At 38.6% G+C, this 72,089-nt stretch overlaps 1 protein-coding gene across 1 annotated transcript; it reads left to right on the forward strand.

The window, feature by feature from the left end:
* The first annotated feature begins 10,361 nt into the window (after positions 1 to 10,361).
* On the forward strand, positions 10,362 to 14,469 carry LOC145641716 (phosphoglycerate kinase 3, cytosolic-like). Its single transcript, XM_081692637.1, has 7 exons — positions 10,362 to 10,512; positions 10,607 to 10,814; positions 12,087 to 12,164; positions 12,293 to 12,553; positions 13,295 to 13,612; positions 13,721 to 13,879; positions 14,045 to 14,469. Exons 2-7 carry the CDS (start codon positions 10,620 to 10,622, stop codon positions 14,237 to 14,239), a joined length of 1,206 nt encoding a protein of 401 aa, XP_081548763.1. The 5' UTR covers positions 10,362 to 10,512; positions 10,607 to 10,619; the 3' UTR covers positions 14,240 to 14,469.
* Positions 14,470 to 72,089: the final 57,620 nt, after the last annotated feature.

Consider the following 72,089-nt stretch of genomic DNA (forward strand, 5'->3'; position numbering starts at 1 on the left):
ACCCGCTAGGAGACGGGTATAGGATCCGGGTGCCGCCTGAGAATGGCACCATCGCCTGGGAGAACGATGAACAGAACGCCAACAGCTATTTTGGCTGTTATGAGGCGGCGTTCAAGGCTGGTCTCCGCTTTCCCCTTCACCAGGCGGTGAAGGAAATTTTGAGAGGCTACGGCCTCGAAATCTGGCAACTTACCCCCAACTCTTGGACAAACATTCTCGGGTATGTTGCCGCCTGTGAGTTCCAGGGGCTTAACCCCGGCTGGGAGGCTTTTGCTAGTATGCACTATCTTAGCAGAAGCCCAGGCGGCTGGAGGGCGTGGTACACTCTAACCACGCAGCCTCAGTATATGATGACCTTGGACAAGGTCTCAAAGTTCGATGGCTGGAAGCACAGGTTCTACCTGATGTCAGCCCCAACCAGACGGGAGAATTATGAATTCCGTCTGTACAATAAGAAGCCCGACTTGTTGGGCAGGAAGTGCGCTCTTCCCCGGATCCCAGAGGAAGATTTTGACAAGATAATTGAGGCATACTTTTTCGGTCTCACAGACGCAACTCTGTCAACCGGGGAAACAATAAAAGTCCCCAAGAACTGGATCCCCAAGAGCGCCTGGTTCAGGGATGAGTGTTTCCTAGCCGCCTGTGGGCTAGGGCACATGTTTACAAAACGTATGCGCCTGAGTTTATATCCGTCTGTAGTATTTTCCTATCGAAATTGATTTATGATATTGACCAATTTCTTTCTTTTTGCAGAAGAAGCATTAAACATGTTGCAGTCGGAGAAAACTCCCAAGCGGTCTTCTGCAACCATCCGCAAAGATCTTGCGGAGAAAGCTGCGGCTGAGGTCAAGGCCAAGGTAACAAACGCCTGACCCTTTCATAAGTTGATCCTTTAAAATCATTTTTCCCGGATGCTAACTTTAACTTTGGTTATTTTTGCAGGGAGGAGGGGTTGGAAAGTCGTTTGAGAAACAACTCAAACGGGCTAGGGAGGAGAACCCCGCCGTTCTTAACAAAATTAAAAAATCCACCTCTGCGTCAACTCCTGGCGCCTCAGCCGGGCATCAGCAGATGCGGATAGCGGGGCGAAACGAGAAGATAGGCGGCAGCTTGTGCCTTGATCTCGTCAACCCCTTATCAGCAGCCGCGGGGTTCACCACGCCTGCAAGCGGTTCCCGCTTGGCCGGCTCTGAAGGTAAGAACCCTTTTGAATCCCCGCTTGAGCTGGGGTGGGCTTTACGGGTGAAATCCCACTCCCAACAGACGTCATCCTCAAACGGTCGGCAACAAATAGGTGCTGCCTTAGTTTCGCACTCATCACGTATTGATTGTGGTGTAGATCAATCTCCCCGCTGGCCAGACGTCCAGAAGCATGCCAAGGCCATGCTGGAAGCCGTCCGGAAGAGGGATAAGGAAAATATCCCTGGGATAGAGACGTTCAATCTTGAACGCATTCTATCCCTTCTGGCTGAGGTAAGAAACTTGTCAATTCAATTTTACTTTTTCCAAGTGTTTTATCCCGCCTGCAATACTTATGCCGCCTGACTTTTTGCAGGCCATGCTGCGGGTGGACGGGCTCAAACGTCCTTATTCCCGCAAACGGGATGAGGTAAAAAGGGCCAAGAAGTCCGCCATAGACGCTGATAATATTGCTTTACACTCGACTATCGTAAATGAACTTGAAACTAAAGCAATAATTATGACACAGGCGTCTAGAATCCAGCAGCTGGAGTCAGATCTGAAGACGGCCAAGAAGCGGGCAACGGATGTTGAGACGGCTAAGAAGGAGGCGGGGGAGGCCCAGAAGAAGGCGGATGAGAGCGCCAAAAAGGCTGCTGAGGCGCTCAAGAAGGCCCAGACGGACCTTGGCACACTTAAAGGTGTTTCCGAAGAGAACACCAAACTGAAGACCAAGGTTCAGAGGCTGGAGAAGGAGGTTGCTCAGGCTCAGATAAACTTTGCAGCAACCTTGGAGGCGGAGAAAAACCGCCTTGTTGCTGAGAGTGACGCTGACAATGACGCCCGTATGAAGATTGCCTTGGCTGCCTTGTACCCAGACGCGGATTACAGCATCTGGGCACTGGCGCACAGCTATGCCGAGTACGTGGTGTACTTGAGAGAACAAGGTGAGCCAGAGCCTGCCTCTTTTGAAGCCTAGGTCAACTTCAACAACGAGCCGTCCGCGCCTGAGCTACCTGGTACTGGATAAGCACAGGAGATACCCTCAGATGATGAGGAGAAGGAGGAGGACCAGGAGGCACCGTCTGCAGGCCAGAAGTGACCCATTCAGCGGCAGTATGCCAATCTCTGCTTTTTTATTTTTTTTTCTTTTATTCAGCGGCAGTATGCCAAAACTTGCTTTTTCCGGCCTGCGTGCCGAGTATCCTTGTATTTACCGGCTAAGGAGCCGGGTTAATTAACAATTTCTTTCTCCCAGACGGGGTCCGGTTAACATTTGATCCATTACAACCGTTTGGTTGGGTGGACTTTTATGAAATGCATCGACTGAGTCGGTTTTGATCATTTTGCATTTGAATTTTTATTTTGTGCAAATTTTAATTTTTCATTTTAGCCTAACTTATCAAAAGCATGCGGCGATTTTTTGCCTAACTAGTCAATAGTTTGGCTGTCCTTGCCCCTGGACGGCTGTGTGATTGGTTTCAAGTGGAGTTGGTTGATTGACTTGAAAACGTCAGATGCTGCAAAGAGCATGATATGTTTGTAAGTCAATCAATCACAGTAGTGATTGCCCCAAACCAAGTGCATAGCCGTACACCAACAGGCGTTTCAGTCACTACACAGACGGCGTTTGTCCGTCTTGGTAGAGATTTCATAGCCTTTGAACAACTCTTTTGCCCCAATTGGGGTGGGAAGTGCAATTTTGGAATAAATAACCTAAGTGAGAACTTCAGCCGGTGACCGACTGATGCCTATGGGCATCCGGTATCTGGAAACTTATTCGTTCTTCATAGGTTATTTCGGTCAGACAGCTATGAGTTGACCAATTTGGTCGTTCAATTTTTGCCGTCTGCATGGGTACGTAGAACCGACAAATAGTCTGTGCTCTGCGACGATTGCACCCGGAGGGGTGTCGCCGGACGCCTTTGTCCATGTTGGGACAGGCGATTTTATAAAATAAGCAACCATCCGGCCATTTTAGCCTCTGGTCTTGTTTGAGACCGGTTGTATAGCCACTAAACGTTTTTGTGCTTAGTTTTTAGTTGAAGTATTGAATTTACACTAAGTATCGAACTTAGTTGTTTGAACAAACGAGTCTGTCTGGGTATTACCCAGACGGACAGGCAATTATTTAATCTTACCAGGTATCAAACTTGGTTAGGTAAAAGAAAAATCCGTCTGAGTATTACCCAGGCGGATAATAAAACTTAGTTAAATGAACAAAGTATCAAACTTAAATAAACAAGAGATCCGAATATCCGAGTATTACCCAGACGGTCAAACAAATGGAACCTTTACTAAGTATCGAACTTAGTTAGGTAAATGAAAAATCCGTCTGGGTATTACCCGGATGGTTAATCAAACAATAACTCAATTTTGCAAACAAAGTCTGAATCTTCATTAATTGACTCATTGTTTACAAAAAGTTTACATTCTCAGAAGTAGTACTTTTTTTAGATTGTCTACATTCCAAGTTCTAGGCAGACGCCTGCCGTCTGGAGTTTCCAGGCGGTAGGTGTCATCCCTTACTTCTTCATAGATCAGGTAGGGGCCTTCCCAATTTGGGGTTAGCTTCCCCAGCTCATTGGCCCTACCGGTTGCCTCCATTTTTCGTAACACTAAGTCGTCAACTTTCAAAGGATGCTTGTGTACTTTTTTGTTGTAGGCTCTCGTCATTCTCAGACGGTAAATCTCATGACGCAAGGCGGCATTGCCCCTGCGCTCCGGGAGTGAGTCTAATGCCAGGCGCATTGCTTTCCACTTTGCCTCTTCATCATATAGCATGACTCTGAGAGTCGGATCGTAATGTTTGATGGGCAAGACGGCTTCAGCACCGTAAACCATGAGAAATGGGGTTTCACCGGTTGCCCCTTTTACTGTTGTCCGGATGGCCCATAGGACATGGATTAACTCTTCTGCCCATAAGCCACCGGCTCTTTCTATTTTCTTCTTAATGTCGTCTGAGATGAGTTTGTTGAAGGCTTCAACTTGGCCGTTTGCTTGGGGCTGGCCAACAGATGCAAAATAGCTTGAGATCCCTTGATCTCCCAACCAAGTTTTTAGCTGAGGCGTCTCAAACTGAGGACCATTATCAAACACCATAGACATAGGTACCCCATACCGGGTGATAATGTTCTTCCAAATGAAGGAAATTACGTCTGAGGTCTTGATGTTTTTAACCGCCTCAGCCTCTACCCACTTGGTGAAATAATCCACAGCCACCAAGATGTAACGCTTTCCGCCTGGAGCAGGCGTGTAAGGACCTAGAATGTCCATGCCCCATTTTGCAAACGGGATTGAGCTCTGGATGGCCGTCAGATCAGTAGCCGGACGATGAATGAGTTTGCCAAATTTTTGGCACTTGTCACATTTCTTCACCAATTCCTTGGCGTCTGCCTCAAGAGTGGGCCAAAAATAATGTCGTCTGGCTCTGACAGCTAGGGACCTGCCGCCTATATGCGAGGCGCAGAATCCCAAGTGCAAGTCTTCGATAACTTCTTTCCCCTTTTCTGGGGTGACACACTTCAACAAAGGCTTCAGAAACCCCGCCTTGAAGAGTTCTCCATTTTTCAACTCGAAGCTTACAGCTCGCTTTTTCAGGACGGCTGCTTCCTGTGGCGAATCAGGAAGTGTACCGTCTGAAAGGTAGGCCCGGATGCCATCCATCCAGGTAGAGCTTCGGTCCAGAATTCCAATGGGATCCTCACAGATGCTTCTCTTTTCAAGAACTTCCCAAAAGACTGACCGAGGTGTATCATGGCAGGCAGAAGACGCCAGCTTTGACAATGCATCCGCCTGGTTGTTTTCCGACCTAGGCACTTGACTCAAACGGAATTCCTCAAGTGCCTTGGTCTCTTCTTTGACTGCCTGAAGATATTTAATCATAGCCGGATGAGTAGCCTCGTAGCTTCCCTCATATTGGCTAACGACCAATTGAGAATCAGAGTAGGCGTCAATTTTCATGGCCCCTGCCGCCTTACACATGCGAATGCCGGCTAGCAGGGCTTCATATTCCGCCTCATTGTTAGAGGCTTGAAATTTGAAGCGTAGTGCATACTCAAATCTGTCCCCTTCAGGAGACTCGTAAATTACGCCAGCACCACAGCCGTTCTTAGTAGAGCTCCCGTCTACATACACTTTCCAAACCTGATCAAGATTATCCGGAGCCACCGGACGGGTCATTTCAACAATGAAATCGGAAAACGCCTGACCCTTCACTGCCTTTCTGGGTTCATAAGTGATTTCAAGGCTTTGCATTTCAATAGCCCATTTCAACATTCTCCCGGATGAGTCCAAGGTAGACATTGGCCGCTTGAGTGGTTGGTCAGTGTAGATCACCACCGGATGTGCCAAAAAGTAAGGCTTCAATTTTTTGAATGTCATATACAAAGCAAGGCCAAATTTTTCAACCATGGGGACCGGAGTTCAGCATTTTTAAGAACATGGCTAATGAAGTAAACCGGGAGCTGCACGTCGTCTCGCTCAGCAAGGAGAACGGCACTGAGGGCATGATCTGAGACGGCTAAGTACATGTACAACGTCTCCCTAGGCAAAGGACTGACCAACCTATGTAGAGAATGTAAATGCTCTTTCAACCTCTGGAATGCCGCCTCAGCATCCTCCCCCTATTCAAATCTGGTTTTCTTCCTGATTGCTTGGAAGAAATAGAGGCATTTGTCGCCTGACCGGCTGAGGAACCTCCCCAAGGCGGCCAAACAACCGGTGAGTCTCTGAACTTCCTTAACAGAACGGGGTGACTTCATGTCAATTACCGCCTGTATCTTTTCAGGGTTAGCCTCTATCCCCCTTTGATCAATCAGGAATCCGAGAAACTTCCCAGACTCAACACCAAAGACGCATTTCTTAGGATTTAACATAACCCTATGCCGCCTGAGGGTGGTGAATGTTTCTCGGAGATCAGCAAGGTGATCCGTCTGTAGCTTGGATTTGACTATCATGTCATCAATGTACGCCTCCACATTCCTCCCAATCTGATTAATGAAGACCGTATTAATCATCCGTTGGAAAGTGGCAGGCGCATTTTTCAAGCCAAACGACATCACAGTATAACAGAATAACCCCTGATCAGTGACGAAGGCCGTCTTCTCTTGATCTTTCTTCCACAGGGGTATCTGATGGAAGCCGGAGTAGGCCTCCATAGAGCTCATCAAGGCGTGACCGGCTGTAGAGTCGACCAGACTATCGATCTTTGGAAGCGGGTAACTGTCCTTTGGACACGCCTTGTTGAGGTCTGTGTAATCAACACACATGCGCCAGGTCCCATTCGGTTTCTTAACAAGGACCACATTGGCCACCCAGTCGGGAAAATTATAGGGCCGGATGAACCTGGCGTCTAGCAGCTTTTTGACTTCGGCAGCTGCCGCCTGACTTCTTTCCTCGCCGTGGTTTCTTTTCTTTTGCCGAATGGGCTTCTTTTTGGGGTCCATGGCGAGTTTGTGGACAGCGAGATCCGGGCTGACGCCTGGCATCTCTTCCACTTCTAAGGCAAAAATGTCTTTGAATTCCTTCAGCAGAAAGTGCAAGCTTGCACTCAAAGTAGCATGAGCAACCGTCCCAACCTTCACGGTACGTTCTGGACGGCTTTCATCCAGAACGAGATCAATACTTTCACCAGCCGGTTGAGGGCGGAGCTCATCTGACCGTTCACCGGTTAGTGATTGCTATTTTTTCTCTTTCTTCACCTCCACCAGCAGAGGTGCCTTTCTTTTCTTCCCGGCTGCTGGTGGGACAGGCGCAGGGTTGGCATCCTTGACATTGTCAAGGTCTATTGGTTCCTGGCCGTCTGGGGCCACAGTGTCTCTGACGGCTGAGAGATAACACTCTCAGGCCGTCTTCTGATCCCCATTCAGGGAACCCACAGTGCCGTCATCCCTCTCATACTTGATGAGCATGAGAGATGGGATGATTACTGCCTTGGCTATGTTGAGGGTCGGCCGGCCAAGGATAATGTTGTAGGCGGTCAACTCCTCAACGACCAAGAATCTGACGACAATATGTCGTCCTTGGCCCTTCTCTCCCAGCCGGATGGGTAAGTCAATTCTTCCGGCTGGGTAGACCATCCCACCCCCGAAACCAACCAAGGGGTGGGTGACTGGATGCATGTTGCTGACGTTATATTTCAGCTTTTGCAAGCACCGGAGGCTGATGATGTCTGATGAGCTGCCGGTGTCAATAAGGATTCTTCCAACCAGTTGGTTGGCAACCTTACATTCAATGACAACCGGGTCATCATGCGGACGGCGGACGCTGCCCCTATCCTTCTCAGTAATCAAGACGTCTGGGAAGGAGGTGCTTGCAGACGCCTGCTCGTCATCATCCTTGTCCATCTTTCGAAGATGGCTCTTGGTGCCCCGGATGGTAGGGCCACCACAGGAGAACCCGCTTGCTATTGTGTAGACCGACTCCTTATCGGTATCCGAGCTACTAGCAAGCTGGGGGGTAGTCTTGGAGGACTGACCCTTGTTTTTCTTTTTTGCCCCGGCTGGGGACTTAGAAATGTAGGACTTCAACAGCCCTTTGTCAGCCAGACGGTCCAACGCCTGCTGAAGACTGAATCAGTCGTTGGTGTCATGGCCGACCTCCTTATGGAACTGACAGAATTTATTTTTGTTCCGTGACTGGACAGAACTCTTCATAGGATTCGGCTTCTCAATGGACAGCCGGTCCTTTACCTCCATGAGGATGGAGTTGCAGTCTTTGTTAAACTTGTACTTGGGGACGTACGGTTTAAACTCTTTCTTTTTCTTCTGGGACGGCTGGTCAGAGTCAGTAACCGCCCAAACTTCTTTTCTTTTCTTGCTCTCTTCTTTGTTTTTGGCCGGTTGAGCTGACCGGCTGTCTTTCTGTTTGTCGGACTTCTTGGAGTCCGACTGGCTACCAGGCGAGCAGAGGTCGGTAGCTTGAATGTAGCTTTCCGCCTCCCTCAGGGCCGCCTGTAAGGTGAAAGTCCCTTTTCTGACTAGGTCGAACTTAAAGGTCGACCCGTCTCTCAGACCTTTGAAAAAGTTTGTAAAAGCTACCTCGTCAGACAGTCCTTGAATCAGAATTCTTATCAGATTGAACCGCCTGACATATGAGCGCAGCCCTTCTCTCTCTCCCTGCTTAACAGTGCTCAAATCAAGGCTTGTTTTCTTAGCAGGGATGTTCATTGAGAAGTTGGAAGCAAACAGGAAGGCGAGCTTCCTGAAGCTATCGATGGACCCGGCTGGCAAATTGCCAAACCATTGTTGGGCAATGCCCTTCAATATAGCCGGGAAGCACCGACACCAAGTGGCATCATCCAACCCCTGCAGATACATGAGGTTGGTGTAAGCCATGAGGTGGTCTTCCGGGTTGGTGGTACCATCATAGGTACCAACCAACACATTCTTAACCTTGGCCGGCTGGGCCGCCTCGGTTATCTCCCGGGTGAACGCAGAAGGTTGTTCACCCAGGCGCAGCAGACGAAGTTGCCAGTCCAATGGCTGGACATTTGGATATGTCGCCTGACCTCCAAAGAGAGCTGGCTGCATGAAATGAGGGGGATACTAGCCGTAGACCTGAGTAGGCACATACGGTACAACTCCAATCATATGAGGGCCAGAATGGACGGTATTACCGCCCGTCTGACTCTCATGCAAGGAAGATGCATTCCCGGCAGAAATGTTGTTGAAGCTGTCTGGAAAGTTCGACGTTGAAGCCGACTCAGACAGCGACTGGTTTCTCTTCCGGTTTATGATCTCCCGGGCATCAAGAGTTGATTTTTTACTTCTCACCGGCTGCTGAGTCTGGCGAGTGTTATTGGTGTTCTTCCTAGGAAGGAGAATTTTTGACCAATCAATGGTCCGGCTGCCTTCTCCTTTGGATGAGGAGTGGGCTGCCGGTTTCTGACTGACTTCCCCTTCTCTGGAGGAGTCTTCTTCGCCGACTGACCTTTACTTGGGCCAACCCGGCTTTTGGTGATCAGCTCTTTAATTTCACCCTTGAAACTTGTCATGAATCTCATGAGTTCGTCTCGGGTGACAGGGGCTGATCCAGCGGCCGTTTGGGTTTCCCCTTCCGGCTGCCCAGTGGGTCTTCTTGGACCCGCCTGGGAGGCACCCCGCTCCAGAGTCTCTCTGGGCCGGATGCGCTTGATTCTGAGAGAGCCGTCTTCGGTTGTAAAGGTTTCGACCTGAGGATCTTCATCCTCCTGGTCTGTAAAGACCTCTGGGTCTTCGCCCAGACGGTTAGGAGGTGGTACAGACTCTTGAACCATCTTCGAGGTACTCTCCCCACAGACGGCGCCAAATGTTTTGGGTGTTTTTGTCCCTCGGGAGAGTTACGACACAAAGACTGATCCAGGGTGAGCTATACCTGCAAAATAAACGGAGACACCAGTTGGGTGGTGCTCCGCCTCCGACGCACAAGTTAGAAACTTGAAGGGAGAAAAAGGTGCGGAAATTTAGGTAGGGATCTGCTCGGATTTCAAGCTCAGGATGTCTTTATCAAAGAGCAAATGTGTAATAAATGATAAAACGTGCCCTCAAAATGAGGGACATCTCCCTATTTATAGGGTCTTTGGAAATTGTGCCCCTGATTAGGTCACTGAACCCTAATCATTGGTGGGCTGAGCGTTTTGCGGCGTTCTCGGGATTTGGGCCTGAAGGCCGCCATTTTCCCCTTTATTTCTGGAGTGACACGTGTCAAGCAGGGATTGGTCCACTCTGGCCCATTCTGAGGCTAACACGTGTCATCCTTTGATTGGGCCACGTGACAGGGTAAAATTACCCTAAACAATAACAATAACAACAGTAGTAGTAATAGTAGTAGTAATAATAATAATAATAATAATAATAATAATAATAATAATAATAATAATAACAACAACAACATTATTAACAACAACAACAACAACAACAACATTAACATTAACATAATAATAATAACAATAACAACAACAACAACAACAACAACAATAGTAGTAATAATAATAATAATAATAATAATAATAATAATAATAATAATAATAATAATATAGTTGAAATCTGCTCGACTCTGCTCTACTCTACTGACCCATGCTCTGCCCTGCCCTGCCCTGCCCAGAAGCTCAAAAGAATAGGGCCTAAGATGCTTTTTAATAATTTAATACGCCACCAAAAAAAAAAAAAAAAAAAAAAAAAAAAAAAATCTTGCGTGACACGAAAGCGGCTCATTTTAGCAGTTTAGCACCCACCTGCTTACCCTGCACCGCACCAGTACCACTCTTCCATATAAACTTTCTCGAACCTTCCGTCTATCTCTCACTTCTGACTTCATCAGTTTTCATAACTTCAACACATCCACACTATCTCTGTAAGTTCCATAGATCTAATATCATTTCATGATCTGATTTATTGTTTGTCTGTTTTTCTGGTTTTTGATCTCGATTAATTTGTTTATTGATTAGATTTTGGATAAAAATGGCGACTAAAAGAAGTGTAGCAACCCTAAAAGAGGCAGATTTGAAGGGAAAGAGAGTATTTGTTCGTGTTGATTTAAATGTTCCATTAGATGATAATTCTAACATCACTGATGATACAAGGATTCGTGCTGCTATTCCCACCATTAAATACTTGTCTGGTTATGGCGCTAAGGTCATTCTTTGTAGTCATCTGGTATATTTCTTTTCTCTATTTCATTTTTTTTAAAGTATTTTTTAGTTGGTTTGCTATTTGATATTATCTTTCATCTGGGTTTCCTTTGTTTTGTGTATGTTTTTATTACTTGAAATACTACATCAATTTCAAATTATTTGCCACGATTTGATATTTTCAACTCACACTTTATGCAAATTGTTGTTAATAATATGAAACGAAGGTAGTTTAATTTTAAATGTTGAAAAGATACTGATTGATCACTTAGAAGTTATTTTGATATTTGATGTTGTTCTGCATCTGGGTTTCCTTTCTTTTGTACTGCGTATTTGTTTTTAAAATTTATAATATAGGTCTAAAATCAGTATTTTGTTTTGTTTTTTTTTTTTTTTTTTAATAATCTGGAAATGATATTCAACGATCCCTTAGCTTTGAGGGTACTCGATCATGTTTTTCAGTTTTGATTAATTCTGGGGTTTGTTGATTGTATAGTGTAACAATGTAGTTGTTTTTAAGATACGAAGTATTATGATTTTTCCAACTGGGTTACTTTGAAACTACAGGGAGCTAATGGGTAGGTTTAATTTGGGTTGTCGGGTAAGAAGCCATTTGGTTCAAGGTTTGGGTTGTGTCGGGTCACTTTTAGGACTCTTAAGGAATGTCATATGAAGTATATGAGAATGAAAGTAATATTGATGTGTGTTTCTTCCTCTAAGGTTCCCTTCTTAACCAGCAAGATGGTGTATAAAGAGAAGTTCGGAAATATCAACTGTGAATAACATTTTTGAAAAATTTATAATTGTCAATAGTCAGCTGCCAAAATTTCTTGCATTTGGCCTACATCTAAACAAGAACAAATTGAAATGGTATCAACCTGACCGGAATGAAGTTTTATGATTATTCTATTGCTTTAGTGAGATTTGACATTGGAGTTGTTTATATCAATACATGTACCTTTTTATGTTCTATTTGCTTCATACTAGTTCAATGATTAACAAAATTTACGATGTCACTATGTGGCTTTCTAACTTCCATGTTGTATAAATTGCACTTGTGCTTGGTGATGTTACATTTAGAGTTTTATTTGTGCAAAAGGTGTGGTTCCTGATAAGTAGAATTTTTATTGCATGCTAGGGAATGCAAGCTTACTATTGCATCTTAGGCACGATGGAAATTATTACTATGTATATTATTAAAGTAGTGCTTGCACAATAGAATGCACATGTATGTATATTAACCATCTTGTTATGCTGTTCCTGTTCCTTGTCACTTTGGTTGCCTTTCTGTTTCCAGGGACGTCCAAAAGGTGTTACACCTAAGTACAGCTTGAAGCCCCTTGTCCCAAGGCTTTCTGAGCTTCTTGGAGCTGAGGTATGAATTTCTGTTGATCTCTGAAGATTATGGATATTCCTTTACAAAAAATGTAGAATTTAGGAAGGTGTGATTATTTCACTGACAATTTCCGTTCTCACTTTATCTTCATCTGTAATTTGGTACAGGTTAAAATGGCAAATGATTCCGTTGGCGAGGAAGTCGAGAAAATGGTGGCTGAGTTGCCTGAAGGAGGTGCTCTGCTTCTTGAGAATGTGAGATTCTATAAAGAGGAAGAGAAGAATGATCCTGAGTTTGCAAAGAAATTGGCTGCTCTAGCTGATGTCTATGTGAATGATGCTTTCGGTACTGCCCACAGGGCTCATGCTTCTACTGAAGGTGTTGCCAAGTATTTAAAGCCTTCTGTTGCAGGCCTTTTGATGCAAAAGGTACTTGTTTTATTACTTGGTGATAAGTGGACTTATTTTGGTATTTGTTGCTGCTGATAATGTTTGTGTATGCTAATTATTAGCCTAATGTATTAGCACTCAGATGTTATTACCAGTCAATGTCCATTCATTTCACTCATAATATTGTGATTGTTCATACTCTACATCCTCATCCTTTTTGGTGTAACATGCTCTTTAGTCTTCACTGTTGATTTCGAATAGTCCAATATTACGTGTCATATGAGGATGCTTTGATGTGCATCTGATGTGTAGCTGTATGCAATAAATTACGCTGGAGCCATGCTAACTACTTTGGAAAAAAATTATTCGTACCTGATTGCACTCAGTCAGGTTAGTGCCTGAGATGGATTACATTGGTTCTTGGTCTAGAATATATAATGTAAAGCGTTGAATTGAAGTTGCTGATAAGAGTTATATGAAGTTAAAAAAATAAGAAAAGTTGCACGCTACTGCCAATTTCATGCAGCAGCATGCTAAAATAAAGTAAACGCAAGTAGATCAGCAATATAACGAGGAAACAAGCCATCCTCTTCCAAGCTTATCGAAGGCTTATAATTTTTTGTTCACATGTTTATGCAATTGCTGTTTGGTTTCTCCAATTTTCTTTTTCAGAAAAGCTGTTGTGTTGACTGGTATGTGCTGCATGATTTCTGCCTGCACTAGGAGAGCTTGAACTAGAATGAAGTCTACCTAAAGGATTTTTTTGTTTATTGATTGTAGGAACTTGACTACCTAGTTGGAGCTGTGGCAAACCCCAAGAAACCTTTTGCTGCTATTGTTGGTGGCTCGAAGGTGTCAACCAAGATCGGTGTGATTGAGTCATTGTTGGCTAAGGTGGACTATCTTTTACTTGGAGGAGGGATGATATTCACTTTTTACAAAGCCCAAGGACTCCCAGTTGGATCCTCTCTAGTAGAGGAAGACAAGCTTGAACTTGCAAACCTTCTCATGGAGAAGGCAAAAGCAAAAGGAGTGTCCCTGATGCTGCCTACTGATGTCGTAATTGCTAACAAGTTTGCCGCTGATGCTGATAGCAAGGTTCGTACATGTGACTATTTTTGTATTTGTGATATCCTCTCATTGTATTTGTAGTAGTGGTATGGCCGTATGGCAATGATGTGGTCTCATGATTGTACTGTTTTATAGGTTGTACCTGCCTCGGCTATTCCCGATGGTTGGATGGGATTGGACATTGGACCAGATTCTATCAACACTTTCAGCAAGGCTTTAGACAAAACCCAAACCATCATATGGAATGGACCTATGGGTGTTTTTGAATTTGAGAAATTCGCTGCAGGGACTGAGGTGAATAGTTGTGTCTTGATTCTTAACCATATTGAACCATAACTGTCTCCTGTTGTATTGGTTAATTGTTAAAAGTCTGTCCTACATTAGTTTTTATTCTCGAAAGCTATTATAAAATGATGTATATGGTGTGATTAAAACCATTCTTGACATTTTTATCTGTAGGCCGTAGCGAGGCAGTTGGCTGAGCTTAGTGGAAAGGGTGTGACCACAATCATTGGCGGAGGTGACTCTGTTGCTGCTGTGGAGAAGGTTGGTCTTGCAGACAAGATGAGCCACATCTCTACAGGAGGTGGTGCCAGCTTGGAGCTTTTGGAAGGCAAACCACTGCCTGGAGTTCTTGCCCTTGATGATGCTTAAGTGCTTTTATTTTTTGTTTTAATCTTGCTTTGTGGTCTTTTCCCCAAAGTTTATGAACAACTGGTTTTTTTTTTTTTTTTTTTGCCATTGTTGCTACTTTTAGGAGGGACCTGTTGTGGTTTTAGTGGGTCTGAAAATAAATCATTTTTGAACTTTTGTAACGGAGTACGGACTGATGTGCATTTATGCATGGTGGTGTCTTGAATATGAAACAGTCGTTAATAATTTAACTTGTTCAAGTTCTCGCTTGCTGACGAGGAGTGGAACTAGGTCGTTGAAACTAATCCTCCCTCGTCAAACTAAATATATAAACACTCAACTAACCTAAATACTAGTAAAGAGGCAAGTCAAGGGTCAAATCCAAAGGAACGGTAATGTTCAAGCGCTCTCAATTATGCGCGTAAGCTAGGTCGAAGACAAAGATAAAGAAAGAAAATTAACCAACTACCAAACAAAGAAACCAAACAAATAAAACACTAAGAACCAAATAAAACACTAAGAACGGGGATCAACAAGTAATCATGACAATTGTAGCAACTCGGGAACAATATGCAAATCAATGGTTGCGAAAACTAATGACAAACTCAATCAAAAGAGCTCGACACGCTATCTCCTAGAGGTCTAACTAGCGCCAACTACGAGAGACGCTAACTAAGAACGTCACAAATCAAACTCAATCGACAATTGTTAGCTACAAAACAAAGGTTCGTATCAATGTAAACTCACAATGCAATCTAGCATAATTCTCAAGGCCTAATCAAATTACACACATGCAAATTTCCATTAATCACTTTAATCTCAACAATTAATTAACATAATTCCCAAATTAAGCACAATCAATCAATCATACAAGTTACACCCAATCCCTATCAAACAACTACTCTAATATCATCACCTAATCAACTAACAACTAAAGAAATCAAGAATCAACAATATATGAAGAACAACTACACTAATCAAGCATCAAACATCGAAATCAATTCAAACTAACAAGAATATTAAACAAAACAATAAAATGAGATAGAGTTAGAAATGCTCATTGATAATAGAGAAGATCTTCAACACAATTGTCACCATTGAATCTTCAATCTCTCAATAACCATTGGAATTCCTCACTTTCTCTCTCTAAAATCTACTTCTAAATTAACTCTAAAAACTAAAGAAAGAAGCTCTCAACAAAGCTAAAATAATGATCTAACTCTAAATGAAACTTGCTCTCAAAACTTGCCTAAAAGACCGGTTACAAAGATATATATAGGAGGCGGGAACAAAAATTGAGCAAGACGAATACCTAGAGATGCGCGGCCGCGCGGGCAAGGAGGCGCGCCTGGTCTGCGTGCCCACGTTGATCTGGGTTTCGTCAATCTTTCTCGCGGTTTCGTGCGTTCGCTAAGGTCTTCGAGTGGACCCGCAATATGATGATGATGAACACTAAGAGTGGCAGTCCCAAAAAGGACTTGATTGTGGGTTTAACACCCCATCTTCATGAGAGCACGACTTGAGAGCGCAAGAGCTAGAACTCGGAGAATCCACTTCCTTGCATCTTAAGCTTTCCTATTGCCATGAGCTTGCTCCAAAAGCATATTCCACCTTAGTAAATCACCAATATCAAGACCCGGACCTCGTACAATACCTACAATCACCAAAATAGAACAAATAAAGGAGAAAAGAGTAAAAAAACCAACAAAATGCACAAAAGCTACAAAATAAGAGAGGAAAGGTAAAAACCAAGAGCAAAAGCATAAAACTAGTCATTTATTGAGCATGAAAGGTATGAAAAGAGGAAGAAAACAACCTAAATGCCCATCAAATGGGTACCACTTATGACACCTATTAAATACCCCCAAGCTTACCTTTTGCTCGTCATCGAGCAAAACAAAACCAAGAGAGAAATGATGAGCTTATTCAAACTAACAAAAAGAAGAGAGGAGACAAGAATATACACTAACTCACTTTCGTAGGAATCACGGTCAATATTAGCAACTAAAGACAAGCCATTTAAACCCCTAGATCGCCCTAAAGGACGAGTGATGCTCTCGTAAAGGTTTCCTAAGAGATTAACCTATAACTCTCATAATAATACAAACAAGGCAAAGCATGAAAAAGAAACCAAAATACAAGAAAAGCAAACAAATGTTCATGAAAGGACTTTTTGCAAATGTACAAGCATAAATGAATGCAAATATTTCTAAACAAGTAAGGGAGTGCACGTTCTAAGATATCTAAGGTTGATTGATACATAGGACATGCTAAGCATAGAGAACTAGAGAAATGTAATTCACTTTTATCTCAAAACATTTTAGCACATTCTCCCAATTAGCTTCAGATCTACTTTAAGTGAGCGTCTCTATAGTTCTTCGAAGGAACAAGAAAAACAAATAGATTTGAGGTTTCTCGACATTTTGACTTTGCATTCCCTTTCCTTAGGCTTTAACTCATAATGCTCTCCCCTGATATGTGAATCAACCTCTAGGTCGAAAGGTCTTTCCCAATGGTTGCAACGTAAGGGCAAAAGGGTGAAGGTAGGCTTAAAATTTTAAAATTTGGTGGTATCCCTAATAGTGAAGCAAAGAATGGACCCTTTCTTAGAATCACAATCAAGTAGTCACCAAATAAAAACAAACTAACACCCCCAAGCTTATTCAAAGCTATACTCACAAACATATATACAAAAAGCGTAAACGCTTCTCTCCCAAGCTTAAATGAAGCATTGTCCTCAATGCTTAGAAAGGGATAATAATTCACATCAAAATATTTTCTCATTTTCTCATTTTCACTTATTTTTGTTTTTTTTTTTGTTATTTTCATTTTTCTCAAAGCAATTGTCCTTGCCTCTTTTAACTATGGACGGCTCTTACAACTTTGCATTTATTATGTCATTGCCTTTTTTTTTTTTTTTTTTTTTTTTTTTTTTTTTTTTTAACTTTGGACGACTTTTTCCATCATTCATTTGCCATTATTCACAAGATATACTAAACACAAGCTTGCTTAGAAAAGGAACCAATATCCAACCTAAAATACCACAAACTCCAAGAACATGATCATTTCCTTTACAAAAACAAAAAATGGAACAAAAAGAAACAAAAGGATCAAAGTTCTAAAGATGTGTCTTGAAAAAAAGGGAAAATGCTCAAATGGTTAGCAAAAAGGCAAATGTAAACCCAATGAACTAAAAATAAAGAAGATTATCCTAGAAAAACAAAAATTATCATCCCGAAAAGACGCCTTTGTCCTCCCTAGATGGTTCGGTCTCGTGTTTGAGAATTATAAGTCAATTTTCAAGGTTAGGTCCGTAATAATCAAGGATCCATGCAGCTCATACAAGATATGTAGAAGGCTGGAAAATCATGAAACCTCACAAGGTTGTAGCAAAAACTCACTATTAGCTTCAAATTCACCAAAAGGGAGAAATCGCAAATTTTCAAAAACAAATAGAATCCGGCTTCAGGGTCCCAATAGTTCCAAACGACTATCTTAGCATACTCTATCCTAGAATCAACCAATCATACTCTCAAACCGTGCACACCGTTACCATTTAAGAAGAAAAGAATTCAACTATACAAGTCCAAAAGTATTATGTCCAAAGCAAGAACAAAACAAAGATACATTGCAAATTTGCCTTGATAGAAACAAAAATCCTTTTAGAGTTTTTCAAGATATATAACATGGAAATGCATATACAAAGGTGCATAACATATATAAATTAACATCCCATCAAACATGATAGAATACCCTCCCCCAAGCTTGAATGAGACAATACACTCAAACATAAATCATAGAAACCACAGGAGAGGAAAACAAGGAGATCAATCCAACAAACCAACATATATCCAACAAGTCATCATCCACTTGAGAAAGAGCAAGGAAGGATATTACTGGATATTAGGTGGGTGTAAATACCCGTAAATGACCCAATAAACCTTTCAAAGTTAATTTCCTCAAGAATTGAACCTTGCCTTCCATATGCTAGCAAAAATAGGAGTCAAACTTCCTTGACTCTTGATCCAAATCGAAGCACCAAAGTATATCAAGTCATGTCCCTAGCAAAAGGCACACAAACATTTCCATGAGAGAAAATATATTCTAAAAAGAAAAGAAAATGAAAGCAATAAAACATGGGTTACTTCCCGAGAAAGGCTTGCTTAAGGTCCAAGGTTGACCGCTCTAGTAAATTAATAATTCAACGCACGCAAGAGCTTGTCAAATGCACTACTACACATTTCGTAAGATAACAGGTAGGCAAATGACGGAAAAAGGACATGCAACAAGATTGTTGCACGCAAGTGAGGATGGGGGTGCCAAAAGAAAGAAGAAGAAGGATCAGAAGGAAAAACAAGAAACTAAGAAGAAGAAAGGGGAATAAAAGAATGGAAAGAAAAAGAAAAAGGCAAATCCTCCTCACTAAAATATTTTTGGGTGGCAACATCACCCTTTTCTTCAACAATAGACGAATGAGGGACATTATGATCATTATAGATAAAGGGGTCCCCAATAGGCTCTTTGAGATAGGAAGGGAGAAAAAAAGGGTAAGAAGGGATGTGGTCAAACCTTTAAGAAAGAGGGGTATGAGAAATAGGCAAAGGGGTAGCTACTCCCTCAATATAAGGTCTCACATCTCCAATGAGAGCATGAAAATCAAGCATAAAGTCCTCAAATAAAGATCTATCACAATCTACATCTCCCTCAAGCTCAAAAACTCCAAGGGAATCAACCTCATCCTCCTTTACACCACAATAAACAACCTTTCCTTCAACTATCTCAAAACCTAAGTCCTCAAAGCCGTGCATGAGTGGAGGTAGAGTCATCGTAAACTTATCTAAATCCCAATAAACTTTCTCGATGAACTCATCAAAAATTCTATAAATTTTCATATAACTCTCACAAAAAAATGGGTCATTACCTCAAAAGAGTCTATGTATTCATAGATTGAAGGCTCACAAACATACACTTGAGGCTCATCAAGATGGAAAAGAGGGTAAGGATTTTCAAATTCAACTCTCTTTTCATTCTCAACTCTTTCACCATCACTGATATGCTCATCAAAGGGATCCTCACACTCTCTTAGTTTCTCTAGATTATCATTATCATCCTCAACACACACATTGGATAAGGATTTTTCATAAACAAGCATCAATAATGACAATTGGCTTTCTAGCTATTCACTTCTCCTTCTTCTCTTCTCAAGTTGCTCCTCACTCATTTCAAGAGACTCCTCACTCTTTTTCATCATCTCCAATTGAAATCTCATAAGATTAAGAATCGACCCCTTATTAGGCCCAAGATCATCACTAAGCTCATATTGCCTAATTTGAGCTTCCAAATTAGCAATAGGTGATTCGAAAGGTGTAGAAAGTTGAGGCTCAACAATAGAAGAAGAAGTACAACTAAGGTTAGAAGAATTAACATTAAGATCATGAGCATATACATCACATTGGGGTGTTGGGGCACAATCAAACATGTGAGATTTGTTAAATTGGGCATGCGCCTCATTATCGTGAACAAAAGAGGAAATAGAATTGAAAGCACTTAATATAGGTTCACTAATGGGATCATGTGACACATCATGGGAAATCATGTTAACATTAGAAGAATCAACACATTGCACATTAAAATTAGAAACATCATTACCCCTACTATGAACATCCCAAGCAAACCAAACATAAAAATCCCAAGCGTCATCAATTAACAATGCTCTAAATATACCATTATGCATGCATTCAACTTCATTCCTAGTTTGTTCATTCAAACCAAAATAACACATATCACAAGCCTCCCAAAGACTACAACAATGATAGTCAAAAAATTCCTCAAGTCTATGGAAATATTCACAAAAAGGCTCATTATCAAATTGAGGAAATGATAGACATGCCATTTTTCTACAAAGCAAATAAAAATCAAATAAAATAAGAGTATATAAAAAGACCTAGACTCAAGCAATAAAAAACACTCAAACATAGACACCATTCCCTGGGAACGGCGCCATTTTGACGAGGGGTGGAACTAGGTCGTTGAAACTAATCTTCCCTCGGTCAAACTAAATTTATAAACACTTAACCAACCTAAATACAAGTATAGAGGCAAGTCAAGGGTCGAACCCAAAGGAACGGTAATGTTCAAGCACTCTTAATTATGCGCCTAAGCTAGGTCGAAGACAAAGATAAAGAGAGAACCCTAACTAACTACCAAACAAATAAACCAAACAAATACAACACTAGGAACGGGGATCAACAAGTAATCATGACAATTGTAGCAACTTGAGAACAATATGCAAATCAATGGTTGCGAAGACTAATGGCAAACTCAATCAAAAGAGCTCGACAAGCTATCTCCTAGAGGTCTAACTAGCGCCAACTACGAGAGACACTAACTAAGAACGTCACAAATCAAACTCAATCAACAATTGTAAGCTACAAATCAATGGTCCGTATCAATGTAAACTCACAATGCAATCTAGCATAATTCTCAAGGCCTAATCGAATTACACACATGCAAATTTTCATTAATCACTTTAATTTCAACAATTTATCAACATAATTCCCAAACTAAGCACAATCAATCAATGATACAAGTTTCACCCAATCCCTAGAAAACAACTACTCTATCATCATCTAATCAACTAATTACTAAATAAATCAAGAATCAACAATATATGAAGAATAACTACACTAATCAAGCATCAAACATCAAAATCAATTCAAACTAACAAGAATATTAAACAAAGCAATAAAATGAGATAGAGTTGGAAATGCTCATTGAGAATAGAGAAGATCTTCAACACAATTGTCACCATTGAATCTTCAATCTCTCAATCACCATTGAAATTCCTCACTTTCTCTCTCTAAAATCTACTCCTAAAATAACCCTAAAAACTAGGGGAGAATCTCTCAACTAAGCTAAAATTATGATCTAAATCTAAATGAAACTTGCTCTCAAAACTTGCCCTAAAAATCAGGTTACAAAGATATAATTCACAATGCAATTATGAAGATGGGGTGTTGAACCCACAATCAAATGCTTTTGGGACTGCCACTCTTAGTGTTTATCATCATCATATTGCGAGTTCATTCGAAGACCTTAGTGAACGCACGAAGCCACGAGAAGATCGAAGAAACCCATAAACGCGCGGGACACAAAGCACGGGAGCGGGCGCGCCACCTGCCAGCGCGGGCGCGCAACCCCTATGCGCGGGTGCGCCATATGCATGCGCGGGCGCGCCTCCCCTGCTCGCGCGGCCGCGCCTCTCTGGGTACTTCCTTACTCGGTTTTTGTTCGCACCTCCTTTATATATCTTTGTAACCCGATTTTTAGGGCAAGTGGGAGAGAAAGTTTCATTTTAGATTTAGATCATATTCTTAGCTTAGTTGAGAGCTTCTCTCTCTAGTTTTAGGGTTAGTTTAGGAGTAGATTTTAGAGAGAGAAAATGTGGAATTTCAATGGTGATTGAGAGATTGAAGATTCAATGGTGACAATTGTGTTAGAAATCTTCTCTATTATCAATGAGCATTTCTAAACTCTATCTCATTTATTGCTTTGTTTAATATTCATGTTTGTTTGATTTGATTTTGTTGTTTGATGTTTGATTAGTGTATTTGTTCTTCATATAGTGTTGATTCTTGATTTCTTTAGTTGTTAGTTGATTAGATGATGATGTTAGAGTAGTTGTTTGCTAGGTATTGGGTGAAACTTGTATAATTGATTGATTGTGCTTAATTTGGGAGTTGTGTTGATTAATTGTTGAGATTAAAGTGATTAATGGAAGTTTGCATGTGTGTAATTCGATAGGCCTTGAGAATTATGCTAGATTGCATTGTAGTTTCTAATGATACAGACCATTGATTTAGGAATTGCAATTGTCTTTCGAGCTTGATTAGTGATGCTCCTAGTTAGAGTCTCTCGTAGTTGGCGCTAGTTTGACCTCTAGGAGATATCTTGATGACTCTTTTGATTGAGCTTGCCATTAATCTTCACAACCATTGACTTGCATGTATTTCTGAGTTGTTATAATTGTCATGATTACTTGTTGATCCCATTCCTAGTGCTTTATTTGTTTGGTTTCTTTGTTTATTAGTTGTTAGTGTTCTCCTTTTATCTTTGTCTTCGACTTAGCTTAGGCGCATAATTGAGAGCTCTTGAACATTATCGTTCCTTTAGGTTCGACCCTTGACTTGCCTCTATACTAGTATATAGGTTTGTTAACTATTTATAAATTTAGTTTGGTCGAGGGAGGATTAGTTTCAACGGCCTAGTTCCGCCCCTCGTCAAAATGGCGCCGTTGCCGGGGAACGGTGTCTATGTTTGAGTGTTTTTGATTGCTTGAGTCTCGGTCTTTGTATATAGTTTTCTTTTATTTGATTTTTGTTTGTTTTGTGAAAAAAATGGCATGTTTCTCATTTCCTCAATATGACAATGAGCCTTTTTGTGAATATTTCCATAGACTTGAGGGATTTCTTGACTATAATCGTTGTAGTCTTTGGGAGGCTTGTGAGATTTGTTATTTTGGTTTGAATGAGAAAACTAGGGACATAGTTAAAGCAATGCATAATGGTAGATTTAGAGCATTTTCTATTGATGATGCTTGAGAATTCTATGTTTGGTTTGCTTGGGAAGTTCATAATGGGGGTAATCATGCTTCTAATTTTGATGTGCAATGTGTTAATTCTTCTAATGCTAGCATCATTACCCATGATGTGTCACATGATCCCATAGTTGAACCTAGAACAAATGCTTCCAATTCTATTTCCTCTTTTGTTCATGATAATGAGGTGCATGCTCAAGTTGACAAATCTCATATGATTGAATGTGCCCCCAATCCCCTATTTAATGAAAATGCTCATGTTTGTAATGATGATGATCCTATCCCTGGTTGTGAGTCTTCTTTTACTATTGATCAACCCTCTTTGCCTTTTCATTCTCCAAACTCTTGTTATGAGTCTCTAGTCCCCATTAGCCAAATTGATGAATCCTTGAGGGAGTTAGAAATGAATCCTAATCTTAGGCCCTTAGAGAGACAAATGATGGAAACTTTAAGGAGCCAATTGAAGATGATTAGAGAGGGTGAGGATCTTTTTAATGAAGAATTGAAAAGAAAAGAAGAGTTAGAAAATGAATTGTCATCCTTGATGCTTGTATGTGAAAAACCTCAATCTAATGTGTGTATTGAGGATGATGATGTGAATTTTGAGAAACCAAGAGGGTGTGAGGATCCCTTCGATGAGCATATGAGTGATGGTGAAAGAGTTGAGAATGAAGAGAGAGTAGAATTTGAAAATCCTAACCCTCTTTCCCATCTTGATGAGCCTCAAGTGTATGTTTGTGAGCCTTCAATCTATGAATACATAGACTCTTTTGAGGTAATGTCCCATTTTTTTTGTGAGAGTCATATGAAGATTTATAGATTCTTGGATGATTTCATCGAGAAAGCTAATTGGGATTTAGATGAGTTTACGATGACTCTACCTCCACTCATGCACGGTTTTGAGGACTTAGGTTTTGAGATAGTTGAAGGAAAGGTTGTTTATTGTGGTGCAAAGGAGGATGAGGTTGATTTCCTTGGAGTTTTTGAGCTTGGGGGAGATGTAGATTGTGAGAGATCTTCATTTGAGGACTCTATAATTAATTTTCATGCTCTCATTGGAGATGTGAGACCTTGTGTTGAGGGAGTAGCTACCCCTTTGCCTGTTTCTCATACCCCTTTTTCTCAAAGGTTTGACCACATCCCTTCTTGCCCTATTTTTCTCCCTTCCTATCTCAAAGAGACTATTGGGGACCCCCTTGTCTATGATGATCATAATGTCCCTCATTCGTCTATTGTTGAGGAAAAGGGTGATGTTGCCACCCAAAAATATTTTAGTGAGGAGGATTTGCCTTTTTTTTTTCTTTCCACTCTTTTATTCTCCCTTCTTCTTGTTATTTTCTTGTTTTTCCTTTTGATCCCTCTTCTTCTTTGTTTTGGCATCTCCCTTCTCACTTGTGAAAAACAATCTTGTTGCACGTTATTTTCTCGTCATTTTCCTACCTTCTCTCTTACAAAATGTATAGTAGTACATTTGACAAGCTCTTGCGTGCATTGAATTATTATTTTCTAGAGCGGTCAAGCTTGGACCTTAAGCAATCCTTTCTCGGGAAGTAACCTGTGCTTTATTGCTGTCATTTTCTTTTCTTTTTAGAATATATTTTTTCTCATGGAATGTTTGTGTGCCTTTTTCTAGGTACATGACTTGATATAATTTGGTGCTTCGATTTAGATTAAGAATCAAGGAAGTTTGTCTCCTATTTTTGCTATCATATGGAAGGCAAGGTTCAATTCTTGAGGAAATTAGCTTTGAAAGGTTTAATTGGGTCATTTGCGGGTATTTACACCCATCTAATATCCGATAATATCCTTCCTTGCTCTTTCTCAAGTGGATGATGTCTTGTTGGACGTATGTTGGTTTATTGGATCGCTCTCCTTGTTTTCCCCTCCCATGGTTTCTATGATTTATGTTTGAGTGTATTGTCTCATTCAAGCTTGGGGGAGGGTATTCTATCATGTTTGATGGGATGTCGATTCACATATGCTATGCACCTTTGTATATTCTTTTCCATGTTCTTATATTTTGAAAAACTCCAAAAAGATTTTTATTTCTATCAAGGCAAATTTGCAATGTATCTTTTTTTTGTTCTTGCTTTGGACATAATACTTTTAGACTTGTATAGTTGAATACTTTTCTTCTTAAATGGGAGTAGTGTGCACAGTTTGAGATTATGTTTGGTTGATTCTAGGATCGAGTATGATAAGGTAGTCGTTTAGAACTTTTTGGACCTTGAAGCCGGATTCTATTGTTTTTGAAAATTTGCAATTGCCCCCTTTGGTGAATTTGAAGCTAATAGTGAGTTTTTGCTACAACCGTGTGAGGTTTCATTGTTTTCAAGCCTTCTACATATTTTGCATGAGCAGCATGGATCCTTGACTATTGTGGACCTAATCTTGAATCTTGACTCATAATTCTAAAACACGAGACCGAACCATCTAGGGAGGACAAAGACATCTTTTCGGGGTGGTAATATTTCATTTCTAGGATTTTCTTCTTTCTTTTTAGTTCATTGGGTTTACATTTGCCTTCATGCTAACCATTTGAGCCTTTCCCCTTCTTTTCAAGCCGCATATTTAGAATTTTGAGCCTTTTGTTTCTTTTTGTTCCATTTTTGGTTTTTGTGAAGCAAATGGTCATGTTTTTGGAGTTTGTGGTATATAAGGTTGGATATTGGTTCTATTTGTAAGCAAGCTTGTGTTTTATGTATATTTTGTGAATAATGGCAAATGTATGATAGAAAAAACCGTCCAAAGTTAAAAAAGACAAGTACATAATAAATGCAAAGTTGTAAAAGCCGTCCAAAGTTAAAAGAGGCGAGGATAATTGCTTTGAATATATGCATAAAAAGAAAAAAAAATAAAAAATGGGTGAAAATGAGAAAATTCAAAAATATTTTGATGTGATTCTTTTCCCCTTTTCAACCACTGAGGACAATGCTTCCTTTAAGATTGGGGGAGAAGCGTTAACGCTCTTTGTATATATGTTTGTGAGTATAACTTTGAATAAGCTTGGGGGTGCTAGTTTGTTTTTGTTTGGTGACTACTTGATTGTGATTCCAAGAAAGGGCCCGTTCTTTGCTTCACTATTAGGGATACCAACAAATTTTAAAATTTTAGCCTACCCTCAACCTTTTGTCTTTACGTTACAACCATGGGAAAGACTTTTCGACCTAGAGTTTGAGGCACATATCAAGGGAGGGCATTATGAGTTAAGTTCTAAGGAGAGGGGATGCAAAGTCAAGATGTCGAGAAACCTCAAATCTATTTGTTTTTTCGGTTCCTTCGAGGAACTATAGAGACGCTCACTAAAAGTAGATTTGAAGCTAATTGGGAGAATGTGCTAAAATGTTTTGAGATGAAAGTGAATTGCGTTTCTTTAGTTCTTCATGGTTAGCATATCCTATGTTTCAATCAACCTTAGATATCTTAGAACGTGCACTCCCTTACTTGTTTAAAAAGATTTGCATTCATTTATTCTTGTACATTTGGAAAAGTTCTTTCATGAACATTTGTTTGCTTTTCTTGTATATTGGTTTCTTTTTGTGCTTTGCCTTGTTTGTATTATTACGAGAGTTATAGGTTAATCTCTTAGGAAACCTTTACGAGAGCATCACTCGTCCTCTAGGGCGATCTAGGGGTTTAAATGGCTTGTCTTTAGTTGCTAAAATTGACCGTGAATCCTACAAAAGTGAATTAGTGTATATTCTTATCTCTTCTCTTCTTTTTTTTTTTTTTTTTTTTTTTTATGTTTGAATAAGCTCATCATTTGTCCCTTGGTTTTGTTTTGCTCAAGGACGAGCAAAAGGTAAGCTTGGGGGTATTTGATGGGTGTCATAAATGGCACCCATTTGATGAGCATTTAGGTTTTCTTCTTCTTCTTTTTATAGCTTTCATGCTTAATAAATGCCTAATTTTGTGCTTTTGCTATTCGTTTTACCTTTCCTCTCTTATTTTGTAGCTTTTATACATTTCGTTGGTTTTTCTACTCTTTTCTCCTTTATTTGCTCTATTTTCGTGGTTGTAGGTATTTTACGAGGTTTGGGTCTTGATACTGGTGAATTATTAAGGTGGGAGATGCTTTTGGAGCGAGCTCATGGCAATTGGAAAGCTCAAGATGCAAGGAAGTAGATTCTCTAAGTTTTAGCTCTTGCGCTTTCAAGCCGTGCTCTCATGAAGATGGGGTGTTGAACCCACAATCAAGTGCTTTTGGGACTGCCTCTCTTAGTGTTTATCATCATCATATTGCGCATTCAATCGAAGACCTTAGCGACCGCATGAAGCCGGGAGAAGATCGAAGAAACCCGGAAACGAGCGGGCGCGCAAAGCACGGGAGCGGGCGCGCCACCTGCCAGCGCGGGCGCGCCATATGCGTGGGCAGGTGCGCCTCCCCTGCTCGCGCGGCCGCGCCTCTCTGGGTACTTCCTTGCTCGTTTTTTTTTTCGCGCCTCCTATATATATCTATGTAACCCGATTTTTAGGGCAAGTGGGAGAGAAAGTTTCTTTTTAGATTTAGATCATATTCTTAGCTTGGTTGAGAGATTCTCTCTATAGTTTTAGTGTTAGTTTAGGAGTAGATTTTAGAGAGAGAAAGTGAGGAATTTCAATGGTGATTGAGAGATTGAAGACTCAATGGTGACAATTGTGTTGGAGATCTTCTCAATTATCAACGAGCATTTCTAAACTATATCTCATTTACTACTTTGTTTAATATTCATGTTTGTTTGATTTGATTTTGATTTGATTTTGTTGTTTGACGTTTGATTAGTTTAGTTGTTCTTCATATAATGTTGATTCTTGATTTCTTTAGTTGTTAGTTGATTAGATGATGATGTTAGAGTAGTTGTTTGCTAGGGATTGGGTGAAACTTGTATGATTGATTGATTGTGCTTAATTTGGGAATTGTGTTGATTAATTGTTGAGATTAAAGTGATTAATGGAATTTTTCATGTGTGTAATTCGATTAGGCCTTGAGAATTATGCTAGATTGAATTGTGAGTCTACATTAATACGGACCATTGATTTGTAGCTTACAATTGTCGATTGAGCTTGATTAGTGATGCTCCTAGTTAGAGTCTCTCGTAGTTGGCGCTAGTTTGACCTCTAGGAGATATCTTGATGACTCTTTTGATTGAGCTTGTCATTAATCTTCACAACCATTGACTTGCATGTATTTCTGAGTTGTTATAATTGTCATGATTACTTGTTGATCCCATTCCTTGTGCTTTATTTGTTTGGTTTCTTTGTTTGTTAGTTGTTAGTGTTCTCCTTTTATCTTTGTCTTTGACCTAGCTTAGGCGCATAATTGAGAGCTCTTGAACATTATCGTTCCTTTAGGTTCGACCCTTGACTTGCCTCTATACTAGTATATAGGTTTGTTAACTGTTTATAAATTTAGTTTGGTCGAGGGAGGATTAGTTTCAACGACCTAGTTCCGCCCCTTATCAGGCAGATGAGGTGGAGGACGAAGAGGAAAAAGAAGGGAAGAAGCCTGTTGATGATGCGTCCGCTCTTGCCTCGGAGGAGCCTACCAAAAGACGAGAACTTGGCTAAATAGAAAACAGGTCCTCCGCCGGTCGTCCCCTCATTCAAGCTCCCCAGGACTTAACTTTTTATTTTTTGAAAAATTTCAATGCTGCCCGTTTTAGCGGTTTATACAGATATTTCGCCGCCCTCTGAGCGCTTTTATTTTAATTAATGCCGCTTGTTAAGAGGTTTTCTATGCTTCTCTTATTTTTACTTGGCACAATTTTTGTGCTTTAATTATCTTTCGTACGAGTATACTTTCATGCTTGCAATTTTTATACTTTATTTGTTTTCGTATGAGCATTAGGTGTATGCCCATTTATTCTACGATCTCCTAGTCCAAATATAAAAATGGTTTGATCAACTTGATAGATTGATGCCTTAAAGGGTATGTATTTAACAAGTTAATCAAATCATATATCATAATTACCCTTGGACTAGGTGAGCGCTGAATCAATATCAAATATTTGGCCATTTTATTGGCTTTGTAGGGCCGTTTGTTGAAGCTATCGCTCAAACGTTCCTCGAAAAGATCAGGTAATATTTCAACCAGAAAATTTCTAAGTCTTGGCTGGGCTAAAGTGCCTTGGAATGCCCTTACTTTCTCTTGGGGCATAAAAAGGCCTTAGAGAAATTTTAGGCAACTTTTTTTGCCTTACCGTCTGTCTCATTTGAGGTCGGACGGAGCCTTTGTTGGGATGCCCCTACCTTGACTATTAGGCGACCACTTGGTTATACCCTTTGCGACCGACCTCTTATAAATTATTTTACTTAGTGTTTTTATTTGGCCTTTTAAGGCCGAGCTGCTATGTTGCAAGCAGCATCGACCCCTTTTCTATTCAGCATTTCTGCTAAATATGGAAAAATAGAGATAAGTTAACAATGCTCGACTTTTTCATTAATTTTGTCAAAATTATATTGTTGGGGCCATACGACTTTAATTACATAGCTCGGTCATCAAGACCTAGCTGTATATACAACTTTTTGGCTAAGTAAAAAAAACTTTAACCATAATATTTCTTCAAATTGTCCGTGTTTAAAGTTCAAGGAATTGGACGCCCGTCCAGGGCTTAAGACGATAAGTACCATCTCGGACTTCTTCTTTGGTATGGCCCTTCCCAGTTTGGGGTTAACTTCTCGTCTTCATTTGCTTGACCGACTGCTTCCATTTTCCTTAGGACCAAATCACCCATCTTTATTGGCCTCTTAAACATTGGGCGATTGTAAGCTCTCGTTATTCTGAATCGATAGATTTCATGTCTAAGTGCCGCGTTGCCCCTTGCCTCAGGAAGAAAATCCAAAGCAATTTTCATTGCCTCCCAATTGACATTCTCATCATACGACATTACTCGAAGTGTCGGCTCGTACATCTCAATTGGGAGCACAACTTCATCACCATAAACTAAGAAGAATGGGGTTTCACCAGTCGAACTCTTTGCTGTGGTACGTATGGACCACAACACGTTAACCAACCATCTGCCCAGAGGCCGCCTGCTTTTTCAAGCTTTCGGTTGATGCCGTTGGAAATCAGCTTGTTATAAGCCTCCACTTGACCGTTGGCTTGCGGACGGCCGACTGAGGCAAAAAAGTGAGTGATGCCCTGGTCACTCAACCATTCTTTGAGTTGGCGAGTTTCAAACTGAGGTCCGTTGTCAAAGACCATAGACTAAGGCACTCCATGACAAGTAATAACATTTTTCCAAATGAAGGCTGATACATCCATCCATTTGATACCTCGGATGGCCTCGACCTCTACCTACTTTGTAAAGTAGTTAACTGCTACAAGTACATACCGCCTTTGACCGAATGCAAGAGTATACAACCCTAAGATGTCCATGCCCCATTTTGCAAAAGGGAGGGGACTACTTATGGCCGATAAGCTGTTGGATGGCCGATGGATCAGGGTTGCAAACATCTGGCACTTGTCACATTTTTTCACCATTTTCATGGCGTCTGAATGCATGCTCGACCAGTAATACCCCAAGTGGGTAGCCTTTTCAGCTAAAGCACGCCCGCATATATGAGATCCAAAATTCCCTTGGTGGAGGTCGTCCAGCACATCATGCCCTCTTTCTAGAGTAATGCATTTCAAGTATGGTTTCACAAAAGCTTAGTTAAATAATTCCCCTCTCTTCATTTCGAACCAGGCCGCCCTCTTCTTCATCAGCCACCTTTCTTTTGGATCGTCCGGGAGTATCCCATCCCTTAAGTATGAGATAACCCCGTCAATCCATGAGGAGCTTCTATCTATGATTTGCACTGGCTCGGCATCAATACACCTTTTTTCCTTTACTTCCCAAAACATCGATTTAGGAGTATCACATGATGCCGAGGACGCTAATTTTGAGAGCGCGTTCGCTTGATGATTTTCTGAACGGGGACTTGTTGCAGGGTAAAATGTTCAAGGCCTTTGGCCTCTTCTTTGACCATCTGTAAATATTTCATCATGGCCGGCTCCTTGGCTTCATAGTCACCGTTCACTTAGTTGATTATCAGCTGAGAGTCCGAACTCACATCAACTTTGGTTGCCACGGCCGCCTTACACATTCTAAGTCCGGCCAGCAAGGCTTCATACTCAGCCTCATTATTGGAGGCTTGGAACTGAAATCTCATTGCATATTCAAACTTATCTCCCTCATGAGATTGACAAATAATCCCAGCGCCGCACCAGTCCACTGTTTACCATCCAAATATACTCTCCAAATTTTATCTCTAGCCAGCTGCAAGTCTGGCCAAGTCATCTCAGCTACAAAGTCAGCAAAGGCTTGCCCCTTGATTGCCCTTCTACGTTCGAACGTGATGTCAAAATCTCTCAGCTCTAAGACCCATTTCAGTATACGGCCAATGGCCTCTAGAGTTGTAAACGACTTCCTGAGTTGTTGGTCCGTAAAGAACACAATTGAGTGCGCCAGAAAGTACGACCGAAGCTTCTTCGACGCCATATACAATGCAAGGCCAAATTTTTTAATGGGGGGGGGTACCTAAGCTTGGCATTATGCAACACATGGATGATGAAATATACTGGAATTTGATGGTCGTCCCTTTCAGCAAGCAGGACGACACTTAAGGAATGTTCTGAAATAGCAAGGTACATGTAAAGTTTCTCATTCTTGAGTGGGCTCACGAGCCGAGGCAATGTATGTAGATGACTTTTTAGCTAGACAAAGAACTCCTCGGCCTCTTTTGTCCACTCAAACATAACTTTATTCTTAATCGTCTAAAAAAAGTATTGGCACTTATCCCCTGATCTTGACAAGAATCGGCCGAGTGCAGCTAAACAGCCGGTCAATCTTTGCACTTTGTTAATTGTTCTCGGCGAATTCATGTCCAAGACGGCTTGAATTTTCTAAGGGTTGGCCTCTATACCTTGCTGGTCAATTAAAAATCCAAGAACTCAACACCAAAGACACACTTCTTTGGATTTAACATCATCTTATGCCGCCTGAGTTCGACAAAGGTTTCTTGGAGATCCTTTAGATGATTGGCCGGCTCTTTTGACTTGAAAATCATGTCATCAATGTATGCCTCCATATTCCGGCCGATTTGATCTCAAAATACAGTGTTCACCAGTCTTTGAAATGTAGCAGGGGTGTTCTTTAAGCCGAATGACATAACTTTGTAACAGTATAGCCCCTGCTCGGTCACAAATGTCGTTTTCTCTTGATCTTCTTCCCATAGCGGGATGTGATGGAATCCGAAATATGCATCCATAAAACTCATGAGGGCATGTCTGGCCGTAGAGTTGAGCAGTCGGTCAATCTTAGGCAAAGGAAAACTATTCCTCGGACATGCCTTGTGGAGACCAGTGTAGTCCACGCACATCCTCCCTGTTCCATTCGGCTTTCTTATTAACACCACATTGGCCACCCAGTTGGGATAAAAGCATTGCCAAATGAAACCAGCGTCCAGCAGCTTTTCACCTCTGCTGCGGCCGCCTGATTCCTCTCTTCTCCGTGATTTTGCTTCTTTTGTCGGACGGGATTTACAAGTGGATTAACAGCAATCTTATGTACGACCAAGTCTGGGCTGATACCCGACATGTCACTCACGTCAAAAGAAAAAACATCCTTGAATTCTCTGAATAAACTGACTAAGTCTTCTCCAAGAAACCCCGCAACTATAGTATCGACCTTGACTATCCGTTCTGGTTGGTCATGGTCTAACACTACATCCTGGTGATCGCCGGCCGGCTGGGGTATCAGGTCTTAAGGCCGACCGACGGTCATCGGCAATAGCCTGCTTTTGCTTTTGGCCAACCTGGTATGTTTGGAGTGGGGTTCTTCCCCTTTTGACTCGGACGACTATTCTTGTTCACGAGTTGTTGGCTTCACAGCCAGCTGATTACATTCCTTCGCCATTTTCTGAGTTCCTTGAATCCAACCAATCTTTTCGTCCAATCGTTCAAACTTTAAGAACATCAGATGGGGAACGATCACAACCTTTGCAGCATTATAGGTGGGACGGCCGAGGATGACATTATATCAAGTCAATTCTTTCACCACTAGGAATTGGACAACCATGTCCCTTCCTTCCTCTTTCTATCCAAATTGGACGGGCAAGTCTATCTATCCGACTAGGTGAATGATGCTTCCCCCAAATCCTACCAAAGGGTGAGTGATGTCTTTAAGAGCGTCTTCTGGGAACTTCAAATTTTTCTGTGCGGCCAGGCTGATAATATCGGACGATCTGCCCGTATCTATTAGAATCTGGCTGACTTTCAGATTGGCTATCTTCATGATAAACACCACGGGGTCGTTATGCAAGACTTTGACCTCCCCTCGGTCAACCTCGCTGACCGTTACCTCTAGAAAGGGTTCAACTTTGACCCCCTTGGCCTGCATCACCTTGCCGAGCTTCCAAGCATCTTGATTGATTCCTTTCATGGTTGGGCCGCCTGCAACAAAGCCACCTGATATCACGGCGGCCATACCAGAATCTTTACTGTTACCATCATCTTTTTCGGTTTGATTTTGCTTTTTCTTCTCGGAGCTGTTGTTTGTTTGAGTATAAGTGAATTTCAAAACATATGAGTTCAGCATGCCCTTCTCGGCCAGCTTATCCAGTATTCGCTTCAGGTTAATGTTATCGTTCGTGTCATGTCCCATGTCCTTGTGGTAATGACAATATTTGTTCTTGTTACGGTAATGAGCCGAGCCTCTCATTGGCTGGGGCTTCTCGAACTCAAATTTGTCCTTAATCTCCATCAGGATTGAATAGCAGTCTTTGGTGAACTCATAGTGAGGCTCATACGCCTTAACCTTCTTTAATTTTGGCTGCTGATCATCTGCCACCCATACTTCTTTTCGTTTCTTTCCTTCCTTTTTCTTTCCAGCCGAGTCTTGCTGAGAAGATGGCTTCTTCTCAGCCCCCTTGGCCGGCTGCTCTGATTTGGTGAGAAAACAAATATCAGCTGCCTCTATATAGGCTCCGGCTTCCCGCAGAACGCCTGTGTATGTCCAAACCTTTTTTCTGACCAAGCCAAACTTAAAACCATTATGCCTTAATCCCTAGAGAAATTCTGAGTACGCCATTTCATCCGAAAGATTCTGAATCTGGGCTTTTTCTTGGTTGAACCTCTGGACGTACAAGGGCAACCCCTCATTCTTTCCTTGGACAATTGTGGCCAAGTTAAGGCTTGTCTTTCTTGGGGGAATATTTTATGAAAAGTTTCCAACGAACAACATACTTAGAGTAGTGAAGCAGATTACGCACGCGGTCGACAGGCTGTTGAACCAGTCTTGTGCCACACCCTTAAGGGTGTCCGGGAAGCACCTACACCAGGTGGAATCATCAACACTTTACAGGTACATCAAGTTTCTGTACGAGGTGACGTGCTCCTCTGGCTTGCCCGAACCATCATAGGCACCCACGAGTACGCTCTTCACCTTTGCAGGTTGGAGAGAAATAAGGATCTCCTAAGAGAACGGTGGTGACTTTTCTCCAAGATTAAGCAGGCGCATTTGCCAATTAATAGGCTCCAGCCGGTCCTCTCAAGTAAGGGGCCTGGTCGAACGGCTGGGCGAATTGTCCATAGTGCCCAAGGACATTAGGACTGTGCGGCAAAAATGCATTCAAAGTATGAGGAATTTGATACTAAACAGGCTGAATTAGTTGAATATGAACGAGAGTCAGAGTACGAGCAGTCTAACTTACGCTGGTCTTGGCCGTGCTGGTATGTTGGGAAAAAGAGTGGTTAGAGAATTCATCCATCATTGTGGGAGTGGAAGCTGTTTCGAGGTTTTTTGTACGTACCTGAATGGAGGGTGTGTACGTCCCTCGGGAGACAGATCCGCAATGCAACAAACGAATGGCCGGGTCACCTGCAAAAAACCGGACCCTAGGGGAGCCGGAGTTCCGCCTCCGACAATCATGTTAGTGATCAAAATAATGCATTTTTAGAGATAGAAAGTAGAGAGAAGGGAGAGTGATTGTGGGTGGCATTGCCCTTGGAGAGAGAATTGGATGCCTTGAATGATGTAAATGATCAGTATTTATACAGCCTTGGGACATGTTCCTTTTAGGTTATTTAACCTAAGTAGATTGGCTTCCCACTATTTTACGGTTTCTAGGGTTGTGGGCTTAGAGCCCATTTTTACCCCTTTTATCAATGAGTGACACGTGTCATGCTGTAATTGGCTCATTGAGCGCTGAGCTTGCGGACACGGGTCGCGGTGGAATTGGTCCACATTTAGAGGGTATTTTTACCTCGTACATTAGCCCCCCGGAAGGGGTAATTTCTCTTTCAAGAGGAATTGCTGCTTTCGAAATCAAAGCTTTGCCGCTTGCTCAAAAGCTCTTTGGTCGGCATATGTCTAGTTCAATAAAAGAGAGATTTGATTAACTTCGAAAATTTGATACCTTAAATGGTATGAGATTTTCTAAGTTAATCAATCATAATAATAATTGCCGCTTGTACTAGACAAATGACGGCTTTCATTTATTTTAGCCCCACTATGGTGGTCATATGACCTTTGGGTGACTTAGAATATTTTTGAGACATTTGATATCCCATAAGGCAGGAGGCAAATGGCCGCCTGGGGGCAGGAGGCAAATGGCCGCTTGGGGGCAGGAGGCAAATGGCCGCCTGACACGACAGGGGGAAAATGACCACCTAACATTTCACATGGCAGGAGGAAAATGGCCGCCTGATAGGACATGAGGCAAATAGCCACCTGGGGGAAGGAGGCAAATGGTCGCTTGACATGATAGGAGGCAAATGGCCACCTGACATTTCATAGGGCATGAGGCAAATGGCCGCCTGAGAGGACAAGAGACAAATGACTGCCTGGAGGCAGGAGGCAAATAGCCGCCTGACAGGACAGAAGGCAAATGGCCGCCTGACAGGACATGAGGCAAATGATCGCCTGGAGGCAGGAGGCAAATGGCAGCCTGACAAGACAAGAGGCAAATAGCCGCCTAGGGGCAGGAGGCAAATGGCCGCCTAATATGACAGGAGGCAAATAGCCGCTTGGGGTAGGAGGCAAATAGCTGCCTGATAGGACAGAAGGCAAATGGCCGCCTGATACTACAGGAGGCAAATATCCACCTGGGGCAAGAGGCAAATGGGCGCCTGAGAGGACAAGAGATAAATGACCGCCTAGAGGCAGGAGGCTAATGGCCGCCCAATAGGACAGGAGGCAAATAGTCGCCTAAGAGGATAGGAGGCAAATGGTCGCATGGAGGCACGAGGCAAATAGCCGCCTTGGGGAAGGAGGCAAATGGTCGCCTAATTAGACAGGAGGTAAATAGCCGCATGAGAGGATACGAGGCAAATGGCCGCCTAGGGTGTTTGTAATCCAATTATACTTTCAATGTCCGTTTACCCCATTAGAAGAACCTATATAATTTCGGAGGGTAATCTAGGTTAGAACTTTGGCCGGTCACCGGATGATGTCTTTTAGACATTTGGTTCTCATAGACTTAGTCGTTATTCTTTAGATTACCCAGATCAAGCGGCTATGATTTGACCGATTTGGTCGTTCAATCTTTGCCGCTTGCATCCGTTTGTAGAGAAAACGATAGAATGCCCTCTGCGACGATAACACCCGGAGGGGCGCCGCCGGACGCCTTACTCATGTTAGAGCAGACGAATTTATAAAATATATTACCATCCGGCCATTGACCTTATGTATTTTTAAGACGGTTGTATAGATAGTAAGTTTTTAACTTACTTTGTTATCTGGACATTGGCCTCATGTCACTTGGACATTAGTTTAGCTACTAAGTTTTTAACATCCGGCCATTGGCATCATGTCACTTGGACGTTAGTTTATTAGCTACTAAGTTTTTAACTTAGTTTATTCAGTTAATGAATCAATAATAATAATAATAATAATAATAATAATAATAATAATAATAATAATAATAATAATAAATTATTATATTTTTATAGAATCGTGATTATCAATCACAATATGCTTATACCAAGTTATTAGAATGGTACCTTTCAATGGAGGATTTTCATCAATATGTTGGACGGCTTGGACGACTTTGAGGTGTCAAACAACTGAGCTTGAGAAATGAGTTTCATCACTGATTACACATACGACTCTTTATGCCGTATGTATATTGCCGTCTAGCTTAATTCATGAGAATGAGCTCTTCAATGGTGGTAGATGACCATGAGATAGCATTACAATGCCAATGATTATAGGCTTAAGCCCACACACATTCGGCTCTTGGATATAGGCACCGCCTAGCCCCTGCCTACGCGAGGGAGTTTTCATTAGACGGTCTCTCTCTCTTGAAGCAGCTTTGGTTCAAGCTTTAATGGTGGACGGCTATGGATGCCAAGTAGCTCCCACTCTTTAACTTTCAAATCGGCTTACCAAGACATATTTACTCGGCATTTCATTATTTGCTTTTTAACCGGTGTTTTTGCTGACCAATTATGTTGCATTGATGATAGACGGCATAACAACATTATTGCCGCCTATCCTTATTGCCACTTATCTTCAACCATCATGGATGAACTTGGCAATTTATAGCCAGTTGAATGATAGAGTCAAGCTTATGCTAGAGAGTGAGCTTTTGAATCATTGGGTGTCACTCGACACTCAATCCCCCCCATTTGTTGCCTTCAAATTGCCGTTGTTTGGCAATGGTCAAGGAGCCTGACATTTCATGCCGTTTGAGTGATTGTATACCGAATAACCGAGCTTAAGAAATGAATTTGCCTTCAAAAACCCCAAAACAGAAGCCGTGTCCGACTGAGCAGCCCGCTCCCGTCGCTTGTGCCGAATGTTATCCCTGGCATCCTTCCAGCCTTGAGACGGCTCAGGATCCTCCCTTTGATGATGTCTGTCTGCCCCCAGCTGAATGGGTTCTCTCAGGGAGCCTTGATAGATTCCTTCCAGCCTTGAGACAGCCGGCGAAAGGGAGTGTTCCCAGCATCTTCAGCGTTAGTTGCCTTACTCTGATTTCTTCTCTGAGAGCCGTCCTCCACCCTTCTAGACGGCTGTCTGGAGGTGGACGACCTCTTTTCCTCTAACTCCTTTCAAAGCTTACTCAGAGAAACTTTTAGAGAAGCAGTAGTAACTGGTAGATCCTCGGCCTCATGAAATGTGGCGATCAGAGGATCATTAGAATTGATTGTTGTGGTTATATCTTCTATATGGACGTCCTAACCAGGGCTAGAGCCAGCATTAGGTGACTGACCATCTATTGCCATTTCGGACGAGTATCCCCACAGACGGCGCCAAATGTCTCGGGGATTTTTTAAATTCCTTCGGGACACTGGTCACGTACTGCTGGCAACGAGACTTAACACCTGCAAATTAAAACAACGAATATTCCGTAACCGGAATATTTGTCTCCGAAGGTTAAGTTAGTAGCCAGAAACGGAAGAGCTAGAGAGAGAAAGTAGAGAGAAGATAGAGCTGTTTTTATGCTCTATTAAATGTTATGTCATAAATCCACCCCTCCTATCATAAATGGTTGGGGTATTTATAGGGGTGGGAGTTTGTGCCCCTCTAGTGTTTAGTACCCTAAATTTCTGTGTCCTGATTGGCTGCGGAATCTGATACTAACACATGTCAAATGGAGGCGCCGTTTTGCGACAATCACCATATGGAAACAAAAGAGGATACTACAATGGATCATAACATCCATAATAATGATATATTCGATGAATGTTATTAGATCTATCCGACATAGAGATGTATGGATCTTCTGAGTTGCAAGAAGCTATACTATCAGTCCATATAGCAGCCACTTCATCACTTGTTGGTGCATTGAACACGCGCTGATCCAAAGTATGTTGATTAATAACTATTTGAGGATCCTCAGTTATACTGATCTCTTTTAAGGACTGAAAAGACCGAGCATATGGATTGTCTTTGGTAACTCGCATTAGAATTTCAATAATATCATCCCTAATTTTGGAAAACACTTAATTCTATTTGCAGCCTCACCTGGCCATCAAAGAATTGTAGCTGTAAATAATTAAGCCCTTCCTCTTTTAGTAAGAGATCAGGTAGAAAATGGTATATTTGAAAATGCATCTTGAATACATAAATTCCTTTTTTGATTTTAGCATCATGCTCGCCTCTGAATGAGCTTAAAGTAAATAAGTTATTATACAGTAAAGCGTATTGCCTAAAATGCACTACATCTTCATCGGCAGAAGTAAATAACCGTTTTAGTTCAGGAGGGTATTCATTTGAACAAATTATGATATCCCCATCTCCACAACAAAAGTGTAATGTTTCATGTTCAAACTTTTTAGCACTACACTTCAGATAGGAAGGTAAGGCTTTTAATTGCAAAGGGCCAAATGACACTGGCTGACAAAAATAGCAACCGGGTTGACTGTAGGACATTACAAAAGGTTAGTCTATGAGACAAGCTAATAACATAACATTATGAAATGAAAGCTGCTCACTCTTTGGCTTCGGCTTTGGTTTAGGCTTTGGCTTTGGGTTTGGATTATATTTGGGTTTATTCTTTGGTTTTTTAGCTACATGTTGCTGTGCACCCTGAGAACTTGTTTCACCAAGTTCACTACAAATGTAAAACAATATCAGGTAAGATACCATTATACACCACAATGCACTAAAGCTGCTAACAACAACATCACATATACAATTTATACCGTATTTACAATGGCTAGACCATGGCATCTAAGGCTCATGTGTGTTTGTTGGCACGAGCATTAGCAGGTGTCTTATAATTAAGGTGGCGGTCTACATTACATGAAATTCAATAAAGCCAGACTTAGGAAATGTTCAACAACAACTATCTAGATAGACAAGAAGGAAACACTCCTTACTCATGGCAGCAACACTACAGCTGTAGGCAAGTACAAGCGCTGCAGAACACTGGACACAAAAATTCTAGGAACGACCAAACTAAACAGGGACAAAATCAACAATGATAAATAAACTCATAACTTGTAGATAAGAACTTAGAATTATAAAAAAGGAAACAGATCATTATCATTGAAACACATAAAGCATAAGTTTACATAAATTGGCCACTGGTTCCTGGCACATTCAAAAGAGTACAACCATTTAGGAATAACAAACATAAGCATTGCTAATCACCACAAACATGATACATCAGATAGCTTTTTAAACAAGCAATTCTAGTTATGGATGTAAGAATGTGGCATTTTCACAAAACAGCCCCCAAACCCCTCTAGAATCTACTCTAGTTTTCAGCGCTTAAACACCACCTCTAAGTCTTTTGGGACTGCAACAGGGGTAATAGCAAGCCGGAGGTAGTGGTGGGGCGTGCTTTAGGCTTGCGCGCTATAGCTGGAGGACAACCAAAAGACTTTAACTGATGGAAAATAGATTTAGGAGTGCTGCATTCAGCTACAATAAAGAACGGAGGAAAATGCAATGGTTATTGAACATCTATGACACGTCCTTAACTGCCATGAAACTTTCATTTGCAAGAGAACACTTAATCCCAGAATAAACTACATTTGCATGGTTCAAATCAAGAATGTTCAGATTGTGGCTTAAACATAAGAAACTAACTCCTTTCTTTGTCGCATCTTAGGCAACAGTCTTGCATTTCCCATCCAATGAACTGTATACACACTCTAGGCCACCAGAAGTGAGTAGAATGCATTTTGTAAGCCAAGCAATGCACTTCTTACCAACTATCTCCATAACCTCAACTGATGAGACACGGGCTCCAGGTTTAGCAGCCAAAGTGCGCAGAACATCTTGGTAAACAACGCAGACATACTTAGTAGCACGCTTCTTTATTGTGATAGAAGTCCACCTCACAGGTGCCTTCCCATTAGGCTTTTCAATAGATTCCAAACCCAAACTCTTAATCTCATACAAGAATTCACAGCGCTCTAGCTTGCCAATCCTTTCACTTAGGAGGTCATTAATCTGGACACCAAATTTAGCCCTCAGCCCCCTTACAGCTTGCTTAGATTCTTTTTCAATTGAGGCTTTGAGGGTATCAGGTGGGCCGCCATTGTACACATAGGGCCCTAACACGTCACCTCTATCAAGGTGCAGCTCAACAGAATTCCCACCATTCACAGATAGAGTGTAAAGAGGAGCTGGTAGTTCCAAACATGCCACGACCTGGTTCAGCAAACACTGATAGGAATTGGATATATCCCGAGGGCGATTGTCCATCACATGTCCGTATGAACAAGCAACACAATAACACGTTCATGCCTCTAATGTACATCCTAACAACAACAAACACGTATAAGGAAGCAGAACACCCAAGTCCTCAACCACAAGTAAACAAGACTAACCTCCCTGCCCAAGCCAACATAAAATCCAAAGGAAAACCTTCTTCCTAAGTCAAAGGCTCTTATGGTTATAGGATGAACCCAGCCACATGCATACCTTAAGAAACTAATCACACAACCCATGCCTTTAACATGCATCCTAACACCAACAAGTATATATATGAAAGTAGAGAAGCAAAGCTCTAAACTACAAGTAAACAAGACCAACCTACCTGCCTAAATCGACTAAACATCTAGAGAAAATTCCTCGACATGAACCACAAACTGTAGACTAGACCACAATACTTTATCATAGTAATAAACAATGTAAAAATATAAAATATGTTGCATTCAAGCAAAAATCTCAAAATCAGAAATGAAGATATAATCACGCAAGCTATGTAACTGTTACAATGAGCAAAAGTAGAAAGCAAGCATAAAAAATCAAAATGGCAAAACTAACCATATTCATGAAGGAGCATCTAATATTACGTAATTCACAACATTTAAATCTCTAATATGAACTACAAACTGCACAAATAATCATAATTTTCTACCACATTAAAAAACCATGAAAATGTGGAAAACATGCTGCACAAAAACAAAGTATCATGGAATTAAAAGGACTAAAGTGATACTTACAAGAACACTTCTCCTCTGAAAGACAAAACAATTGAAGCTAATATAAAAAAGAAACATACAGATAAACATCAGTGCTCACACGCTGAATCCTCAAAAGGAAACACAAATACAACATTCAAAATAAAGCCCACAATCTACATAGCTGACCACCAAACTAGAATAGAAGCAACCAAGAAGAGCATTTTTTTAGTGTATAGAGGGTCAAACAAGATAACCAAAACTCAAGAAGCTTACTTCAGCAGCAAAGGAAAAGAAGCCTGCAATACTTCACCAGCAAACAAAGGCAGCATAAGTTGCACACCAAACCAGCAGAAGACACATTCGGTATGTCCATTTAAGCAATCCAACTGAAGCAATGAGAATGTGAACAATGAGCTCGTAAAATAGAGAAGTTTGTTAATCATGGAGTCTTACTTGAAAGCAAACTTGAAATTACAGCTCAACCGCAAAATAATAAAGTTTGTTGATCATATAGTCTTAACTTAAAAGCAATTAAGTTTAAAATTGTACCTCAACGTCAATGTATGCTCCAACCTTGTAGAATGTTCCTTCCTTCCTTTCTCCCTGCCCTCACTCCTTGAATGTAGACCCTATTTAAAAACCCAATTTTTTTTCCTTTTGTTTTTATTTTTTTGTTTCAAAATTAGCCAAAAAAAAGAGCTCTGCATACCAAAGCCTCTCAGAAGACCACAAAGACTTTTAGAGAAAAAGTCTCTAACAGTAAAAAAATTAAAGGGATAGAATATTTTTATCATTACTAATACAAAAACACCCACAAAACCAATGGACAAAGGGAGCAACTACTGGGTTTTAGGCTGACTCTAGCAGATCAAAGCGGCCAAATCACATCCCCAACCTTTGAATGTCAAACCTAACACAATAAACCTTAAAAATTAATAGAAAAGACATTGGTAACTTCTAGCACGCCTGATCATAATCTGAGCATAGCAGCACCTTCCAAATTAAAACACAAGGAACCAACAACTTTAAGCCACAATTAGGCTTAATCCTCTACCACATAAATTCAACACAATTAGAAAATAAAGCCATCAAGCTAAATGTTCACTAATTACAAACACAAATGTAGCTTAAAATTAAGCACAATGTCCAATTCATATCATTCCAAACTAAACAAAGTGATTAAATAAACGACAACTAAGCTTATGACAGTATTTATATTTGCCAATCCCTTAAAATATTGTACAATCTACCTAAAAGCAGCATATTATATGTGCACTAATCATGAGCATTAATTTAGCACAATATGTAGGCCAATCACCATAAACCAAACAAACTAATCCAAACTAAATCCTCTAGCACAAAAATCCAACATACAGTGAAAAGTATCAACTTTCGATTTTGCAAAATTTAAAATGCAAAATATTACAAACTAAACAAATCAATCTAAACTAAATCCTCTTGAATTTTAACACCATCAGCTAGCTAAAAATTACAATGTAACACAACAAATATTATGAGAGGTAATTGTTAAATTTTGACACTTAAATACACTCCTTACAAGACAATAAAATAATCTTGTGTTAAACAAAACTCAACACCACAAATTCCTACAACATTCCTAATCCTAATACATCCTTATTCCTCTGTACATGCAGGACACCATAAAGTGAAATCATCTATGCATGCAAGCCGCCACCTGTCCACAACCAAGAAAACTAAGTTAGCAACCTTGTAGACACCCAAATGCGTCTGCCCAAAACCAAACCAAGTGATGAATACCTTTAATGTAATTTAATTATCTAAAAAATAAAAAGTGTGAAAAGTCTAGTGATGAGGATGTTTTTATTAAAGTATCTATTCTTTCTGTTTTTGACAATATTTCTTTTCTTACCCTATTTATGAAAAACGTGCATTCCAGTTTAGTTTTGTCCATGATATGGGTCCAATAATAGTGTAGTTGAATGGGGCTTGAAAAAACCTTTCCAACGATATATTATAAGCCCAATTCCGATGAATAATGAGAAAGTTATGGCCAAAATACTAAACTGAGCCCAGTTTGATCTTTATATGCGGCCCAATGATCTAGAGGAGGGCCTATTATGATTTATCATTCCTAATGAAATTAGGATTGATTATAGTCTTCTAGAATATTCTAGAAAGTTCTCATAAGTCCTAATGGAGTTAGGGTTGATAATTATGTTTCAAAGAGTTTGAAATTAAATAAAACTACTCCTTTTAAAAATCCTTGTTTTGTACGAAGTGGAATATATTCAAATATTATTTTCGCGCCTCATAATATTTTTCCAAATTTTATATGGTTGGATAGATTTTGAAATTATATTTTCAATGATATATTATAATATTAAATCCAAGCTATAACGAAAAAGATATGAATGGAATCTGAAACTCTATCCAAAACTGAAACCGTTCCACTATTTCGGACATATCTTTTTATCTATAAATTATTTTAATATTATTCTAATTGGGTTGTAAAGTAGACTTCAGGTGCTTTCCAACGAAAAATTATATGCCTTATTTGGACTTATGGATCAAAAGATATGATAAAAACGAAATCCGCAAAAACTGCTGTCCATCGAGTTTTATTTCGATTCGAATTCAGATTCTTTTCTTATTCTTCGACCCTCTTTTTTCTCCATAAATAGAGGTCATATCTCCCCTTTTTCAAATCACCAATGCTAACCAACTCTCATCTAGAATTTCTTGATTTTCTCTCCCTCTTTCTAGCCTAGCCTTTTACAAACAAAATTCCTCATACATTAGCACTAGACTCACATAATCAAGTTCGAAGTTGCCTTCACCCTAGACGTGAAAGGTTTGATATTTCTGAGGGTTTAGTCCCAAGTCTCTATTTCAATTATTTAATTTATTTTCTCTATTATTATATTTCCCTTGAAGTTACTAACGTGTGTATTTTGTTATTAGAAAGAGATATTAGACATCCAAGTAAGTACTTTAATTGTTTAATTGAAATTATGATATAGAAATCATGCTTAGATTGTTATTTTGATTCCTAGTATCATGTTAGGATGCTTTTCTTAGTATTATGCTTAGATTGTTATTTTATGATGATTATTACGATTATTATTATTATGTTGCTTTATCTTTTTTATTTATTGTTATTGCTTGATCACACCTTTTATGCATGTTTAAAGGGAATTGGTACTTGTAATCACGCTTAATAAGATAATTAATAATCTTGTTTAGGGTTAATATGATTATAATTCAAGTGATCACCAATAATAGTTTTATTTGTGAATTAATATTCAACCAGTATAGATTAAACAGGTTTAGGGTAAACCTATTGATTGCATGTTAGTCAGAAATCGCACATGAATACGAGAAGAATAAAGTAGAGGCCTATTATTAGGGAAGGTTCTTTCTCTTTTTGATTGGATTTGTACCTGCATCCCCGAGTTTCCAGTCTTGGTTCCAGACCTATTGGAGTTGACGGTCTCTTGGATCGTTAAGGGGTGTAACCTTCACCCTGTGAACGGTTTACAAGTTCCTAAAACTTGTTGGCGACTCTTTTGCTCTAGCTTCCTTCCCTTTGGACGCCGCCATGCTTAAGTGTATGATCACAGTAGGGTTCAAGTTTGGGGTAATGCTTGAAATATTCCCTACAGTTTTTTGGCGACTCCACTGGGGAGGATTTCTATTTTAATTCCTGAAATTTATTTCGGCAATGATTTAGAATGAGTGGATGAGACTCGAAAAGTTCTAAGTATTTTATGTGCGTAATTTTGATTAACATTATTGTCATATGCATAAAAAAGATCTCATTGGAAAGACCATCCGTAATGAGTTAAAAACATAGGATTTTTTACATGTAGGAAATTTGAGGAATATCTTTCACAACTAGAATCGAAATAATGCTGCGAAAAACTAGAAAATGTTATCGAACACAGAAAGCTGCTAAGGCATGTAGGAACTGTCGTCTAGAAAACTGAGCCTGTCGCGGATGATATGGCTCTGTCGCCGAGCGACAATTCTGTTGCCAGGCGACAGGGCTATATTGCGGCGACAGTCTTTGTTGGCTCGATTCTACTTCCTGATTGAGTTTTTCTTACTTTTCTGAAACCCATATGTGTTCTACATATGGACATAACCCTATGGGAATTCATGCTCCATCTACCTAATTGAACGCTCTGAGCAATAAAGAGTACATCCGAGAATGTTGAATTCACCAAACCATGGAAGCGAGTTTAACTCGCGGGGTCCCATCAACTCGCGCCAACCCTTCCAAAGGTAAGGCTTTCGCTCGGTGCATCCGGACTCATAACCATGGACCCTCTTTGACTAACCCATATCCCAAACTTTAGAGAACTAGAGCCATTGTTAGGTTGCAAACTCATTGCATCATATTGTGCCTACTTGACTATTTGTGCATTATTTTTTGTGCATACTCTATGTGTTTTTCCTAACCGTTTGTTTGATTTGTGATTAAGTCTAAATAAACTAATTAATGACTAAAGGAATTTGATTAATTAACTAAATAATTAATTTGAGATAATAAAATATACCTTAAATCGAGTTATAGTTCCTTGAAGTCAACCCGGATTTTTATTCCCGTATACTGCACAAGCGTCAACTTGTGTTGGTCATAGCCGGAATTTTAGAAAGAGTTACGAGTCGTAAAACCTTTGGATCTGTAGCCCCAAGTTTTATCTTTAATTTGGCATTGGTTTCATCCCAATCAGAGTCACAGATCAAAAGTTATGACTAAAATACCACAACGTGTCTAGTTTAATGCATATACGTGAAGTCTTAACTTAGTCTTTGTTCGAGTCTAGTCACATAGTCTAGCCACATGGTCATGACATGAGTCTTAAAATGTTACCTACATTCACTAGTCTTAGCACACACTTTTTACATACTCTTTTCACACCATGACCATGTCTTAGGTTCATGCATGAGTCGGTTTTTTCCATCATTTGAGTTGGGGGTACATTATATTCCTAATTTTTTCATATCTCTCCATCTACATCATCTTTTCATTCTCTACATGCTTTCTCCATATCACAACCTTCATTCTTCCTACTTTCTTCCATCCATGCATGTTGAATCGAGTTTGAGTCATGTGATAAACAAAAAAAAAAAAAATGAGGGTAATGATGAAACAAATGCATAAGGCAAGTTTATCACCAAGATTTCATGCTTTCTTCTTCTTTTTTCAAACCCTACCCCAATAAGTCTAGCATAGGCACCCTTCATCCTCTTAGAATTTATTCTTAGAGTTTAATATTTACCCTTCTCCTTTTTAAATAAAATGAGCATTTATTTCCTTACATATGATCATTGCATTGCAAAAAAAAAAAAAAAAAAAAAAAAAAAAAAAAAAAAGAAAAAAAAATCCATGTCAAACTAAGCACAAGGTATACCAATGATTTAAGGCACCCCTTTTAGCCACATCATATCACCTTTCACCTTTCAAATATACAATCCTTTGTGATAAACCACTTTGAGCCTAATCTTTTATTTTTCAACCCATATCTACCTAACCTTGGGATGGGATGGTGTGCAACTTATGCAATTTTCAATTTCATAAAAAGCTTGAGTGACTTCAAAAGATTGAAGTAGCAAAAAATAAGCAAAAATAATAATAAAAGTGTACAAAAGGGAAAGTGTTCCAATTTCTTTGATATGAACACGTCTCAGATTGCGTTTCTTATCGAGTGCTCAGTACCGTGCTTGATAAACATGAATGCCAAGTGAATGATAGACCGCATAATCGGGATTTCCCACACTTATAAAAACAAAAATTCAAAATTAATAAATGCAAAAGCAAAAAAATAGAAAAAGAGAGCTAAAAAAAATAAAATTAAAAGCCTCAAGAATAAAAATATAAAGTTTTAAAGCAAGGTTACACACCTTGGGGGCTTATCTAGGGTCTTGAGCCTTTATCCCTTTCTTCTTCAACCTTTAGCCTAACCACGTTACAACCCTTCAAAAGACCTTTTTGAGGTATACACACTTGTGCGAGGTTCGGCTAGAGCTACGTTCGGTCTGATTCCTAACGGATACGTAGGCAACCATACTTCGAGGTGCGACCGTAATAAAAATGCATTCACATTCACATTCACACATCATGATCATATCAAGGGATCTCCTATGCTCATCCCTATCTACTTAGAGCTAGACTTGGGGGCTTGATCCTTACATCATTAGCTTACCTAGCCTAAGAGTCACCATTATTTGACTCTTCTCTATAAACTTTTCCATACACTTAGCCCTTGCGGCCTAACTTTAGTGTCACTATCACACACATCACGGATACATGACCAAATATACTTCCCTTAGGAACCCTTTGTCATGAAATCTTAACATAACGCTGAAGCATGCCTTGTCATATCAAAATAACTCATCACTTGTAATCGTTATCGCATCACGAAGTATGAAGTGCTTAGCCTCCGTGCCTAAGTTACCTGCATACTTTCATTATTGAGTCAACTAGGATAGCCTAGGATGAATTAACCTTTGCACCATGAGAGACAACATCAAACGCATATACTTGGCTAAGCTCATTCAACATGCACCTTCAAAAACATCGCTACTTGCTTTCTTCGCGTCTTTCTTTTTTGGGAGAAAGTCGGTACCCTCCAAAAAAATGATGGAATTTTTTTTCTTTTTCGCATTTTGAGTCAAGCACATCACAATACAACGCACACACGAGCCATGAGTCACACGTGTCAATTCACCTTGGGTCAACCTCAAGTCAGTCAGTCATGTTGAGTCAACCTCAAGTCTGTCAGTCACGTTGAGTCAACCTCAAGTCAGCCAGTCACGTTGAGTCAATCACCTTAGGTCAACCATAAGAAAAAAACATCAAGCCTTAGGTCAACCCTAAGAAAAGCACTAGCAAAGTCTTTTGACAATCTTTTGATTTTTACAGGATACAACTATTCAGTAAAGCTCCTGTTCGCAGCCAACCGAATGATCGCAACAAACATTCAAGTATCATATCATTCAAAAGCTCTTTGTTCAGAGACGCGTTGACATACCATCAAAGCTCTTTTGTTCAAAGACGCGTGCACATATCATCAAAGCTCTTTTGTTTAGAGACACGTGGACATATCAAAGCTCTTTTGTTTAGAGACGCGTGAACATATAAAAAAAAGATGTATTGTTCAGAGACGAGTGAACATCAAAACAGCAAGATGGCGTTCCCTAGCTTGTGAAAAGTTGTCACAACAGCAAACACAACAAATCAGTTACTAAAGAGACGTGTGCTCGACAGTGCAAGATACGCGTTTCTTAACTCTTATCTATTTAACTAACGCTAGTTTGCAGGTATCGGCGTTACAAGAATGATTTAGGATCGCAGAATGTTCTGAATCATTCTCCGTCCCTATTGATACTTTGACTTTTGTTTTCGAAACTTGCGTTTCTCCAAAATCAGTCAAAGTGGGGGCTCCTGTAGACACCCAAATGTGTCTCCCCAAAACCAAACCCAGTGATGAATACCTTTCATGTCATTTTATTATCGAACAAATCGATAGTGTGAAAAGTCTGATGAGGATGTTTTTATTAAAGTATCTATTCTTTCAGTTTTTTAAAATATTTCTTTTCTTACCCTATTTATGAAAAACGTGCATTCCAGTTTATTTTGGTCCATGATATGGGTCCAATAATAGTGCAGTTGGATGGGTCTTAAAAAATTATTTCCAACGATATATTATAAACCCAATTCCGATGAATAATGAGGAAGTTATGGCCAAAATACTAAATTGGGCCCGGTTTGATCTTTATATGCGGCCCAATGATCTAGAGGAGGGCCTATTATGATTTATCATTCCTAATGCAATTAGGATTGATTATAGTCTTCTAGAATATTCTAGAAGGTTCTCATAAATCCTAATGGAGTTAGGATTGATAATTATGTTTCAAAGAGTTTGAAATTAAATAAAACTACTCCTTTTAAGAATCCTTATTTTATACGAAGTGGAATATATTCAAATATTATTTTCGTGCCTCATAATCTTTATCCAAATTTTATATAGTTGGATAAATTTTGAAATTATCTTTCCAATGATATATTATAATATTAAATCCAAGCTATAACGAAAAAGATATGAATGGAATATGAAACTATATCCAAAACTGAAACTGTTCCACTATTTCAGACATATCTTTTTATCTAAAAAATATTTTAATCTGATTCTAATTGGGTTGGAAAGTAGACTTCAGGTGCTTTCTAAAGACATATTTTATTCCTTATTTGGTCTTCTGGATCAAAAGATATGATAAAAACAAACTCCACGAAAACTGCTGTCCATCGAGTTTTATTTCGATTCGAATTCAGATTCTTTTCTTATTCTTCGACCCTCTTTTTTCTCTATAAATAGAGGTTATATCTCCCCTTTTTCGAATCACCAATGCTAACCAAATCTCATCTAGAATTTCTTGATTTTCTCTCCCTTTTTCTAGCCTAGCCTTTTACAAACAAAATTCCTCATACATTAGCACTAGACACACCCAACCAAGTTCGAAGTTGCCTTCGCCCTAGACGTGAAAGGGTTGATATTTCTGAGGGTTTAGTCCCAAGTCTCTATTTCAATTATTTAATTTATTTTCTTGATTATTATATTTCCCTTGAAGTTACTAACGTGTGTATTTTGTTATTAGAAAGAGATACTAGACATCCAAGTAAGTACTTTAATTGTTTAATTGAAATTATGATATAGAAATCATGCTTAGATTGTTATTTTGATTACTAGTATTATGTTAGGATGCTTTTCTTAGTATCATGTTTAGGGTAATAACTAAAAATTCCTAATATCAAGTATGATTAAAAGAATGCTTCCTATTTCTTTCCTAATATCATGTTAGTATCATGCTAGGGCTATATATTTGATCTTTGATTGTTTAGTGACATGCTAGGGTTTGTTATTAATGTTTTTAGTATCATGCCTAGGATCTCGCTATTATTATGTTTTAACAAGATTATTTTAATGATGATTATTACGATTATTATTATTATTATTATTATTATTATTATTATTATTATTATTATTATTATTATTATTATTATTATTATTATTATTATTATTATTATGTTGCATTATATTTTTATTTATTGTTATTGCTTGATCACACCTTTTATGAATGTTTAAAAGGAATTGGTACTTGTAATCACGCTTAATAAGATAATTAATAATCTTATTTAGGGTTAACATGATTATAATTCAAGTGATCGCCAATAATAGTATTATTTGTGCATTAATATTCAACCAACATAAATTAAACAGGTTTAGGGTAAACCTATTGATTGCATGTTAGTCAGAAATCGCACATGAATACGAGAAGAATAAAGTAGAGGCCTGTTATTAGGGCAGGTTCTTTCTCTTTTAGATTGGATTTGTACCTTCATCTTTGAATTTCCAGTCTTGGTTCCAGACCTATTGGAGTTGACGATCTCCTGGTCGTTAAGGGGTGTAACCTACATCCTGTGAACGGTGTACAAGTTCCTAAAACTTGTTGGCGACTCTTTCGCTCTAGCTTCCTTCCCTTTGGACGCCACCATGCTTAAATGTATGATCACAGTGGAGTTTAAGTTTGGGGTAATGCTTGAAATATTCCATACAAACCCAGGTAATCAAGAGCCAACAAAACACCGCCTAAGCATTTTAGCAGAGAGACTAGTGGGAGCCAACAGATCATCGGCAGCAAAATAAGAGAAAAATAATAATAGTACTTTTTGAGGGTAAAAAAAGTCACCACACTATTACTAAGGGAGATCCAATTTGCCAACTTCTCACTTTTAAATTGTAATAGTTATATATTGGTCCACACACATCATATATATGACTTCCGAAAGGTCAATAGCTCCTTCACCCTTTCATCTAAAAGGTAACTTGGTCATCTTACCTTATCAAGCATGATTTTTAATTCTCAAGTGATTCATAATCAAATAAGAATAAGAGTCCATCCATTTGTGACTTTAGATGTTGTAGACACTTGACTGTGTCTCCCCGAATACCAAACCCAGTGATAAATATCTTTTACGTCATTGATTATCGAACGAGGTGAAATGTGAAAGATTCTCGTGATGCACCTGTTTTTGATAAAAAATACTTCTTTCTTTTTTCAAAAATATTTCTTTTCGTACCTTATTGATGAAAAATATCCATACCAATTTAGTTTATTCCATCATATGGGACCAATAACAGTGTATTTTGATAGGGTTTGAAAAGAGTTTTCCAATGATATATTATAAGCCCAATTCCGATAAATAATGAGGAAGTTATGGTCAAAATACTAAATTAGGCCCAAAACAATTTTATATAGCGCAATGATCAAGTGGAGGGCCCATTATTATTATTCCCTAAATTATTAGGAATTGCTTTAATTTTCTAGAGTAATCTAGAATGTTATTTTTAATTCTAATAGGATTAGGATTAATAATTATACTTTTATATTATTTAGAAAAGATAAAGAATCAATTTGAAATAAAACAAGTGTTTTAAAACGATAAAGCTGATTTTAATTAAGATAATTACGGAGTTTAATTACCTAATTATATTAGGAAAAAGACTTTGTACAGGATTTTTATCCTGATTGCGCCATCACAATAGGGTTTGTTGCGTCACGATAGCTCTATCGCGTCGCGTTAAGGCTTGTTTTACTTTGAGTCAACTTTTGACTCTTTTCAAAGCGTATCGGTTGTTTTCTCTATAAGTAGGGGCGTAATTTCCCTATTTTCAATCATCAACAATCATCTATTCTATTCTTTCACTCTCAAAGCTAGAAGCTTATTCTTTCTCCCTCTTTCTAATTCTTTCTAAGCCTTCTCTTTTTCAAAATACAATGCTGCATTCACGAGTCTTAGACGCACCTTACCAAGCTCGAAGTTGCCTTCACCCTAACCGTGAAAGGTTAATAATTTCTGAGGGTTTGGTCTTAAATCCCTATTTCAATTATTTAAATTAATCGTTTGTTTTAATATTTTCCTTAAATTTACTAACGTGTGTATTGTTTTGATAGAAAGAGATACGAGGCAACAAAGTGAGTATTTTCATTGCTCTATATCTTTAGAAAGCATGCTTAGATTATTTTAAGTTCTAGTATCAGGATAGGATGTCATTTATTGCTTTCTAATATCAGGCTTAGGTTGCTTCCTATTTTCTTCTATCATGTTAGTATCGTGTTAGAGTTAAAGCTGTGACCTTTAATGTTTAGTGACATGTTAGGGTTTGTTATTAATCTTGTTAGTATCTTGCATAGGATCTTGCTAATATTATATTATGCTTCGATTGAGATTAGTAACATGTTGATGATGATTTGTTGTTTTAATAATATTATGTTGCTTGATATATCATTGTTATTACTTGATCACGCCCTCTCTTTCAGGTTAAAGGGAAATTTGTACTTGAAATAACGCTTAAGATAATTAATAATTTTATTTAGGCTCAAGTGATCGCCACTAATAGCTTTGTTTGTACATTAATATTCAACCAAAATAGATTAAACAGGTTTAGGATTAATATATTGATTGTACATTAATATTCAACCAAAATAGATTAAACAGGTTTAGGATTAATATATTGATTGTATGTTAGTCAGAAAGCGCACATGAATATGAGAAGAATAAAGTAGAGGCGTGAAGGGGTGTAACCTTCACCCTGTGAACGGGTTACATGTTCCTAAAACTTGTTGGCGACTCTTTTGCTCTAGCTTCCTTCCCTTTAGACGCCACCATAATTAAGTGTATGATCATTGTGGGGCTCAAGTGTGGGATGCTTGAAATTATTCCCAACAGTTTTTGACGACTCCACGGGTAAGGATTTCTATTTTAATTCCTAAAATTTATTTTGGCAATGATTTAGAATGAGTGGATGAGACTCGAAATGTTCTAAGTATTCATGTGCGTAATTTTGATTGACATTATTGGCATAAGAATAACAAAAAGGTCCGCATTGGATTGACGATCCGTATTGCATAAAAAACATAGGCTTTGAACACATAGGAAAATTGGGAAATATCTTTCATAACTAGAATTGAAAAAACGCTGTAAAAACTGGAAAATTCTAAGGACAAAAAGAGTTGCTAAGGCATGTAGGAAACCGGCACTGAGAAAACAGTGCCCATCGCAGTGCGATGGCTTTGTCGGTGACACGATAGCAATATCGCGGCGCAACATGGCTATCGTCTCCCGATGGTCCCTGTTGTGTCGCGCTATGTTCTTCTAATATCGAGCCAGAAATTTGCGTCCTTGCTTTGATCGGTTCTAGTATTGTTTGCTCGATTTTACTTCCTGATTGAGTTTTTTCTCACTTTTCTAAATTCGTATATGCTCTACATATGGCCATAACCCTCTGGGAATTCACACTCCTTCTACCCAATCGAACGCTCATTACAAAGAAAGGTACATCCGAGTTTTTAAATTCACCAAACCATGGAAACAAGTTGAAATTGTGGGGTCCCATCCATATGCACCAACCCTTCCAAAGGTAATGCTTCCACGCGATGCATCCGGACTAATAACCATAGACCCTCTTTGACTAACCCTTATCCTTGAACTTTAGAGAACTAGAGCCATGGTTAGGTTGCAAACTCATTGCATCATATTGTGCTTACTTGACTATTTGTTCATTCTTGGTTGTACATAATATAAATATGTTTACACTAACCATATGTTTTACTTGTGTATAACTCTTAAACTAATTAATGACTATATAGGACTTTGCTTGATTAATTAATTATTTATTTAATTAATATGGTTAATTAAAGCCTAATAAATTGACTAAATCTTATTTAATACGACTATAGGCTTTTCCTTTTAATGTAGAACACTGGAAACAGTCCCGGGCCGACGTTTCAGTAATGACGCAAAGGTTTGACATGTAGCACGACACAAAAGTGTCCATCGCGACTATAGGCTTGTCCAAGTTTCGAATTTGGGGGGTTTTTTATTCGGTCCATTATTCTTGAAATTGTTTGTTCTATGTTGTTATGCTATGTTTAATGAGTGTTTTGCAAAAGATTTCATGAAAAATGGTTAAGTATTGAACCTTATATGAGAATTTCTTTGTTTAGTGCGTTCTTGCAATTTTTCCTTCGAATTTAGTTCGAATTTGTTGTTTTGTTTACTCATTTTGGTTGTACTAGTTGATTATGAAGTAAATTATAGTATTGGAACTAATTTTACCTTCATAAGTCATGTTTTTAAAATTTTGAATTCGAAAAATTGGCGCGAAGTATACTCTTAGCTAATTTTTTCCATGTACGAACTTCAAGATTGTTGTGTAGATGGTAAATATGTTTATGCTATCATTATTTATCTAAAAGTAGTTGATTGTTTGATATTTAAGAATATAATCTCCTGAATGCTTTAGTTGAAACTGGTATAAAATGGCTTTTGTGGGTGTTAAAAGCCCTATTTACTAAGTTTAACTACAGGTATCGTAGTCCCCAAGTATGGGTGGCATTCAATTTTTGTGTTTTGCCCTCTCGGCAACCGTTATGCTGCCGAAAACGGTCTAGAACACATATATTAGCTTATTTTAGCCTTAGAAAGAAAAATAAACTACTACTTTCGCTACTTATTATGTGCAACAAAGGGGTATTATTTGTGAGACATAAAATATTCCTTTGTTGCACATAATAAGAAACAGAGGTAGTAATAAGGAACTTTATCCGTTTATAGGACGGATTCCTCTCCGTTCGTTGATGCCGAAGAGGATCTAGGAGGTCTCGTACCTAATGAGGTAGTTCGCCCTCGAAAGAGGGTGAAACGTCCTCGTGAAGAGGTTCGGGAGCGACACGTCGGAGTGGATTAATGTCGCCAGGAGGATGTGGCTTGGGAAGCTCCTCTCAATTGGACCCATACCATCACGTTTCGATCAAGAGTTGGCGCGGCATAGTGAGTTCTTTTGCGTCTCCGTTTTTTTTTGTTTCTCTCTCTTTTACCCATGCACAAATTGGTCTATATAAACCAAAAATGAGTTTGGGAGAGAAGGTACTAAGATAATGTTCCCTCTAAAGGGGAATCACTATCCTAGCCCTAGTACGGCCTCTACTATCTCTTTCTTTTTCACAATTTCATCACCAAACAATATATGCATCGTGATACCTAAAACTATGTAGTTAATTTTATTTACACGTGTTAATCACGTAAGAATTACATTGCAAAAGTCGTTATTCTTATTTGATCAATATTCGTGAATAAAACAAAATAAACAAGATTCGCCTTGGCTTAAGTAATTAATCAACAATTAATTTTTTAATTCTACTCTTATTTAATGCAAGATATCATATGGAATTGATTAATTTAAAGTCCATTTAAAATGATTAAACAACACTAATTAATTAATTAAAGTTATTTTAAACAAGAAAAAAAAAGTGATTGATCTAAGTGGTCAGAAATTTACCACTTCTCTTTGCTAGATCTTCGTTTAGAGCACTTATAGACTCCTTCTTGTTCAAGAACCTCCACCGTAGTAACAAAGTTTCAAAGGGGTGAGTGTTTAGGACAAGAGGGTTTGGTAGTTCACAAAGTTTCTGCCAGAGTTTTAGGTTAATTCATGTCTGTTTGAGCCTCGTATTAAGCCTCTTTTAATAGGGAATAGGTTCTTTTAGGGTTTTGAACATTCTGTCACAGCAGGTGTCGCGTGCATCTGAATGGATTGTGCGCGACAGGCTAGCGCAAGTTAATAGGTTGCGCTGCTATGGGTAATGCAACTAATAGTCTTGCGCACATTATCATGGTAAGATTTGATTATATATTTTTATGAAATTCTGAATCATCCGGAAGTGCATCACTAGTAGTTGCGTGCAACCTTGTGTGTTGCACGCGTCATACCAACGCGACTCATTGAGATACACGCGAATTCTCTGCGGCAGTACTGATTTTTAACCTAGGTGCCTCTAAATCCGTCATTTTTAAGTTTTAAACTCAGGCTTAAGCCTAATTATGATCGGGCTTAGTTGATCGGACCTTAATACATTTGTTTATAAGTTAGGCTAGTCATTTTTGTGTTCTTGTGATTCAATCAGTTATCCATAAGTGTTTTTCACGCTGATCCAGCATGAAGATGGTTTTATTTATCGTCATTGCACTTCCCGTTGGGACAAGAGGCCAATAGTAGATGTCTACAGTTAGCTTCCACTTTGATCGAGTCTAGAATAAACGAGGATCAAAGTAGTCAAGGAAATAAATTTGAGATTTATTCTGTGAAGTTCTCAAAGAATAGAAAATCTTATAGAAATGTTAAGGATGTCGAAACGATCATTGATTCACTAATTATTCGAGACAAAGAGCTATTAATGTTAGAAAAAGTATTTTCTAGTTTTAACCCGCTAAAGAATCTAGATTGATCCTTTGCAATTGTAGAACGCTTTTACAAGTAAAGGTGTTCTGGGTGGTTTCAAGTTTTGAGAAGAAATCGGTTTAAGAAGGAGTAAAAGGGATGATGTCCTCTCAGTCATGTCATCGTTGGTCTAAAGTCCCTCGATATGTCATTGAAACTTTAGCATAATTTTAACTAGTTATAAAGATGATAAAAGGGGTGTTTCGGCATTCGTAGCCCAACATGTGAATAAAATGCTTGACACTCGCTTGTCAAAACGCAATATTTGGTGTCCACAAGATAGAAATACATGTCTCAGGACTTGAGGCATATATCAAAATCCAATGAGAGAGAAGAAAATTGGCAACTCTCTCAGCAGTATTGTCCACTAGATGAAAACACATGTATCAGGACTAGGGGCACGTGCCTAAATAGATGCGACATCGTACGTCGCTCTTTATACAGGGGGTGGATGGACACCCTAACACTCTGGTAAGTCAGTAAGTGTACTAACTACCGTATTTGATTTCTTTATATAGGGGGTGGACGTACACCCTAACTGTCCGTTAAGCCAGTAAGCTCACTAACTACCGTATTCGCTTCCAATCGAGAAGTTTCAGTTCTCGAATGGTTAAGTGCGCCAGTCGACTGGTTTAGCTATCGCCTAAAGTAAAGAAATTCTACCTTTTAGTTACGAGAGGTCGATCACGTTTAGCCGCTAAGTGGTGAATTTTATGCAACACCTACGCTATACACTTTTATGCTGTATGATAACACCATCCTTTTTGTTGTGGACGCCAAAATGAAAGAAAATAAAGTGACATTTTTAAATTCAATACAATAAAATGACAAACCTGTCTATGGGAGATTTTACGTAAAGCACCACTACGGAACGTCTTAAGAGACGCTCACAAAAAACGTCCAAAACGTATGCTTGGGTCAGGCACAAAGCACGGTGTGCATGAAGGATGATGCAAAAAAAATATCAAAGAAGAAAATAAACTACAAAATGCAAAGAAATTAAAAAGGATTTCAATAATTTGCGGGCCATTACGTCTAACAACGAGCAAAAACCTTTAAAATTTAATCAAATGGATCGAAATTTGAATACCAATTTTTTAAATGACCAGTATCCGAGCGCAACTCAGTGGGTTGCGTTGGCCAGGTACGTGCATCTTTTTGAGTTATGCTGGTCAATCACGCACAACTGATTGAGTTGCGCGTGACTTTTAAGTCAGAAAAGGAAATCCCTTAGCGCGATTTTTATTTCGCTCTCTCTCTCCTTCCTTTGCCATTTTCGCTCCTTTCTCTCTCTAAAAATCTCGGTTTTTCTTGTTTTTCAAGGCTAAAGGAAGTAGATCTCGTCCTCTCACATTTATCATAATCCAAGGTAAGTTTTTTGATAAATTTTGTTTTTTTTTGGCTTAATTCGGATGATTTTCGAACCGCAAAATCCCAAGTTTCTAATTTGGGGGTTTTTTATTCGGTCCATTATTCTTTAAATTGTTTATTCTATGTTGTTATACTATGTTTAAGGAGTGTTTTGCAACAAATTTCATAAAAAATGGTTAAGTATTGAACCTTGTATGAGCATTTCTTTGTTTAAGTGTGTTCTTGCAATTTTTCCTTTGAATTTAGTTCAAATTTGTTGTTTGTTTAATCATATTCGTTATACTTGTTGATTATGAAGTAAATTATAATACTGGAACTAATTTTACCTTCATAAGTCATATTTTTAAATTTTTGAATCTGAAAAATTGGCATGAAGTATACTCTTAGCTTGTTTTTGCCATGTTCGAACTTCAAGATTATTTGGTAGACTATACTTATGTTTATGCTATCATTATTTGTCTAAAAGTAGTTGATTCTTTGAGATTTATGAATATAATCTCTGGAATGCTTTAGTTGAAACTTGATAGGTTGTCGTACACCTGTCAAAGATAAATTCCTAGCAAAACCAACTAATAATGTAGTAGGGTAAGTAGGGTCGAATCCACAGAGAGATGGCTATTCAATGTAACTTCTATGACATTGGAGAAACTAAACTATATCACGAAATTGGGATAAGAAAGTAGTCTAAATTAAAATAGAAATAAAACAATTTATAAAAAGATCTATGGTTATGGTTCACCAAGTTTATATTTCTAAATCTATCAAATATCAATAACAATTCAATCAATCAATTATCTAGAGCAATTGCTAAGCCTACGGTCGGGTCTTAACGCTCTCAATTCAACATACGTAGTTCGGTTGTTAAAATAATCAGAACTGCTAATTGTAGGTAAGCCTCTAAAAGTAAAATCTTTCGATTCAAACTCTTATTAACAATAATTAATCAAACAATTGATCAGGTTGCAAGATTAATAAGGTAAACACTATCAATTATAGATCTCAACAATCAAATCATAAATAATATCAATCAAGAATTAAACTATAAACATGGATTCCCAAACCTTAGAAATAAACTACTCAAGCATGAAATAAATAATTAAAACTAAATACTAAAGAAAGCATAATTAAAAGTAATGAAATAAAATTACCTCTATAAATTAAAGTAACAAATTCAAGGACAAATCCATGGAGGAATCCATGGAGTTATCCATGAAAAACTAGAGCTAGAGAGAAAACTACAACAAAAGTAAAATAAAAAAATATAAAAAGGCCTAAGGGAAAATAAAATCCCTTGAGCTATTTATAAACTTCCTAAATTCTAACTCAAGATAAATAAAGAAAAGAAATAAGAAAATAATATTTACAAAAGTTGCAATGCTATTGAATGATAATATATGACGTGGCACGAATAAGATCGATAAATCAAGGGAGGAATGAAGATGTGCAGAAAAAAAGCCTCGTGGTTGTGGGCTGGTCGTGTACTCGCCATATCCTGCGGCCGCAGATCAGTCCCGCGGCCTGGCAGTAGCTATGGGTTGCTCGAGTGGGCGTGGGATATGGTCGCAGGCTACGTGCTTGGATTTAAACGGCGTAACTTCTTTTCTAGAAGGCTTCTTGGGCGTGTGACCTATCATTAGAAAGCTCTTCAAGTCTAGTTTCCAACTCAATTTGAATAACTTCAATCCAATCTATAGAACCCAAATTATGATCAAAAGAGTGGACAAATGTTAGTTTTGCCACTTTGTAAATTATCGTTTTTTCTTCGTTTCTAACTCAAATTCATTTCCGTAAAGTGCATAACGACCCTTGTGAATGATATATTCATGTCTCATGCACATATTAATCAAAATCAACATCCACAAACATGGGATCTCCAATTTTAAAACTCAATTCATCGGCTTCCATCTAAATATCATCTGAATCAACTCCAAACACTTCGAAAGCGTCCAAATGACTATCAAATCACCTGAAACATTAAGAAAAACACAAACGACGCGTAATAGAGCAAAAAAAAAAACAACTTATGCATTTGCGACCTAAAAAGCAACAAAAAGACCTAAAAGACTACTATAAACTTAGCATAAACGTGCCTATAAATCCTACATATATTTGGTTCATCAAATTGCCCCAAGCTAAACCGTTGCTTGTCCCTAAGCAACACTAGACTTAAGACGGAGAAAAAAAAACAATTGATACTTCCAAGGAATCAAAATAAGACCAACTTGACTCTTGAGAAAACAATCAAAACCAAACTTATTATGACCAAAATCTAGCTCTGATACAAATAGAACCACTCAACATCATGATCCATAATTGAAACCAAGCTTAGCCACAAACGATTTTCCAATCAAGCTAGTCTTCGCCGCACACCTTGTAGAATATAAATATTTGATGCAACAGAGGGTAGGAACTTGACAATTGCAAACGATAACGTTCACTCAATCACAAAACACACATGCCGATCAAAAGGACTTTACAAGCTTGTAATGGGGCTAAGGTAAAGGGGTAGGATAATATTTAGGAAAATGTGAGTAAAAAGCCAACTTGGGGAGCAAAAACATAAACGCAATCAAATAATGATCTAACTCCAATTGACATCACCAGCTTTCTCCAAACATAATAAAGAACCAAGATTGAAATCAACTATACATTGTCATGAATAATTTTTTTCTATCTTTTTCTTTTTTCTTTGCTTTTTTTTTTTCAATTCTTTGGCTTTTCCATGAAGTACATATAACAAGCTTTTTTTTTTTCACATCCTCAAGTAACACTTCACAACTATAAATACAACTTTTTTTTTCAATCTTTATTCCACCATGTTTTTCATAACTTGAATCTTGACACAAAAACAACGACACCACATCAATAAGCTCCCCCAAGCTAGCTAGACTTGGGAATAATAACCTATGGGGCTAAAGAGGCTTGTAATGTAGCTATATATCAATAAATGGATAAGGCAACAACATGGGTGCGTAAAGGGAACAAATGTATCTCAATATCATCTGAAGGTTACCTAAAGAACATGGCCTTTATCATGCGCAACATGCGTGAATTGTAATCAAATTACTAATAAATCTCAAGCTAAAGTCTTGAAATAACAAATTGCATCAATCACATAAAAACAAAGTAAAGTGACCTAGCAAGAGAATTGGCTAGCTATACTTTATATGGGATAACCAATATTCCCACAAACCATTCAATTGATTCACACAATGTCAAGCTGATGAGTGATATTTATGTCACTCTTAGTGATAGTATTTAGGTTTTTTTTCGTGTTTATTTTATCTTATTTTCCCTTTTATTCTCTTGTTTTCTTTTTAACAAAGTTTCTATTTTATTTCTTAGTTTTAATATGTGTTAGTTTAATTTCTTTATTTAATTGGTTTCTAGTTTATTTTTCGTATTTTATTTGCTTTGGATTTATTTTATTTCGTTCTTTTCCTTGTCACTTTCAAATTTTATTTAGTTTGTGGTTTATTTCTTATTTTATTTTACATTATTTGCTTGTATAGTTTTTGTTTAATTTTTATTAGTTTAGTTTTATTTCTCTCATTTTCTATTTTATTTTATTTATTTCCATTTTACTTATTTTATTTTATTTGTCTCGATTTCTACTCGGTTTTGTGTGTAGGGTCCCGGGTTTCATGTCAAGTGAGTTCGGAACTCGGGGAAGAATCAAAGTGTGTGCAGTTCTTTGCTAGCTGCTGACTACTGCTCTCCTTATCCATCACCCCTCCTTTCCCTTATTGTAGGGAATATTTCAAGCGTTATCCCTAGTTTGAACCCCACTGTGATCATACACTAAAGTACGGTGGCGTCCAATGGGAAAGAAGATAGAGCAAAAGAGTCGCCAACAAGTTTTAGGAACTTGTAAACCGTTCACGAGGTGAAGGCTACACCCCTTAACAATCCAAGACATCGTCAACTCCAATAGGTCTTGAACCATGACTGGTAGTTCGGGGATGAAGGTACAAATCCAACCTAAAAGAGATTGAACCTTCCCTAATAATAGGCCTCTACTTTATTCTGATCGTATTCATGTGCGCTTTCTGACTAACATACAATCATTAGGATTAACCCTAAACCTGTTTATCTATGTTGGATGAATTTAATGCACAAATAAATCTATTATTGGCGATGACTTGAATTATAATCATATTAACCTTAAACAAGATTATTAATTATCTTATTAAGCGTGATTACAAGTACCAATTCCCTTTACACATGCATAAAAGGTGTGATCAAGCAATAACAATAAATATCAATATCAAGCAACATAATAATAAATAATAATAAAAACAATTATAATCATAATATTCATGTTAATAATAACGCATAATAATAATAGCAAGATCCTAGGCAGGATACTAACAAGATTAATAACAAACCCTAGCATGTCACTAAACAATGAAAATCAAATATTAAGCCCTAACATTATACTAACAATCATAAATATTAGGAAGAACATAAAAGGCATCATACTTTTAATCATACTTGATATTAAAGGTACCCTATACATGAAACTAGGAATTTATTGTTGTCACCCTAAACATCAAATTAAGGAAAAAATCCTAACATGATATTAGGAATCATAATAACAACCTAAGCATGATTTCTACATCTTAATATCAATTAAACCATTAAAGTACTTACTTGGATGCCTCGTACCTCTTTCTAATAACAAAATACACACGTTAGTAACTTTAAGGAAAATATAAACAATAATAATTAAATTAAAAGATTGAAAGAGAGATTTGGGACCAAACCCTCAGAAATCAAACCTTTCACGTCTAGGGCGAAGGCAACTTCAAAAATGGCTAGGTATGTCTAGGTCTTGTGAATGCGGAATTTTGTATTTTGGGAAAAGGCTAATTTAGAAAAGAGAGAGAGAGAATATCAAGAATTTCTTGATGAGAGTTGGTGGAAATTCGTGAGAATTGGGGAATCAAAGCGGAGTTTTTAGAAGGCTATTTATAGAGAAAATCAGCCAAAAAGATAGAAAATCAAAACAGAGTTCTGACGCGCAAAAACGAGGTTAGCGCCAGACGCTGACATTAGCGCCAGGCGCTAACGCTAGCGCCAGGCGCCAAGCTTAGCGTCAGGCGCTAATGCTGGCGTTTGGCGCTAACTTAATTATTGACGAGTTTTCTAAAATCAAATAGAAATTAACCGTACAGGAGGATAAAATCGTATTTTCCTCAAAAACATTCTTTTATTCTAATTAGAACTCTAAAAAGTCAACAAGGATAATTTATTAATGCTAATTGAATTAGGAATGAAAAGAACCTTCTAGAAGAATCTAGAAGACTAAAACCATTCCTAATTGCATTAGGAATGATAAACCCATATTAGGCCCTCCCCTAGATCATTGGGTCACATATAAGGCTCAAACCAGACCGAGTTTAGTAATTTGGCCATAACTTCCTCAATATTCATCGAAATTAGGCTTATAATATATCGTTGGAAAGCTCTTTTCAAGCCCTATCCAACACACTACTATTGGACTCATATCATGGACCAACCAAACTGGATTGGCTGTTTTCTTAAAATAGGTTTTCAAAAACAGAGAGAAAAGAAATTAAAACTATCCACAACACTAGAATTTCCACACTTTCACCTCATTCGATTATGATTCGACGTGAAAGGCACTCATCATCGGGTTTGGTTTTGGGGAGACACAAATGGGTGTCTACACTTATCCTACACCACAACGACACCAGCTTATTCCCCTGCTCCATCTATTTCACTGCTCCACTGCTCCAATTCACACTCACCAATTCCTGCAACCACCCAATTTCCTCAACTCAACCACCTTCAGCCACCAGTCGTTATCCTCCTAACAACACTGCCCAGCCACAACCGCACCTAGCAGCAACCCACCATCAATCTCTATCAAACCTTACCCACCTTACCTCTCCCCTGCTCCCATATTCAAACCACAACAACAATCAGCGCACTCGCCACTCCAAACAATAAGCTTACCACTTGTCGCATCTCTACAACCACCCAGCCACCAAATCACAGCCACCGCAACCAAAACCTTCCCAGCAGCAACAAGCCGAACTGAATAGAGCAGCCACCTGACCACAGCTACCAATCACAACATCTGCAATAACAACAGCTACCTGCACCACCGTAGCTACCACCAATTACAATCAAGCCACAACAAAAATCAGAGTTAATCGCAAATTCTAAATATTCAGGCAAACTATTAAGAGTTCGATCGAAGTGCCTAAAAGAGTTAAAATGGTCAGGAACATATGAAGTTTTCTTATTTGGGTAGGTGTGGTCGAACACACCCATGGTTCGACCGAACCAACCCCGTAGTTCAGTCAAACCTGCCCTCAGTTCGATCGAACCATGTCACGAGCTTCTCACATGGTTGTTAATGAAGATTGAACGACCTTAATTGATGCTCAAAGATAAGAGATGATAATTGACGGTGGTGATTTAATGATAACGGTTGATGATTGTGGTATGATGATCAGAAATCAGAGTAGCCATAGAGATCGAAGGAAAGGGGATTGAAGTTTGATTATTTTGTGGGGGATTTGGGTTTTTATTATTTTCTTTCCTTTTTATTTTTATTCCCTTTTTCCTTTCTCTTTTCTTATTTCTTTTTAATTATATTCCTTTTCTTTCTTTATTTATTTCCTTCTTTTTATTTTTCTTATTTTTATTAAGTTAGTATAAATACCCATTTTTGGGGTAATTAGTGTCATTTATCACCTATTATTCTATTTTCTTACTTAGTTTTAGGAGAGCTTCTCTCTCTAGGGTTAGCTTAGGATTAGATTAATTTAGAGAGAGAAAGTGAGGATTTTACCATTGTTGAGCTTGGATTTTGAAGAAGAAGATTGATCATCTTGTTTGTAGACTTTCATCTTCAATCAATGAGAATCTCTAACTCTCTCTCCTCTATTTTATTTGCTTTGTTTTGATTATTGTTTTAGTTGTTAGTGTTGCCTGTTAATCATGTTGATTCTTGATTATTTGTTAATTAATCTTGCTTTTTTTTAGCATGATTAGTGAGTAATTCCCCCATTAAGGGGATGGTTGTGGTGTAGTTGGATCTTGAGCATGTTTTAGGGTGTGGAATTGATTTATTTGTGATTAAAGTCTTTATATGCTTGATATTCTGCAATCTACTTGCAAAATGCATGTTGTTAGTTGATTGGGAGTGAATTTTGTTAGAAGATGCGATAGCACCCAGTAAGATTCATTTGTATCGATCGTTATTTGATAGCACCTCCTAGTATATGGTTCTAGTGTGGAAGCATAGAGGCTATGTTATGAGAAGCCAATGAACACCGACAGGTGGCTAGATTGGACCTTACTTCGATATTCGAGAATGTTTAGTTCATATTAATTAAATTTCTATGCCTTTGTTTATGTTCAAGTGAATGATATACCTAAACCATTTCTCTTAGTGTTTTATTTCTTTTCTTAGTGTCTTTAGACTTAAGTTTACTGATCTCTTATTTCAGAATAGATTAATTGTTGATAGCATTTGGTAGTGTTTACTCGTTCCCTGTGGTTCGACCCCTATGCTTGCCCTATAATCGTATTAGGTTTGTTTAGGTTGTATAAATTTTATTTGATCTAGGGATAGACATTTAACGACGCGTTTATTTCCTTGTCAAATTGGCGCCGTTTCTTGGGAACGCCTTCCATTACCGTTGTGTTGTCTTATTGAGAATAGTCCTTTGTGTGTAATTTTCATTTCATTTGTTTGTTTTTATTTTTTTTTAGTTTTTGTTGGAAAAAAATGGCTTATATTTCTATTCCTCAATTTGATAATGAACCGTTTTTGGTATATTTCAATAGACTTGGGATTTCCTAGGCGGCGTTAAAGGTTTTACCAAGGGTGATTATTGTGAAATCATTAATTTGGGATTAAATGAGCATTTTAGAGGAGTGGTTGACAATATGTTAAATGGTGGATTTCAAACTATGTCTTCAGATGAAGCTTGGGATTTCTCTTCATGGTTAGCTAGGGATAATTTTGATTGGGAGAGGGACAATCATGAGACTTATGTTCGGGATTCTCATGCTTTTTATGTTGATACTAATTGTCATGATTTTTCTAATATGAATTCCCATGATGTGATTGATGCTCCCCATAGTGACCATGTAATGCATGATTTCAACTCCCCTCCCCCTATAGCTCCATGTAATGAGGTACATTCTAATGATGATGAAGTACATGTTCTCTCTCATATTGCATCCGATTTTTGCATGAATTTTAAAGGTGTGCCCTATAGTCCCCTAGACGATTCCAATGAGCAAGCTTTTGACTCGTCTATCCATGATGATTTGGACTCATTTGAGATTATGACCCAAATATTTCTTGAGTCTCAAACGAAAGCCCATAACCTTTTGAGTGAGTTCATTCATAATGCTTCATTAAAGAGAGATGAGTTTGAGAGAAATTTACCCCCATTCACTTTGAATTTGAGATGGTAGGCCTTGAGAAATTTATGAGAGATGTTGTTTAAGATGGTGAAGAGGAGGTTGAGGTTGAATCATTTGGAGTTTTTGAGCTTGAGGGAGATGTAGATCGTGAGGGTTCTTCATTTGAGGATTCCATGACATGCCCTCATTAGTGATGTGAGACCTTGTGGTGAGGGGGTAGCTACCCTTTTCCTCTTTCTCATACACCTTTCTCCCAAAGGTTTAACTATATCCCCTACTATCCTATTTTTCTCCCTTCTTTTATCAAAGAACCTCTTAGATATCCTCCTCCTATTCGTGCTTTCAAAGCCCCCAACTCTTTCGTTGTTGATGAGGAAAAGAGTTATAACGCCAACCAAAAAGATTTTTGTGAGGAGAGTTTGCTTCCCTATCTTTCTTTTTCTTCTTCTACTTTTTCTTCTTATTTTCTTGATTTTTCTTTTGATTCTCTTACTTTTTCTTTTCCCCCTTCTCTCAAGCATAAAGTCTCCTTGTACTTTGTGTTTGCTTGTTATATGAGCATCGTGTATGCTCTATTTCTTGATATGTTTGTCGGTGCATATGACAAGCTTTTGCGTTCTTTGTCGGGTTATTTACTAGATTGGTCATGCTTGGATGTTAATCAAGATTTTTGTTTATTTTCTTGTCTATGTGTATAGGTACTCGATGCATATACTCATGTGCAAGGATTTTGGATTGAGAACCTTGAGAAGAAGCACACTAATGAATGCTTGCATTTGGAAAAGCACTAAGACGAGGAATTAGATTAAAATGTGGACAATGTGCTCAATTGCGGGTTTCAACACCAACCTCACATTTGGTTTACTCTTTTCTTCTTCCCTCATCTTGGATTTGTTTTCCTATATGCATGTGGGATTGAATGAATATGATTTGTTGTGTGGATATGGTTTCTTTCTTTCCCCCCCCCCCTCCCACCCTTTGTGCCTTTATTTTGAGAATTGAGGACAATGCTCCATTCTAGCTTGGGGGAGTAGCTAATCGCTAGCTTGGGGGGGGGGGTTATTTATATCTTTTGGTGGTTACTTAATCCATAGTCTCTTGATTGCTTGATTTATTTCTCCCATACTTGCCTAAGTCTATTAATTATTAAGATTGGTTTTCTATGTTTGTATGGCCACGAGCGGCTTATTGAGTTGACTTTTGGTACATGTAGCTTTTATTGATCATGCTTTCATCTTGAACAATTGTATATGCATTATTGTTGATTTTGTGAATAAGTGTGTATATAGTGTCTTTCCATTGCATTTAAGGCAAGGTTTCAAAATGTTTTGTTTTAAAGTTGGACATATTTGGGCTTTAGCACCTAGAATACTCTCTTTCCTAGTTGTTAGGGGATTTCATGCACTTGGATGTCGGGGTTGGTTCACACATATAGTGTTGCCAAGGTAGTAGAACATAAGGGCTATGTAACCTTAGCTCACTTGGTTTTTGGTAAGATGGTTGTCGCTCTCTAGGTAGTTGAAGCTTTAAAGGTGATTTTTGCTATTCCATTACCATCATTCTTGTGAGGATGTATCTATATTGTTCTAGCCTTCTACATTTCTTGCATGTGTGGCGTTTAGATCCTTGGCATTGCTAGCTCATATCGAGAATTTGGCTTGATTCTACCCGAGATCGAGACCGAACCAACCTAGGGGAAGACGAAGGTAATTAGGATTTTTGTTTTGTTTTATTATTTTCTACTCTTTTATTTTTCTTTTGCATTTGCTCATTTAGTAACCCAATTTGAGCCTTTTTCCCTTCTTTGGCATAACCACATTACAAACCAATGACCTTTGCTTTATTTTCACCTTTATTAGTTTTTGTGAAGAATTATTGGGACTTGTATTGTATGTTTGGTTAATAAAAGAGAGAAAATGAATGAAAAGGAGTGAAAAACTCAAATTTTGGTACTTCTGATTATCTTTGTTATGTTGAATGGTTTGAGAAAATGAGAAGAAAAGAAAGAAAATGAAAGAAAAAGCCTCTCAAAGTTAAAAGAGACGAGAGCAAAGAATAAAAAGAAATGAAAAAAAAATGAAAAAAAAGGAAAAAATTGTGAAAATACAAAAATATTTGTTGTTTGGTTGAAAAATCATAAGCTTGGGGGAGGAGTTACTTTGTGATCTATTGCTAGAATTTTTTATTTGAAAGTGGTAGTTTATTGAGTTTGAATTGAGAAATGATCAACCTTGCTTTACTTCTAAGTTTACCACCAATTTCCAAATTTTTTTCGACACCCTTTACCCTAGCCTAAACGTTTTAACCCTTTTAAGACCTTTTGACCCTAGTGAGGTTTAGTTACTACCGATGGAGGGTAATCAAGCCAAGCCTATTGAGCGAGCTATTAATGCCAAGATGTCGGGTAGCCTAAATGTTTTTCATTATTTATTTCTTCCGGTTCCTTCGAGGAATCTCGAGATATCACCTTAAAAGTGGATGCAAAACTATTGAGGACACTAGAGTTTGTTTGGAGATGAGGAGTGTAAGTCCCTCTAAGTTCTCTATCCTTTGCATGCTTTATGTGTGTACCAACCTTAGCTTTAATGTCTAGAAAAGTTTGTATCCTTGTGCATTTAGCCCGTCGTTTGTGTTTGGTATGAAATATCAAAACTTGAGTTTTCTTACTTTTACCTTTGCCTTTAATTTTGTGTGTTGCTAGAGTTATGGGTCAAACTCTTAGGAAACCCTTACGAGACCTCACTCGTCCTCATAGGCGACTTTGGGGTTTTAAGGGTTTGTTGTAGCTAAAAACAACCGTGATTCCTACGACAATGAGTTAGTGTACATTCTTTTTCTTTGCTTCTATTATGTTTTCAATAATTTCATCTTGTTTCCTTTTGCTCTAGCTTTGCTTGAGGACGAGCAAAGGTTTAGCTTGGGGGAATTTGATGAGTGACATTAGTGATAGTGTTTAGGTTGTTTTTCGTGTTTATTTTATCTTATTTTCCCTTTTATTCTCTTGTTTTCTTTTTAACAAAGTTTCTATTTTATTTCTTAGTTTTAATATGTGTTTGTTTAATTTCTTTATTTAATTGGTTTCTAGTTTATTTTCGTATTTTATTTGCTTTGGATTTATTTTATTTCGTTCTTTTCCTTGTCACTTTGATAGTTTTATTTAGTTTGTGGTTTATTTCTTATTTTATTTTACATTATTTGCTTGTATAGTTTTTGTTTAATTTTTATTAGTTTAGTTTTATTTCTCTTATTTTCTATTATTTATTTCCATTTTACTTATTTTATTTTATTTGTCTCTATTTCTACTCGGTTTTGTGTGTAAGGTCCCGGTTTCATGTCAAGTGAGTTCGGAACTCGGGGAAGAATCAAAGGGTGTGCAGTTCTTTGCTAGCTGCTGATGGCTGCTCTCCTTATCCATCACCCCACCTTTCCCTAATCCTCCACCACAACAACACTAGCTAATTCCCCTGCTCCCTCTACTTCACTGCTCCCCTGCTCCAATTCACACTCACCAATTCCTGCAACCACCCAATTTCCTCAACTCAACCACCTTCAGCCACCAGTCGTGATCCTCTTAACAACACTGCCAAGCCACAACCACACCTAGCAGCAACCCACCATCAAACTCCATCAAACCTCAACCGCCTTACCTCTCCCCTGCTCCCATATTCCACCACAACAACAATCAGCGCACTCGCCACTCCAAACAACAAGCTTACCACTTGCCGCATCTCTACAACCACCCAGCCACCAAATCACAGCCACCGCAACCAAAACCATCCCAGCAGAGACGAAATGAACTGAACAGAGCAGCCACCTGACCACAGCTACCAATCGCAACACTCGTAATAAAAACAGCCACCTACACCACCGTAGCTACCTCCAATCACCCCCAAACCACCAATTACAATTAAGTAATAGCCAAAATCAGAGTTAATCACAAATTCTCAATGTTCGGGCAAACTATTAAGAGTTCGATCGAATTTCCAAAAAGTGTTAAAATGGTCACGAACGTATGAAGTTTTCTTATTTGAGTAGGTGCGGTCGAACACACCCATGGTTCGACCGAACCAACCCCGTAGTTCGGTCGAACTTGCCCTCGGTTCGATCAAACCATTTCACGAGCTTCTCACATGGTTTTTAATAAAGATCGAACGACCTTGATTGATGCTCAAGAGATGATGATTGACGGTTTTGATTTAATGATAACGGTTGATGATTGTGGTATGATGATCAGAAATTAGAGCAGCCATAGAGATCGAAGGATAGGGGATTGGAGTCTGATTGTTTTGTGGGGGATTTGGATTTTTATTATTTTCTTTTCTTTTTATTTTTATTTCCTTTTTCCTTTCTCTTTTCTTATTTCATTTTAATTCCTTTTCTTTCTTTATTTATTTCCTTCTTTTTATTTTTCTTATTTTTATTAAATTAGTATAAATACACATTTTTGGGTATTTTGTGTCATTCATCACCAATTATTCTATTATCTTAATTAGTTTTAGGAGAGCTTCTCTCTCTAGGGTTCGCTTAGGATAAGATTGTTTAGAGATAGAAAGTGAGGGTTTCACCATTGTTGAGCTTGGATTTTGAAGAAGAAGATCGATCATCTTGTTTGTAGACTTTCATCTTCAATCAATGAGAATCTCTAACCCTCTCTCCTCTATTTTATGTGCTTTCTTTTGATTATTATTTTAGTTGTTAGTATTTCTTGTTAATCATGTTGATTCTTGATTATTTGTTAATTAATCTTGTTGTTAGCATGATTAGTGAGTAATTCCCCTATTAAGGGGATGGTTGTGGTGTAGTTGGATCTTGAGCATGTTCTAGAGTTTGGAATTGATTTATTTGTGATTAAAGTCTTTATATGCTTGATATTCTGCAATCTACTTGCAAAATGCATGTTGTTAGTTGATTGGGAGTGAATTTTGCTAGAAGATGCGATAGCGGACCTAGCAAGATTCATTTGTATCAATCGTTATTTGATAGCACCTCCTAGTATATGGTAATGTGGAAGCATAGAGGCTATGTTAGGAGAAGCCAATGAACCCCGACAGGTTGCTAGATTGGACCTTACTTCGATATTCGAGCATGTTTAGTTCATAATTAACCCAATTTCTATGTCTTTGTTTATGTTCAAGTGAATGCTATACCTAAACCATTTCTCTTAGTGTTTGATTTCTTTTATTAGCGTGCTTAGACTTAAGTTTACTTATCTCTTATTTCAGACTAGATTAATTGTTGATAGCATTTAGTATTCTTTACTCGTTCCCTGTAGTTCGACCCCTGTAGACATCTACTTTTGGCCTCTGTCCCGACAAGAAGTGCAATTACGATAAA

This window comes from Chenopodium album, chromosome 8, assembly GCF_948465745.1.
Source record: "Chenopodium album chromosome 8, dcCheAlbu1.1, whole genome shotgun sequence".
NCBI classification, from domain to species: Eukaryota; Viridiplantae; Streptophyta; class Magnoliopsida; order Caryophyllales; family Amaranthaceae; genus Chenopodium; species Chenopodium album.

What these genes read in the sequence shown, in the direction of transcription:
- LOC145641716 (XM_081692637.1), top strand. Translation starts at nt 10,620, where the DNA reads ATGGCGACTAAAAGAAGTGTAGCAACCCTAAAAGAGGCAGATTTGAAG. An exon ending in TCATTCTTTGTAGTCATCTG is followed by an intron (nt 10,815 to 12,086) that starts GTATATTTCTTT and finishes TTCTGTTTCCAG; the next exon opens with GGACGTCCAAAAGGTGTTAC. An exon ending in CAGGCCTTTTGATGCAAAAG is followed by an intron (nt 12,554 to 13,294) that starts GTACTTGTTTTA and finishes TATTGATTGTAG; the next exon opens with GAACTTGACTACCTAGTTGG.